The sequence below is a fragment of the Hipposideros armiger genome, unplaced genomic scaffold (genome assembly GCF_001890085.2).
Source record: "Hipposideros armiger isolate ML-2016 unplaced genomic scaffold, ASM189008v1 scaffold_658, whole genome shotgun sequence".
Taxonomy (NCBI): Eukaryota; Metazoa; Chordata; class Mammalia; order Chiroptera; family Hipposideridae; genus Hipposideros; species Hipposideros armiger.
The window spans coordinates 856,757-921,281 of NW_017732008.1; the positions used below are offsets into that span (position 1 = coordinate 856,757).

The following is a 64,525-nucleotide window of genomic DNA, read 5'->3' on the forward strand; positions in this document are numbered from 1 at the left end:
TGGTTTCTTTTTTTATTTCCTTAAGCTTATTGTCCAAAGAGCCAAAGTTTTGATGATGTTCATTAATTTTGATAATGTTCTGTATATCAACTATTTATTCAAGATATTGTAATTTTGGTGTTATATCTAAGAAAACTTTTTCCAACACAAAATCAAAAAATTTTCTCTCACATTTTCTTCTAGTGGCTTTATGGCTTTTGGTGTTACACTTAGGTCTATAAACTATTGTGAGTTTATGTTTGTATATAGAGAAAGGTATGGACAGGTTCATTTTTTTTTTAATTATTGGTTATTCAGTAATCCCAGCACAATATAAGAATTCTATTCTTTTTATACAGAATTGGCATTTCACCCTTTTTTGAATATCAGTTGACCATGTATGTATATGTCTATTTGTGTAGTTTCTATTTCATTCCACCAATCTGTTGCTACCATATACTATAAAATTTGTTTATCTTTATCACACTGTATTGACTACTATAATTTATAATAAGTCCTAAAGTCAGATAGTTCTAGTAATTCAACTTTAATTTTCTTTTTCAAGTTATTTACTCTATACTAGAGGATTTGTATTTCTATATGAAGTTCATTTTTTTTAAGATTTTTTTATTGGGGAATTGGGGGGATGGGAACAGTGCTGGGGAATTGGGGGAAGGGGAACAGACAAGTTGCTGTCATTTTGGTCTTCAGTCTAGTTGTGGAGGACGTTGCTTCACTGGCCCAAGTTGGCACCATCATTGTGCTCTTCCCAGGCGAGGCAGATCAGTCACCGGCTTGTGGACGGCCACTCACTGCGGCTGCTGGCCGCTCACGCTGGCTGCTGGCTACATATGGTAGCCAATGGCAACCCACTGCAGCGGGGGCTGCAGCCTACGCCGTCGCCGGAGACTCACGGCAGCCTAGCTCCAGGTTGAGCTGTTGTTCAGCATCTTAGCTGTGGAGGGCAGTGTCACTGGCCCTCATATGTGGGATCCGAACCGGGGCCCTCTGGCGTCCCAAGCCAGTTCTCAACCATTGCGCCACTCGGCCGGCCCTTTATATGAACTTTAGAATGAACTTGCCAATTAAAAAAAATAATCCTGCTAGGATTTTGACTGACACTACATTAAATCTAAAGTTCAATTTTGGGAGAACTGACATCTTAACATTAATGTGTGTTCCAATTCATGAACAAGGTGTATCTCTCCATTTATTTAGACTTGCTTTGAATTCATTCATTAAAGTTTTACATAATTCAGTACACAAGCCTTGTATATATTTTTACAGACTTAAGTCTTAAGTGTTTAATATTTTAATGTGATTGTAAGAGGTACTTATTTAAATATAAATTTCCAATTTTGTGTTGCTATCATATACTATAAAATTAATTTTAGTATATTCACCTGGTATCCTGCAGTATGCTAAACTCACTTAGTAGTTCTAGTTTCTTATTTTTCAATCTGGATGTGTTTTATTTATTTTTCTTGCTTTGATTCGTTGTCTAAAAATTTCCCACTTGTATTAAGTTATATTTAAAAATATGGAGAATATTACATGCTTTTGCCGTCAATATTATACAAAAGGGTGAAGTGTCATTCTCTCTCCTTTATGACTTCCACCTAATTCTCCCTCAGATTTTCCTACTACTCTTGCTTGTGAAACTTTGACTCATAAGTTAAGAAATAACAGTATTAGAATGTGGGGAAAATGTAACATTTGCATATTATTAATTTGACTTCTGCTTTTTTTTTTTTTTACTGTTCTCTTAGTGCCACTCAAGTAGAATAATTTTATTTGACACCAAAAAGCTGTAAACACAAACATAGTTACAGGGACTAGTTTGGTACTACTTGATTACAGAAATGTCATACACATTATCTAGAGCATAGATATTAGGTTGTCAGAAAGGTCATGATGTATTTTTTCTGCTTTTCGTTGCAAAAATGCATCATGACTTATCCGACAACCCAATATATGTACATGTGGGTGTGTGTTTATCATCAAAATAAGAACACAGTAATATAAAATCTCATAGGGAATATTGACCTCTGAGAATTCATCTGTGGGTCCAAGTACAACTAACACATGCTTTTCCAATTGCCTCTTTTTCAGGAATCATATCATAATTTAGGAAAAAAAAAGAAAAGAAAATGGTGCTACCTTTATTAATTTATGTGTAAGCTATTGTTTTCTTGCTCTGCAACAGTATATATCTTTCATGGGTTGCATAAATAGAGAATGGTATTTTGAAAAAATATGTAGGTTATATTAAATACAACATGTACATGTTCTTCCTAATGGTGTGATGATAAATACAAGGAAACACTTGAACTTAACTGATGATTTTTTCCCCACATTTGAGTTTCGGTGGGAAGTGTACTCATTACATAGGATATTTATTAACTGAAGAATGAGTAGAGATTCAATGATAATAATAAAATTATAGGCATGAAATAAAACAGAATTTACCTAGCACCTGTTTCTTGCATCTCTTTCTCCTTTGTTCTATTGAACCTCTAAGCTGGCCCACACTCACGCTCCTATGTTACAAACTTGCTCAATAGTTTTTCCACCTCAAAATCTCATTCCAGTCAATTCCTTTTCCAAGTTATGTCATATTCTAATTTCACATTCTTTCCTCTCATGTCTTGGATCTCACTTAATATATCAAGAATTATTCATTTCATAATTCTAGGAATTACACTGCAGTAAATTGACAATTTCATGGTGAATTCAAATCCAACATATTATCAAATCATTTGGGTAATTGCTGATAAAGCCAAAAAACAGTAAGTAACTAGTATCAGTATTTGATATTTGATGTTAAATAATAAAATCTGATGGAATCTTAGGTTAATATTTCATATGTAAGTTCTTACTCCTACATTTTACTCCTTTACTCAGTTAAAAAATGGTTGTCATATAATCATAGATATCTTGTAAGCAGAATGAGAAGAAAAGCATTACACCAAATGTGATTTGGGGATATTTTGACAAAAAAAAATTCAAAGCACAATGAAACAAATAAGGAATAAAATGTTCTTCTGTAAAATTTTTCTCTGTAATATTTCTATTTTGTTATTTTTGTTTGTTTTTTACTATATATATAATTTTGTCGATGTGGTATGAAAGAGTAAGTTCTTTTAATAATACATGGAAGCGCCTCATCAGCGTGCTTGTCTTAAGCATGAAGATCAATTTTATTTCTCTAATGATACCAGATGGTGTACTATCCTGCAGTATTAGTTCATAGTCTGAGGAGAATTGTAACACGTGGCAGCATCAGCTAAGAGACGGATTCCAAATCCTTAGCAGTCCTGAAAGATAGCAATAACATTTTGGCTGGGAAAAGTCAGTACACATGATTTTGGCAGCACTTCTCAAGCTCAGACTGGTTCCACCCTTTCTCTTCACCTCTGTTTCCAACTTTGCTTCAGAATGGTTATTGTTGCAGAGTTGAGAGAAGTGGACCAACATAAATCCTCTAATTGACCTTTACATATGACATTAGGGAGGGTTCACCCAGGCTTATCACCAGCACTGTCCCCAGGTCCAGGCCGGTTGATATTTGGAAATACTTGCTTCTGTATCTTTGAAAGAAAAAGGCAGATAGGATATTTGATCAAAACTAAGACAAATAAAAGGGAAGCTGACCATTTGGTAGTTTGGAGTTGTTCAAGAAGTCTGAAAATATTAGTATTGGACGTTGTGGAAAGTTTTGAATATATAGTTTTAGAACAATTGAGAACATTTATTGAACACAGTAAAAAATAATTTGTGCAGCTTGATTGCCCAAGGGTTGATGCTGCCTAAAAGTGTAACAATTTAATAGTGATTTTATAGATATAGGAATATATAGATATTAAAATATAGCTAGTTTAGAATTTCTTGATTAAAAATCTGTCACATAAAGATGACCTCTGAAAGTTCTCTCATCCATTTCTATCCATGGAGTCACTCTCAGCCTCATGGTGAACAGTAGGCTGGGTGAGCCTGTCCTGGGCTGGAGGGCATTTTGAATGCTCTCACTAAAATACAGTAAGTTTATTGAACAAGCAATCTGTGTATATTCACAAAGACTACCTCTTATCTGACTGTAAAAAGCAGTCTTGTATGTTCTTTACCAGATATTTATTCAGTAGCAAATATGGCCTAGGGAACATACTGGGTTATTAAAAGAAGAGAGTAACTAAAAGATAATTATTAAAATATTTTATGCTAAATTTTAAATGTGTGTTTTTATTATCCAATTTAAAACTGTAAGATAAGAAAATGTATCTCCATGGGTAATCTATGCTTGTCTTCTTTCAAATATAGAATAAAGCTGAATCCCCCCAGTCTCCACTCCTTTCCCCCACCCCTGTATTTCCATTTATTCTTACTGGTTCTTTCTTTTACTTTCAACAAATATCAAATGCGTACCATAGCTAGGAACCCAGTTAAACTCAAGGGACTTAGGTGTGAGCAAAACAAACAAGATGACTATCTGAATGACACTTAGACCCTAACTGAGGACACAGAGGAATAATCAACTTAAATAACATGTGATGACTGCTTTGAGAAAGTGCAGTCCTAAGTAGGTGCTTATCAGGAACTACTATTGCCCTTTCTAGGCTTCAGGGAAGGGCTCCCAGGGCAGGGCCATCTGACGATGAAGACTACATAGCCGTTAGCCCGATGAAGTGCGTTGTCAGAGAGCGTGTCAAGCAGAATGTCTGCGAAAGTCTGAAGGTAAGAAAGCAGGTGGTGAGTTTGAGGAACTTGTCGGAAAAGTCACGACGTATTTTTTCCATGTTTTTCATTGCAAAAATGCATCATGATGTTTCCAACAGCCCAATAGTTTAGCATGGTCAGAGTGAAGACCTCAGTGTTGGAAGCTGAGACGGTAAAGTTTGATGAATAAAGCTAAGGTGATTCTTTTTAAAAGGTAAAATTTTCTTCTAAGGTGGTGAAATACCATCGAAAATTATAGATTGATTAGTGGCAGGATCAGATTTGGATTTTACAACAATTTCTCAAGAGATGGTGTAGAGAATAAATGTGAAAGGGAGAAAAACTGGAAGAAGGACTAAAAACCAGGAAAGTGTTGCTCAAATCTGGGCAAGAAATGGACTATAATGACAGTCTCTAGGGTAGAGATGTGTGGCACTCAGGAAAGAGGTCAAAGGTGAAGTACGTAAATGTTTAGGGTTTATTTATTCAATCATTTGTTTTACAAATACTTATTGAGGATTCACTACATCCAGTGCTTTGTATTTGAGTATCAGGTGTTGGTGCTGTTAGGAAGAGCAAAACAGACAAAAACCCTGTTTTCATGGAACTTATAATCCAGTTAGAGAGACACTAATAGAAAAATAAATAAAATATATAGTAGAGCAGAGGATCATGGGTGGTGAAAAGAAAAATAATGCAGGAAAGAAAAGGCAGGAGGGCTGGAAAGGAGGTGATGTTTTCAATGTGCTAGTTAAAGAAGTACTTGTTGGGGTGATATCTGAAGATCAGGGAGCAGGCTGTGCAGATATTGGGGAGGAGTGATCCAGGAGGAATAAAGTGCAAGTGCAAAAGGGAGACAGGAGTATGCCCAGCGTGCACATCAATATATCATGGAGGTGAAAGCAATAGAATACAGAAGAAGATGAGAGAGAGAGAGAGAGAGAGAGAGAGAGAGAGAGAGGAGAAGAAGGAGAAGGACTGGAGCGGGGAGGGAAAGGGAGGGAAGGGATTTTAGGATGAAGGAAACCTAGATTACTTGAAAAAGAGACATTTAGACAGACCTCTTTCTCAAATGCATTACAAAATTACCTAACTCCTTTAATAAAACATAGTATATAACATTTCTCTCTTGTTGGTAAATATAATTGACAGAACTTTGGAATAGGGCTTGTTCAGGGGCTAAGGACTTTTGAAGATGTGTTTGTTCCAACTCTGAGGGTTTTGAGGATATTGGGATATGATCTAGAAGTAAGAAAAAGAAAATCTGCCTTTAATACTTCTTCCATTTATCCTCTTTCTTATTTTAGCTCATAAAAAAGCTACTGGAGTACACAACCTGAATGCAACTCTGTTTCCTATCAAGGAGAGGGAAGAAGTGTTATGAAAACTTTTTGGTTTTCAGAATGTATCATTGCCCAGTTTCACACATAAGACTACTCTGGATGGCCGAGGAGGTAGAAATGGTACCATTTGGTTCAATCATTTTCAGACAGCATAGAGGAGGGAGAAACGTAACAAGATTGTTATAGAACAGAACAAGGTGGGGTCTAGATGTATCTGGATGAACCTCTTTGTGTGAGATTAATGGAAAATATAATAGGTATCTTTTTTATATCACTTCCTCTGGAAAGCCCAACTTGACCGCTATGTACTGGATCAAGTATCCTTTGCATGTTTCCGAACTACCTTCATCATCGCCTTTATCACTCTGAGTTGAAATTACCTTCCAGACCAAACTGTAGACTTCTTAAAGACGTTGAACAGGTATGTTTCACTAAGCCCTGTGCCTGGCACAGTGCTAAGCATATAACAGACATTCAATAAATATATATTAAACCCATGCACAAGGACATGGGCCAATCCAACAGCCATAATTCCTTGCTAGGATCAACTAAAGCCTACCAACTATTTTTTTTCATATCGATTACTATTGTGCAGCCATATTTCTCTTCTCTATATTCTTGTGCAATCAGATTTTTGTGTGTGTTTGCAATCAGTCTTTAATGGATGCTTTTTAATAAACAGCCTACCATCACTGTATTTTGAGATTTTTACTTTAATCCTAATGCTATCATGCAACATGTAGCTTTGCCTCACCTACAAATTTCATAAGAATTTCTGTCTATTAGTCATTATTCTGTGGAACATTAGTCAAACTGATTCCATATCTCCTATTTCAATATCTTCCTACCAAGACATTGTCTTTTATCCAGCAAAGGATAATATGAGAGACTTTGTCAAAACTGACTAACATGAACTCGGCAGTCTCAGGAAGAAAGCTGAGTATCTCTAATTAGCCCCAGGCATGTAGAACTGTCCAATTGCAAGGTAGTAATTTTGAGATTTATGTCCTATCATTTTTAAGATGTTCACTCTTCTCTGCACAAATATGGGTTACATTATTGTCAGCACTTTCCTAAGTCAGAGTGAAGCATTTGATTAGAAATGCTAGAAGAATGCATGCATGCAAAGCCTTGGGTCTTCTATAGTACAGTATGAAGCAAACACAATTGTTATGACTAAAAAATAAAACAATGTGACAGCCAGATGAAAAATATGCCTGCCATAACTCAATAAAGAATCACTAACAGACTAACCACCCGCCTCTGGATCATGAATATTAACAGTTCTAAATATTTATTTTGTAGCTAATACTAACTTTAAAAACCCTGTGTCTTTTGATGTGAACTTCTTTGATCTCTTGGTATAAGAAACATTACAGATGGAATGAGAGGTAAGCTTCTTTTTTTTCCTTTTTCTAGGCTTATTTGACTAAACTGTACACAATAGAAAAAAACAAAAAATAAAAAAAACAGATGTCATATACCATTAGGGAGTGTTTGTAAGCATATCGCCTCATTCTGAAGCATCCCATTGAAAATTAAGACCTGTCAATTAATCGAGCTATTCCAACTGAAAACAGAAATGAACTCAAGCATAATAAAATAAATAATCTTGAATTGTATAATCCTCTATTTTAAAGTATAAAAAAAAAATTCTAGCATGACCTTTTAGTGAAATACATCCATATATCAGCTCCAGAGAAGCTTAAATAGCATAACAGTTGAGAAAACACTTCATGTACAATTTTTTAAAAACTTTGATTCACTTTACCTGTGTTTGATAATAATGTATTCTAGGAAAAAGGATAATATTCTGTTATATCTAGACAACAGATACATCTATTTCTAAGGGAGCTATTTGGGAAACAGAAACTTGTCTATAGATACAAAATATATTACAGGAGGGAGAAGCAAATTTGAGAAAAATAATTGAAATTTCTTTTTAATTGGAAATAAAGGCTTACCATATAATTTTTTAGAAAATTATTGAATATTCTAACTAGAATAAACCACAGTTGAATTATGTTTAACCTTATCATTTCATAAATGAATTTATGCCCAGTGTTCAAATGACTTATTCAATATTAAATAGATTATAATTTCTTTAGGGAGAGAGGTTATACAACACTTTTTGGGTATACCTTGCCTTGCACACAGTAGGTATTTGAATAGCATAATTAATGAATGAAATTGAAACTATTTGAACCATCAATTACATAGATGCCACTATTTACCTAAAGGCACTTTAGGTTGAATTGTTGGAAAGTAATTTGGAGGCAAAAAGTGTAGAAAGTAGGTTATATCCTTGAAAATCAAAATCTATAAAGTGAGAGCAAATGGAACATCTCTTAAGTGATTAAGTATAAAAGAAAAAATTAAATAAAAATTAGAATTTGGTTAGCTACTTGAATTTATTTAACTGTTAATAACTCACAGTATCTTCCAGTTTAACTGTTTTTTATGTTCTTCAGTTGGTTCATGGCACTGAATAAGAAAAAATGTGCATCAAAACAAAAATGTTGTTTGAAGAAAAATTTTTTCTTTGAAGAAATTGAAAATAGATCAACCTCTCTTTTGAAAAATTGTAAAAAGAGAAAGCAGTAAAGAATAGGCCAAGCTGAGAAATGCTGGAAAGTCTAGGGAATACTGTTGTAAAGAAGAGCCTATCATCCTTTTGGAAATATTTGTCTAAGTATGTCATTTTGGGACAGATTCCTGCCACATATGTAAGTTTTGTTGGAAACTGTGCTTTTTTCTGCACTGTCAGGATGGGATCATTTTGTACAGTTTACAACGTGGACAGGTCCCTGAGGGAAAGGAAAGCCTAATTTTTCACTTTCTGGTTGCTTCGCTAATCCTAGCTTAACACTGACTACAGTAAAACTTGGATTGCTAACAGATTCTGAGAAAAACAAAAATAGGATTTAAAATCTAACAGTAAAAGAATGAGATCCTACTCACACAGACCTACATCTTCCAATGTACATTTATATTCTTAATTCAAGACAATAGATTTAAAGGACTCATCCACTAACTTTAAAATTCCATGCAGTACTGAGGATTTTCTTTTCTATTCTTTTCATTAACACAACAGAAAAAATACATCTTTGCATATATCTTCACATTATTTTTTCAGACAGACATTTGTATCCATTCTATGGGATTGTCCTTAAAATCATTTTATGAGACATAAAAGAAAATCGTAACATTACCTTATATTCACATTTTGGTTTTTGGTGCAATGTCTGAATTATTTAATCCTATCTATTTAACAGAAATTACAACAAATTGTTTTTGGTAGTTTAAAAAAGTTAAGCCTGCCTTCCATGAACCCACCAATGGAAACATTCAAAATAATGTTTTGAATAAATATGCAATTGAGAAAAAGAACAGAACATAGTTGCCCAAAATTTTTCATTGAAGAGAAAAACACTCATTTGAATATGATGTTCTGATTTTTTAAAATATGTAAATGTTAAAAAATGAATTTTAGAACCAAACTTCCTGGGTTTGAATCTTGAGCCTGCCAGTTCACTAATCATGTTATCTTTGTTAAGACATTTTACTCATTTGTATAACAGGTATGCAAGTAATACATGCTCACAGGGTTGTGGTGAGGGTTATAAGAAATATATACATTTTATTTTTATGTATTATATTAAATGCATATATAATGTTTATATATAAAACTTAGAATAGGTGAGAGTATTATATAAGAATTGCTAATATTATTATTACTATTAATAGGAAGTACTACATAAGAATCACTATTATTATTAAAGGCTTTGTTTATTGTTTTAATTATGGACAATCATCCACAATTATTTTTCTATGACAGCAACCTTCATGCTAATAAAACCAAAACATGTAAACCCACTTGATAATTCATTCACTAAACAGATATTTACTGAATACCTTAAGTGCCAGGAACTGTATCAGGCATTAGATATTTAACATTTTTCAGATTTTATTTTGGGATGAGTGAAGCTCTCTGCCTAACAGCTTTTAAGGCTAAGTGCTTAAATGACACAGTCAAAAACAATTTCTGAGAATACTTTAATTATGGGAGACTTTCTTCCTAACCCCATCCCTTGCCTTTATCTATGCAAACTACCATTTACAGGCCAATTTTTGTTTTCTTACAAGCTTTAAAAAAAAATAAATTATCTCTTGAATAGTAATCCAAATTAAACAATTCAAACAAATATGCTTTGGAAAAATGCTAATAAATTTGCCTCTGGCAAATTATTTGAGCTTTCTTGTATTTCTTTCACTTGGCAGGGACTTTGAGATTTAGAATTTTTTTTAAAAAAGAGGATGAAGAAAAAGTCTTAAGACATTATAGATGGATACTTTTATTCTAAAGTGACGATTTTCTTATAAAACCACTATTCAAAGTTGAGAATTGAGAGCCTTTTAATTTAAATTGTATAAATTAGACTGGAAAAATAATGAAATCACCAGAAGGCTTAGAATTGTTGGTATTGAACTAGATTCTCAGCATCTCATTAGCCAATGGGTCCTTTCGGAGTGCCTGCTCTTGGAGACTGCGCACTAGGTACTAGGCAAACAGCGACCGTAACAGGCACAACCCTTTCCCGTGGAGCTTAAAATCTTGTGGGATATATAAAGTAGGAATTTTGAGTAAACAAGTAAATTATTTTAATAAATAAACAACTACCAAAAAATAAATTAAGGACTTTTGGAATGTGGCCATTCAATATGGTTCGTACTTTGACATTCTTTTCCAGTATTTTAAATCCTGTGAATTAAGATTCCTTTGACCCAAACCCTTTATGCCTATTTCCCAGTAAGTTCTAAGTTATTGATAAGAGGAAATGCGAAGTGTTATCTTTATCTATCTTAACCAAGGAAAATAAAATTTACACCAATATAGTCCTGGGAAGAACATCAAAGAAGAACGCTATTACCATAATGGATACATACAGCGCAAGGAGGGGGTTGATTGGGTATCATTACTACTATTGTTTGCTCTACTTGTCTCCTCTAGTTCACTTGACACGGTTCTTTTTTATTAGAAGCTAGGAAGGATTTTATTAACTAGTATGGCAGCAATCATTAGCAATTTGGTGAAATTCCAAAATCCACAACCTCTAGAAATTTTCCTGGATCCCCTACTTGGAGAAATACTTACGACACACTAAATCAGAAAGGTTGGACTGGAAAACCATTTATGTAATTTCTCTGCTTTTGTTTTGGGGAATCTTCCAAAAGAAGTGTCTAGAGAATCCGATATAATTATGAGCAGGGTATGCTAACATGGCTTCAATAATGATTTTACTTTTCTTGTAACTTTGCACTCAACATCATTTTTTCCAGTGATGTGTCATGCTGTCCCAATTGACTGTCTGGCCATATTCTGCTCTGGTGCTGGCTATAGCAAAAACTGTGGATATAAAATTACGTTTTTCAACTTGATGTTAATTTCAGTGAAATCTCCCAAGATGCATCTCCTCTTCTTTTCTGCCACTAAATCTATAATGATTTCAAAAGTCCATCAGTTTTTTATTCTATTTTGAATAAGAAATAGTAACTTTGGTGTTTTAAAATAATTCAAGAGTCTCATTTTAGCTATGATTTTCCTCTTATTTAGTTAGGCATCATAATTAATAATTAGTAAACATATTTCCTTCTGTTTTTTTCCCCTTCCCCATCATAAAAGTATGTTGCTCATACCACTTCAAGTTGGGAGATATAGAAGGTCATGGAACTCTCACACAATCCTACCCAGCGTAATCACTAACCTTCAGCTGTTGGCCTCCCACTGTCAGTCACACCCTAACTGAAATTTTAGGAATGACTGTTTCAGCTCACACCAGGCAGCAATCAAGAGTGGTACAACCCTGATGCTGACTCTAGGTCAGTGGGGCTGCCCATTTTGCAGCTAACCTTGCCCTTAACAAGCAAAAAATGGATTCCAATTCTTACACACAGGGGACCTCTCAAGGATACTATTCCCTGACTGCTATATATCTCTTGACATACTCAACTAAACAGACCAAAATTTCCACAGTTCTCCAGGGAATTTAAACCAAAAAAAAAATAAGCAATGCAAAACAAAGCTTTAAATATTTGTGTTACATTACATATGTGGTGTCTGTATTTGTGGAGGAAAGGGATATTTCAGTATTTTGATTTGATATTTTACATTTTTTTTCTTTTTAAAATTTCAATTGCAAAGAAATTGAATCAAGGGAAGTGAATTTAAACAAAAAAGGATGAGAATTCTTAGAAGCATTTTGTTCTCATGATTCTCATTTATATGGCGTCTTATTTTTACTCCTAAAGTAAAGCAGATTAAAATTGTGATAAATTTCTAGTTCAACTATTTAAATTCCTTTTGAGATTAACTTTTGACTTTTCTGCCATTCTCTCTTATAATCCTTGGTAAAATACCTGTGTTACTTTCCATTTTACAATTTTTTTAGTGATCTCTTATTTGTGATATTTGTGGTAAACACAGAGTTTGACTGCTTTCAATTTGTTTGCTAACCAGTTCTATTGTTTGTTTTTTTCTATTTTAGAAATAAATTCATAACATCTGGAGGTTTTAAAAATCCATTATAAATTCAAAGACTCCCTATGCTGGAAAGAGTGACCTTCCTTTTTCAGAATGATGGAAATACTGGGAATAATTAAATTATTGGAAATTACATGAGCTCTAAAGGACACAAAAATATATTAATTCACATGTATTTTTCTGGATTAAGTGTTTCATGTTTTAAATCACATGTTCTTGATATTTTTAAACTGCCTACTATATGCAAAGCCGTGTAATAATTATTATGGGTTATAAAATGATGAATAAACTCAAATCTTGTTCTGAAGTAGCTTTCAGTCTAGTAAGAGAGATAAAAAGCTGTAAATAAAAAGAAACTAAGAGCCATGAGAAAGGTAAGGGAGATTAGAGGAGGAGGAGAATGATCTCAACAGGAAGAACAAGGAAGATTTCCTATATTGGGTGATCTTATGGTTGAGTCTGGAAAATTGAGTCGGGTTTGAGCATGTGGAGATGAGCAGAGGTCATTTCAGAGAGGCAGCATAAACAAAGGCATGGAAACAAATAAATATGTTAGGTATTGGAAAAAGAGAGCCATTCAGTTTGTTAAGCAGGTAGTGTCTAAAAAGGATGGATTACATATCAACAATTAGCTAAAAGAGCCCCTGTTGCCATGGGGGTGCAAAATGAGACGATAACTAGATATGAAAGAATAGAAATAAAGTAATAATAATCTATTCAGCATCACCTAACGATTAACACTTTGAATAATTAAGATGGCATAATTTTTACGTGGAAATTTCCTACTTGGAATGGTTTGTTTTCATTAGTCAGATGTTTTGGCTTAATCACTTCATGGAATGTAGCTAACATCTGTAAAATGCTGTAGGGTAGAGGCAGATTCCTGGTCTGGGTCTTGTAAATTTTAAGAAATGCGTATATTATTAAACACCTAATTTTTCTCCCACACTTTTATTTATGTACTTTTCAATAAGTTTAAATCCTTGAAGGGTATATGATCACATGGATTCTGTGTCCAATAGCCTTAGCAGGAAGATTGCTTTGGAATTTGTCACGAACCCTGCCACTGTTTCCCTGGTCATGAGTGACCATTCCCTAAGTTACTCTGGTTTTGTTTGGTTTGCCACCAGGAGTCACTGTGTTGTTCTTTGCTTTGTACACATAAGCATACCTCTTGCCCAAATACAATTCAGTTTTATCTCATGCATAAGCATCTTCATTTTTAACAAGAGATGTGTGCTCTCTCTGGTTCCACAGACCTCACTTAAGCCAGTAAAATGGCTTTGGACCACAGCCATCCAGACATACCCTGCCATTTTAGAAATCATGTTTCCAGTACATCTCCACAGCCCCAAGGTGGCAGAAAGTATTTAATATTTCAAATACTCTGTTCCAACCCAGTCATTCTTTTTTTTACATTTATCAATACCTATTCTGTGTAAGGGACTATGCTTGCTGCTGTGCATGATTTTAAAGAGGGGGTAGGGATAAGAAAGAATGGCCTATAAGAAGGAATAAAAGAATGAATGAATAAATAAATAAATAAATAAATAAATAAATAAATAAATAAATAAATAAAGAAAGAAAGAAAGCAAAACTACTAAAATGGACATTGCCATATGAAAGCCAATATTTCAGAGGCAACACTTAGATACTTGGAACAAAAGAAGCCCTTTCGCCATAGCCTCCTTCAACCAAGAATCTATTGTTGGTATTATTCCATAGACCAATAGCATACCTCAGTATAAAGCTCATCTAAACATGATTTAACATATAAACAAATATAAAGACTTCAGACAATTCAGCAAAATATTTTTTTACATGAGTAATAATGCTGACCTGAAGGAGGGTCAGTTGCATAGCGTAGTAGTTGTCATAAGTTAAACATGGAAAGGCCACATTTACTTCTGTTTATTTTGGGGAAGACAGGCAGAAGTTTCTAAATCTCTAATTATTATTAAAATAATAATAAAAAATAATTATTATCTAAATTATTAAAATAATTCTGGGCTCCCATTGAGTAGAGGAATATTAAAAATATTGATAGGAATTAAAATCAGTCTCCATTTGAAGCATGCAAATCCATTGCTTGGCTTTGGCTTATCTCATGCTTCTATCAGAAGATTGTGATTTGGGCCTTCTTTTTATCTTCAGACAGAATTGGCTAGATTTGAAAAGTTATTGCAGCTGTGTTGGATACCGCTGAAAATTCCTAAGTATGACTCAGATGACAAATTGCATTTGATATAGATTCTAGTGGGATTTACAGAGTGGAGCTTCAACCCTGAGAATGATTGTTAACTGAAGACCCAACAGGGACCTCCTGAACCCCTACAAAATGGATCCCAGGCTCTGTGTCACCTTTCTGGCAAAATTTATAAAGTAATCACACTGTTCTGGGATGAGTCAATGTGTTAGGTAATGAGATAAATTGCAACTTTCTATGAATTTTCAAATATAATTACAATAATAATTATGATGGTAAAAAATCATCACTGAAACATGAGTGCATAAAGACTTTATTCAGGAGGACATAATTATAATCCTTCAGACACTTTCAAAATTCAAACATGTGCATTAAGGCAGGTTCCAGAAAATTTTACTTGCTCAAGTTTTGGTCAATCTTTGTATGTGTATATATATTTATATATGTATATAAATATACAAACAGATACACATATAAACACACAAACACATATGTAAATTCTCTTGCATGTTCTAAGACTGGACTCCATCATTCAGTATAAATTAATGAGTATTGACTCAAATATATTTTAATTACAGCAATACTGGAAATTATCTAAAGATTAATGATACGCCAAAAATCAGAAGAATACTATTTTTTTCTAATTGGCCATTAATTCTACAACTTTATCCCTTCTCTTCTATCCTATTACAATCTCCCATTAGAAAAAAAAAATTAAGTGCCAAATTTGTATTCACCCAATTCCTAAATTGTATAAAAATATTGTTATCACGATCAGTGACTAGTCTAAGTGGGAAATATGGTGAAAAAATTCTGGAAAGTGAGCTATTTAGTTCCAATTCCAATGAGTAATTTTGAAAGTCATGTAACCTTGAACTTTCTGTTCAATCTTAGGGTAATTTGCAGCTGAAAAATACAAGGCTTAACAGCAAAGGGTGTATTATATATATATACACACACACACATATAAACACAGAGAGAGAGGGAGAGAGGGAGAGAGAAAGAGAGAGAGAGGAATAGAGATATTTCATGTTTCCAAAATAATTGTGTTGTTATGTTGTATCACACTTCATTTTACTAAATATCAAGGAAATGTGAGTCTTGTCCAAAAGTAAAATTTGTAGGCTAAAGAGAAGTGGTTATCAATATACTTCTATAGGAACAAAATTAAGGGGACAATTAACTCTACCTTGGAAACTAAAAGGAAATTAAAGAAAAGGTCTTAAAGAATTTGTCGTTGTAATCACTCAAATATATGCCTATCATGTCCCATTACCATTGTCACTGCCTCAGACTTGAATATCTATGGTTAGATATGCGAAGTCTTTCAGCTACAATATATTTTTCAATCATATTTCTGGCTCTACTACACACATATTAGTATTTGTTCAGATTCCTTCAAAGGGATTTCAACTCTCCAAATGTGGTTTCACCCATGTAAACAAAGTAAACTGATCTACCTCTCTAGGAATAGCAAAGAAAATTTGCATTGTATTTTACAAGTGTATGTTATCCTATTTTAAGCTGCAATCCTTCTATGGATTCAATCTATTTTAAGTGAATCTTTATGACATATACATTTTAAAGGGGCTTACAGTGATTTGAAAGCATATAGAAAATATCCATAAAAATAATGTATCTCCTTGGCTTAAAACACACACACACACACACACACACACACACACACACAAGAAGCAGTAGGACTGGAGAGAGAGAGGAGGAGAGAGAGGAGACTTCTCTTCCATGTGTTTTTCATGATGGAGATAATTGATTTTCTTATTGCTATTGTAGAGAGCACTGCTGACATTCACTGGCCTACTGAGTTCATCACAGCTGTGCTTATGCATCTCTTCCCAAGCTTCGTTTTCCACTGAACTGGAAAGGATTTGAATTTTTGGTTGATAATTTGCCACACCCTTGCTTTGCCTCATCTTTCCAGTCATTCTCTTTGTGAAAGGAGAGCCAGATTAATCAGTGCTTTAGCTGGTGTAGATGTTTAGATTTGTTAAAACTCTGAATGCAATCCAGACACAACATGGAATGTCTATGTGAGCTGGTTAATATCAGTGAAGTCAGGGATGTATAGAAATAAGAAACGTGTGCATAGATTACTAGGAGGACATCAGCTCTTGGACTGTATAATAGATTTCATCCGTGTGTATATGTCACCCAGTCATGACACCAGCTCAAATCCACACCCATTAGACACTGTATTAGAAAACACATTGGCATGAGGAGGAGGACTAGGATCTGGGACACAGAATGCAAAGGATCTATGTACAGGACTTCCAAATATGCTCAAGGTGGTGAAGAATGCTAAATCAGAAAATCCAGAGTATGAGATTTCTTATCTCTGAATCCCTCATGGATACCTTAAGATACAACAATACTTTACTACACAAACTACTAGCTAACTTTTGTTAAATGAATGCATGAATCACAAATTTTTCTCCTAAGCATAACATTTTTATTTGAATAGCTAATCAGATAAGAATTTTAGGACAAACCAGAAATGCAATAGAAATTGTACATGTAGTGCCTGAAATAAAGCATAAAAAGCATTATTTAAGAAAATAATATATCTAATTTTTCACAATAGAAATTAATTCTAATGAAGAAATTCAATAAATTTTGACTTTATTGACCATGTAAAACAATAAAATAATAAATATCGATATATGAATTTTTAGGCAAGTGTCAAAGACACAGGAGAAAAATAAAATCATGTGTTTGAATTGGTTTGAACACAAGGGAATTTTTTTTAAGTATAGGATGAATATGATTGGAAGATAAAAAGATATGTAACAGTCTTTTCCCCCAATATCTCCACTATAATACAGAAAAAAAGCTTATTTTCATGACCATTCAATAGTTACTTTTTTTTCCCTTTAAGAAGTGACTCCCCAATCTAAAATCAGAAGATGCACAAGAGATTGGTCCAACTAGTTCTCTTTCCCTGTCATCAGGTGATGTCATCTACATTGGGACATCTTTGTGGTTTTTTTAACTAGGCTTGGAGAGAAGTAAGTGTTCCACTGTCCATGCTTATAGAATATATATACACCGGGGAATATACATATAATATATGAATTGAGTAAAAGTTAAGTAACATGAATTGGGAAAAAGAGAAAGATGGAAAAAGTTTAAAGAAAAAAGTTTTGAACTGGGTCTTAAAGAAGCGACTTCCACGAGTTGTTGTGAGGTGGGGAGAATTCTATGTGCACATATATGAATGGAGGTGGGCGTGGTTAAGTTAACATGGATAAATTGCAGGTGATCGTGATTAGAATTGAAAAACGAGTGTAGAATATAGAGATGGATAAGAATTATGGACTGATGATTAGGACATGAAGAAATACCTTGATTATTAGAAATATCTTGACAATGTGCACAAGCATATTTTTCTTGCAAAGCTTTATTAAAGACCTATAAATGGTATATGCCCCTATTGCAAATATCTCCCAGAAATTACTCCTTAGATCCAGAAATACATTGAAAAGCTGTGTTAATGTGACCTGAAACTTATACACATGGAAGTCTAAATTTGGAAATGTTTATGCTAATCTTTACACCAATTCAAATGAAATGAGAACTTTTTCTGGTACTTTTTTGATATTCCATGTGATCAGCTCTTTTCCTGTTTCTTAAAAAAATCAAGACATGAAAAGGCTAAATTTTTCTCTAGAAAAATCTGTTCTGGCTTTCATAAGCAGCATAAAAAGTTGAAATCTCACAAGGAATCACTCTTTGGTCGGCTAAAGAAATTTATGAGAAATAGAAACAACTATAGATAAGTATCTGACTTTTAAGATGCCATTCAAACATAGCTCAGATGCTTAATCTTTTGACATTTGTCTGAAATTAAACTTCCAGGACCCAGGGTGGGTGGATGAGTAGAAGGCACAAACAGGCTTTTCTTTCAGCTAATCTTTTACAGTTCCCTCTTTAAATTGAGTTAGAGAAGAATCTGGCAAAATCCCAATATCAAACACTTCTAGGAAGATAAGGTCTGCAAATTAGCCATGCCCAAGCAGAAGACATCAAGCACTTTCCCAAAATTATGCAGCTGTTAATGTTATCAGGAGAAATAATAAAAAAAACCATACATTTAATCCTTTTATTAAAACACAAAGCAAAGCTTTTTGATACATATTCTTAAGTTATACAAACATATATGTGACCAAATATGCAACAAAGTGATACATAAACAGATGCACACAAGCTCCAGATGTGCTCTTTTTCTTACTTTGTGGGTTGTGTCTTCTATAAGGGAAAAAGACATATTAATCATTTCTTTTACTGCTAAGGGGATGGGTGCTGCTCTCATATTTCAGAAAGGGGCTGGAAAGCGAGGGAAGCCAAACTTTTTCCTATTTAAGGCCAAAGCAAAAGAATCTCAGTGGCTGAGTTTTATGACGGGCCCGGTGCTGAAGGGCAGGGAACAACTGATGGTGCTACTTTGAATTGCTTTTCTTTTCTCCTTTTTTGCACAAAGAGTCTCATGTCTGATATTTAGACATGATGAGCTTTGTGCAAAAGGGGACCTGGTTACTTCTTGCTCTGCTTCATCCCACTGTTATTTTGGCACAACAGCTCCCAGAAGGTGAGTAGGCACTGATTTCAAGAAACTTTATGGGGCTTTTGTCTTTACTTCTTGCAAATAGGTATAAAGGGGAAATCAGTCTCCTAAAAGATAATCTCCTGTGAAAACTCCCAATTGTGAAGCTAGAACTAACTGACCATGATGGTGCTTTTTCGCTTTTGCTTAGAAAGAATATTGTCATTTTTGTGTTTAAAAGTTCTCTGGTTGTTTAAGAGAAAGATGTTCTTGTATTAACTTGTTTTCATGTTAACGGCACTGGAAACCTTTAAAATGGCTTTAAAAAGTTCCCCTCCTGGATTGTTAACATCTTGGAATGCTTCCCTAGGCAATCTGGAAGTTATTGGTCTCTTGTAATACCTTTATTCTTTCCTCTGTATGCTGAATTCTTTGTAAGAATAGAATATCGCACATTGTTTTCCCAACAAGATAATGCATTTTTAAAATAGCATGCATTATGAACATGCTAAAGGAAAATACTACACATTATTAGAATTACTGAATAGATTTCTATAAAATGGCAACAAAATAGTATCTGCAACCCTTTAAATGGATTCAAACTGTTCAAAATGTTTCATGGATCCTGTCTTTATTCTGTTTCAAGCACTTACATGGTTGACTAATACATATTTTCTAATAGTTTGTTTTTAAGGGTCTAGTGTTTTACATATGTTCTATAAATAAAGAGAATAGTTTAAAAAAATCTTCAACAGGAATGTTTCTGCAAACAAGGTAAAGATAATAGTACTATTTGACTTCAAAAAACTTAATTTGTTAGATTTTTCTATTAAGTGCAAACAATGGGTTTTATGTTCTTATTCCCCCAAAATGATAATTACCTTATTATTTGATTATGTAAAATTATTTCTTTTAATTCAGACGTTTCTCTTAGTCATGAAAATACTGGACAAATTGGAAAACAAACTTTCATAAAATAAGTATTTAAATGTTAAATTTGAAGGTGCTAGTAGAAATCAATACAATCAGTTTCTATTTGCACATAATCAAAAATGTCTACATTTAAACCAGTAGTTTTTGGAAACATGATGTCTGAAATGGTTTTCTTTGTTCTTTTGGAAAAAAATATCTTTGATGTCCTCACAGGTCACATATGTAAGTAGGGAGGAAACACCCAATGACATTTTTTCAGTTATATAGTGGCCACAAAAGAAAAGAAACACCCATATTCCTTGTTTCCTTCATTTCCTCTCCCCCTTATTCCTCTCCTCCTTTCCCCTCCTGATCTCTCCACCCCTTTTGGCTCTTTTTCATCTCCTCCCCCTTTTCAGTCTTTCACTCATCACCCTACCCCCTTCCTAAGCAAGCCCATCTCTCCTCATCTCTCCTCCCCCCTCTTCCCTTCCTCTATCCCCGCCCCCCATCATTATTTGTCCTCCCTGAGCCTCCATCTCTTCTCTCCTCTCTCCTTTTGCTTCCTCCCCCTTTTTGTCCTAAGAATCTTCAGTCCTCCATTTCAGTCTCTCATTTCTCTCCATATTGCCTCCCCATTCTGTCCCTCCCAAGAAGATGCTACAACCCCCAATCCTTGGCCAGAATACCAAATCACTATAACCCTACCCCCACCTCTTAAATTCTGCTGATTTCTGAAAAAAAAATCACAGTCCCCATTTATTGAAATCACTACAAACCTTTGGTATTTAGTTCAAAGATTGACAAAATATTTGTAATTGCCTGGTGGTTACAATCTTTTAGAAGCATTGTGACTATTTTTCTTCTAACTTGAGAAAAACAAAAATGTTTGATGCCTACATTATCTTTATATCACATGAATTCTTTTTATTTTCCCTTTTCTCTTTAGCTATAGAAAATAATAAATAGCTGTGGAAATAATAAAGAGCTATGATATATTGTGTGCTTTTAAGTTCAAAAGAAGTTGAAAGGAATTTTGTTCAGCTTACTGTTTTTGTTTGTCATGAAAAACAAAGCTTAGGTATTTTACAATAGGACATCTTATGTTCCCTGTAGGATTTACAAAAAAAATTCTGCTGGTGGAGTAGCTTAGGGGAGGTTACAGGAGGTGGCTAAATATACAGCATGTTGAGAACAATCTTATGTAGTTCTGGGGTGGGGATTTCTTATACATGCCCTGAGAACCCCAGAGAAAAACAGCACAGCTCTTCTGAACACCAACTTTGAGTATACTCACATGAATTTTCTGGAACATGAAACATATCCTCACAAAGAATTTTGATCTTTTTACAAATCTGTGAAAGTTCTATTTAATTCATGTATTTTATTCCACCAATGGAGAAATGTGGTCTGTTTTATATTTCCTGTAGTTTATAAACATGCCAGATTTTAAGCACAAAGACTCACCGCCTAGTGGCTGACAGGCAGAGTTACATAACTAATGCCAACATAAATGTGACACAGCTGGATTCCGCATTTTTAATGAGATTGAAAAGTATTCATGTATGAATTTTAAATATTAAACAATACTTCCCAAGGAAATAAGTATATTACTGATAAAATATTGCCAAATACACATACTCACACACAATGGTAACAATATTTAAAGACTATATGGCAATCAGCTTGATATTATGGCTATTTTCAAAATTCCACATGTAACTATGTAACGACTTTTTTGAATATTTTTCAAGTTTCTGATGTAGTTCTTATTTGACATAAGTATTTTTAGTATCACTTACGAGATAGATAAACGACAGATATTACTAAATAATATTGCTTCATTAGGGCAGGGAGATAAATTTTACTTAAATTAAAAGTATCTCAATATTTAAGCTTATACTTTGCTATTTTGATAATTCCACTGTGACAATGAACTGTGGGCCTTTAATTATTTTAAAATTACAAAACTGTAAGTGGACTCAGAGAATCAGTTCCTTATTACAGGTTATGAGAGTCTATTTTCCTTTATGCTTAAAAAGAGAATTTGTAACAGATTAAGTAGCATTCAAATTTTCTGGTTTGTATTGCCCCTAAAACTAAACATATCTAATTAATTGAAAAAAATAGCATAAAATCAGTAGAAATAATTGCATTTTTAAGATGAGAGACTGCATAATTGCCCACATATTTCAGTCTGACATCTAACATGGATTCACTGCTTTAGTTGAGATTACACAAGTAGGAAATGGCAGAGTTAAGATGAGAACCAAAATTTAGGTAAGCAGAGGAAATAAAATATACATTAAATTATGAGTATATGTATTTTCTTATTTTTGTAACAGTTTGTCATTGAAAGGACATACTAAAAACTTATATATTTTCCTAGGAAATATATGAGCTAATGCATTTGTAAAGGTGAAAAATAAGGTAGCATTTCTTTTTTCTGTTAAGCACTCAACTTTGAATTTGTAAATCTATTTTTAAATAAAAGGCTCACTTATGATTTAGCCAGAAATTATCTTCAGTTTTGTAGTAATATTAATTCTCAGTAAGTAAAATATTAATACAAAAATTTATGCTTTTCATTTATGATACCTTGCATTTCCTTAACACCTCCAGAGTATTCAACATCAGGGGAGCTAAAAGCCTATAGGTAAACAGATGCTGTGATTAAATTCTGGAATTAAACATCTCAGTATTGTAAGAGCCAGCAAAATCATTGGAACAATTCTGGGAAAGAAGGAAAGAGCACAATTATGTGCCTTTTCACTAGTTAAGATTCCTGGATTGATGTCTTATCTATAGGCTTATTTTTTAAAATCGAGAGCCATTGGCTGTACCTTTTCTAAAAGTAGAAGTGAGATTAAAAGATAGCTCCTCAGAAAAGGCTCAGTTCCACACCCAGAGTCCCATGCCAGACCCTGAGTTGTCATTCACAGAGAAGAGTGCCATCTACCGAAACCGCATGGTTTTCATTGTGGATGACTTTTCTGTGGTGCAGAGTTCCAAAGATTTTGTAGCCCAGTTCTTTTATTTTGTAACATCAAATGATATCACCATCTTGAAGTGATTAAAGTGGATTCCTTGAGTTAAAGTTTTAAACATGCCTTTGCTGGACATGAAAAACTTTTGTAAAGTTTCCAGGTCCACAATCACTTTCTGGAAACGTCTCAGTGGACTGTTTCTTTTAAAACAGCTGTCTCTGGAAAAAAAAGCTCAGTCCCATTGTTTTCCATACTCAAAAAGAAAGCTGTGCAGGAGAAGGGAGGGTCATATGGTATAAAAAAAAAAAAAATCCAGAGTTTTCAAAGGGGAAACTTTGCCTGTTTCATGTCAAGATGACAACGGAAAAAATGAGATAGATACTCGTACACAAATCATTTGTTAACTGCAGTTTGGGGAGCTACATTAACCACTAGAACTTCTGTCTGTGCCTAATGAAAACACAGCAGAAAGTGGATTCCTTTGAGATTAACTAACAGATCCCTTGTATTTTCCAGAGCTGAGGTCAAGAACTGCCATTTAAAATATAAGCTTAATGAACAAAATGAAAAGTTCAAAGAAGAGGGCAAAATTTAAAACGCTCCAAAGATAAAGAATTCAGAAACTATTAAAAATTAAATTTGCTTTGAAAATTCGCAGTGAGAAATTAGTTTTTCAGCAAAGTAGCATTTATTTTTCTGTAACTTTTTTTCTATAGTATGTGGCATGGAGAAGGGCAAACAGGAAGTTTTTTCTGGTTAATTAAAATCAGAGAAATATTCTTTGGAGCTGCTTAGTATGTTCATAATGTCCAAACTAATGAAGTTAGAAGTCCCTTAATATGAATTATGTAGTAACTATATTATCTGAAAATCAGTGTCTTAATGAGACATCCTAATAACACTTTTTTGGTCTGGGTACAGAAGTCTCTTATCTGTTTGTTGCTGGTGCTGTTGGAATCCTGCTTCTCTGTACATAGTAAAGGTATGCTAGGTTTTCCAGTCACGTGTTAATCCTGTTGGTAATCCTGATGTCATTAGGGTGGCCTTGGAGATGTATCTCTTTTTCATAAGGTCAGGAGAAAATAACAGAATTCAACTCCAGATGTTAACTTCTTGGTTGGGGACCAGATAGAAAAGATATTCTGTAGGCAAGTGGTATCCCTTTACAAAATCTACCTTTTTAGAGTCTGATGGTAAGTGTGCAGGGTTGAGAAACCACAATAGAACTGAGCATTTTCGTCCCACACTGCCCTTGAAACTGCAGAAAGGGAATAGAATGCTGTAGTTGAGAGTATCAAATTTAGAGACAACTTTCCTAGGTTCAAATCTTAGCTTGACCCCCTTATCTTGTAACCTTGGGAAAATTACTTATTGTCTCTGTGTCTCAGATTCCTCATCTGTAAAATGAGGATTATGATAACACTAAGATATAACACTTATATCTTAGGGCCTTTGGGCGGATTAAGTAAAATAGATACGCAGAGCACTCAGAACAGTGCATACAACATAAGAGGTGCTGTGCCAGCTCTGCCTAATATTAGTTTTACTAATACTGGAAAATAAAATTATTACAAGAAAGAATTTAAAATACTTAGTGATTTAGTAATAAGGAAGGTAAGATGTAAAATTTTGGTTATCAGATGTAAAATTTAAAGATGTGTGCCAACTAGAATAAAATAAGCAGAACATATTTTCTTGACTATTCTTATAATTTGTTACTAATAAGATTATATTATAATGTAATTGTTCAATATATGATACTTTTAATTCTGATTCTCTAATTATTTTATTTTTTCAGGACAAAATATTAATCACCTAAAGAAAATTTTTAATTGGAAACATAAAAATCATAAATCTATAAAGAATAAAATAAGAAAACATCTAGAAACAATGATTCATGGGTTTTTTTTTTAATGAGGACAAGAATAAGCAGAATCTACCGTGTCCATGCAAAACAGCATTTTAAAATTGAAATTATCCGTCTATAGAGGTCTACAAATATTTCCTTCAAAGTCCTTTTTAACTAACATATTTTAATATATTCTTATAAATATATAAGCAACAGAAACATACTTAATAAAAATGCATGTTCTCCAAACATTAGCATCACTTAAAAACCAAACATATTTCAGTTGGAAACTATATGAACTCCATATATACACTTATAAAATATTCAACTTTCTAAAGTAAAACAGGAAAATAATGTTATGATAACTTACATATCATATCTATCAGTGAGAAGAGAAGAGAAAAATATTAAACTTGTCATTCAAGCTAAATTAACACTTTGGATGTTTTAGGGCATATTATTTTTACCCCCCAAATGGAATTAAGACACACAACTTGCATTAATTTTTTAGTCACAATAAAATCAGCATAAATTAACACTTGAAGAGTGAAAACAAAAGGGAAAGTTTTAAGCACATCTAAAAATATTAGATTATGTTACTTGGTTTTATTTTTCTCCAAAGTTCCAAAACAAAGAGCAAGAAATAAAAGAAGCTAAGAGTGGTTTATGTCATATACTAGCTTCATTTTATTTTATAATTTAGATACCAGTAAAGACATGATTTAGCCTAATGCATTGCTTGTGTGACCACAAATAAATTTATTTCAGGACTGTACTTTATAAGAGTCGAAGTTTAAAGTTAATTACAAATTGGAACAGGGAGACTCAGTTTAAGCAATAACAATAAAGAAATTGTAAAATCTATTACTTATCCAGTAGTAAGAATGAGATCATTTGCTCTTTATTTAACATTTTTGCAAAAGTATTTAACTTATTTCTTTTTTATCAAAGTAGCTCTGAATTTAGATGTCTAAGAAAAGAAGGGAATAATATGAGAAGACTATTATTTATGAACCCCATTATTTATTCTGTTTCTAAAGGCTGCAAGTGGCTAACTGGAGCATTTTTTTCCTCTTGAAACAAAACATTTGTTTCCCTTGACTCCGCCATGCTTTTCCCATGTGTAACTAGTCTATAGGGCTAAAACTGAGGGCCAGGAAACACCTGTGTACATTTTAGCTTCCAGGAGAACATATTGCTAACCATATTTTGTCATGCTTAGGACAAGAAATTAGGGGGAACTATATAAAACTCCCCATTCTTTCAACAAAGCAATAGAGGAAAGCCTGACTTTCAGCCATAGGTTTCTAGAGGAACTGACTTCTCAGGAGAGCCAAATTTCTTTCAAATGAATGTGAAATAAATTATGGCAATACACAAAACTGCATTAATTCTTATTTTTCAAGCATTCCAACTTGTTTTGTTTTTTACTTAGATCAAGATCACTTTTTAAAAAAGCAGAAGTACTCTAAAATGACTCAACCTTTATATTGGGGCCTTAAAAAGCATACTGTACATGGTGTCTAATAAAATTTGGAAACAGAAGGCTAAATAACAATTTTTGCTTACATAACATTGGGTTTAACCCAATTCTAACAAATTTGTTTACAAGTTTGATAAGTAAATAATTGTGTTCATCTATTTAATAGATTGCAGAGCAAATGGAAAATACTTATTTCCACTGATGCGATGAAACCTTCAATGGGACATAAGGAGGATGAATACACAAGGGAGAATTTTTGTTAATTTTAAGGCACATTTAAAACATAGGGAGGCAAGTTATTTAAATTATGAGCTGCTTGACCTTAACTTTAACTGTTATCCTCATTTGTCTGTAATGTGCCATTACTATTCAATAGTTATTTTTTTAATAACACAGGTCCTGTGTTAAATGTACATTCCTGATCCAGGGACAGAGCTAAAAGAATAATTAGTATAAACTAGTAGTATTTTCCCTCAGCTTTATTAAAATAGCATTGGCAAATAAAATTGCATATAAAGTGTACAATGTGATGATTTGGTATGCATATACATTGTAAAATGATTACCACAATCAAGTTAATACATCCATCACCCCATAGTTATCTTGTGTGTGTGTGTGTGTGTGTGTGTGTTGAAAACACTTAAGACTTAGTTTCAGCAATTTTCAAGCATACAATACAGTATTATTACCTACAATCAATATTCTGTACACTAGTGGCATTTTCAAGGGGGCTGGGAAGCCTAAAATCCACATTGTTAATGGAGAAATATTGAGCTAGAAGTAATCTGTTGGGACATTTCATATAAAGTTAATCAAGAGAAAGTGTTAAAATGATTCCTTTTAAGAAAAGGAAACCAAAGCAAAGATCGAAAAAATATTTCATACAATTTTATTAAACTGTCTTCTATCTCATTAAAACGTTCAGACCTTTTGTGAAAAACAATGAACTTGGTTCTTAAATTAAGATATCAGTTATGTTTACAGAACAATGATTTTTATGCCTAGACCCTCTTAGATTATTACTGTTCATAATAATATGAAAAAGATTGTGCCTCTCTTAAGCATACCTTTCATACCGCTTAAATAGGCCTCGTTCATTTGTATTAGATAAGCATTTGACATTCAGCTTTTATACTCACTAAGTGTAAAGGAATGTTCCTTTAAAAGCTTAGACAGTATTTCTTCTCAATGTTCTCATATAACTCTTTCAAACATGGAGGAGGAACTAGAATAACTTTTTTAAATAAACAGATTCTTTCTTGCCTACTTAAAATTGCAGTAAAACAATCATGCTTTCTTTTATTAGCTGTAGACCACATTGGGTAATTGTAACACAAAGAATGGACTTTCAAATTTCTTGAATCGATCAGGGGTTTTGTACAAGATCATGAAAGTTGTCTCTGCACACATTACACATTAATGGAAACAAAGAATGGAGGCAATTTCAGTATGATGTGGAGTCTATAGGTTCTGAAATACTCCTTTTCTGTGAACTTTTACTAAACCAGTGGAACCTATTAGCCCAAAGTATTTAGCATGAACCTAAATCATTATTACTTGAGATATGGAGAGGATATAAGAAACAGGAACTTAAAAAGATGATCTTCATGGCTGTATTCAGTATCCAGATGTAAAAATCTCAGGACCCACACAAAGGCCACAAGGCGGCAAAAAAATGTCGTTGTTAACTATTCACCTCCTCCAAGCAGGCCTCTTTCAGCAGACATTATTTTAAAAAACCTGGGTTCTGAGAAAATAAAATTTCGCTTTTCAGAAAAATACAAATACTGAGCAGTACATCATTCGTTGTTTGCAAAAATTTTGCAGATGTTTAGAAACTTCTTATTTATTTACTCAATTGCTGGCAAGCTATCATAGTAATCCTCAAAAACTAAAGTTGTACTTAACCACAGCCCACAGCTAATGCTTTAAGAATTGAGACCAGGCTTTATTTTGGCAACCCCTAAGCTGATTCATTCATGCTGCTGAAATTTCAATACCTTATATATAATTAGGAAACAGTCTAAAATTTTGGTTGAAGCAAATTTTTGACCATTTCAAGCCACAAGTACACATGGTCATGATTCATATTTTTCCCTATTATTTTTACTGATTTCTTGCCAATATTTGTTTGAAAAAAAAAGTATTTATTTATTTATTTATTTTATTTATTTATTGTAATTTGGAAGCCTCTTTACATCCATATGGGCTATCCAATACATTATGTCTTACCATGTTGACCAACTAAAGCCAAACAGAGCTAACAATGATAGTCAATATATACAATAAGCTTTGTTAAAGTTTTCCCAGGAATCTGGAAGAGTGTTATGCTGCCTAGAGTAGCTGAGTTTTCCCATGAATTTCTCAACTGGGTTAATAAAATCCAGAAAGTCCTCAAAACTAATGACAAAATTATCTTTATAGTTCAATGCTCCCATCTACTCTTAAAGCAAAGAGTGACAATTGGGTAGAAAGGCTTGTTTTCAACTGCACGGTTAATAAATAAATATTTAAATGTTTGTGTGATTTCCGTAGGTGTTAAATTCTTACCCTAATGAAATAAAACACTCGCTGGCCTTAAGGAAAATTTACTATTGTGTGCCAATGTGATGTTAATAAACGGATTTGATATTTTAAACAATCTTTTACTGCTTAGCATATTATATAGGGAAAATATGACATTCTTGGTACTTCGTGGATTTTTTTTTGCATAAGTATGCTCATAAGAACATATTCACAAATTAGTTTAATTAAAGGATGAAATTATTTGTTTCAAACTATCTCCACTTTGCCTATTGGAAATAGTCACGACAGCATAACAAAAATCACATTTCAGCAAAACATAAGAAATATCACACCATCTTACTTATTTTGCAGTTATTGATGGAAGATGCTCCCATCTCGGTCAGTCCTATGCGGATAGAGATGTCTGGAAGCCCGAACCGTGCCAAATATGTGTCTGTGACTCAGGTTCTGTTCTCTGCGATGACATAATATGTGACGACCAAGAATTAGACTGTCCCAACCCAGAGATCCCGTTTGGAGAATGTTGCGCAGTTTGCCCACAGCCTCCAACAGCTGTGAGTTTAAAGGAAATCTGTGTATCTTCAAGATTTATATTTAGATTCATAAATAGTACCTATATCATATGAGCCTGAAAGGAAATGAAAGCAGTATCTGTCAAACAATCATGTTTGTATTACATGTAAAAAGTCAACGCTCCAGTTTAAAACCAGGGACTAGATGTGATTTAGGATAAGAAATAATTATGAAAATTGGGATGTGCTTTACGAGAAAGTTGTTCCTATGTCTTTTTTAATCTGTATCTTTTTCATTTATTAGCCTACACGCCCTCCTAATGGTCAGGGACCTCAAGGCCCCAAGGGAGATCCAGTAAGTAGACATTCTTCATGGAATAAAATTAGTTCATTGGATAGTTTTTGTTTATTTGTTTGTTTTCTAAGAGCCTATCCATATTCAAACTTTCATCATTCATACATTTCCTTTAGTAGCACATATTTGAATAATGATACAATGTAACTCAAACTGAGTATCCATAATTATACATGTAAAGATTTAAGTTTCCTAGACTTTATATGATGTCTTCATGCCCATTATTAGTTTGAAAATTAAAGTATAAGTCAAAATACAAAAGGACAAATGACACTAAAATTATTCACATGATTTGGTTAAAAGCATATATATTCCCAAGAAAATCTATTACTTATATTGATTCCTCACATCATAAAGCAGAGAAGATACAATTTGATAATGATTCTGAGTCACTAGGACTTTTCATTGTTTTATTAATTTTTTTCTATGATTTTATTATTTATTTATTTATTTGTTTGTTTATTTATTTATTTTTTAGGGCCCTCCTGGTATTCCTGGGAGAAATGGTGATCCTGGTATTCCAGGACAACCAGGTTCCCCTGGTTCTCCCGGCCTCCCTGGAATCTGTGAATCATGCCCGACTGGTAATCAGGTAATAAGTCCCAGGATAAACAGGTCTCCCCCCACTTTAAAACTATCTACTTCATTTCCTTTTCTTCTCACGTTTGTGGGTTTCTTATGTCTTTTCTCTGATTTTATATATTTTACAAATTCTTATTTAGTGCTTATAAGTGCTAGGCATTATTCTAAGTGCTTTATAAATATTTATTTTTCCTCATAATGCTAATGCTTTGCAACTATATTTTTGCAAAATTTCCCAAATTCGTAGCAGGCATGTTGATAAGTGAACCATCAATTCCCAAACAATTAACAGAGAACTTAAGAATTGCTGCAACTGTGCCTTGTTCTTCTTATAACCCCAATGGTGAAGCCTTTGAAAGTTTGAACAAAATGTAGTTGAAGAGCTGTGAACTGAATACTCCTTATAGACTTCAAGTCAACAGGATGGTTCAAGCCTCTGCTACTGCTCTTGCCAAGTCTTCAGAGCACAAGCCTTCAGAACCTGCTCCTCTTGAAAAGCATGGCAACCAACTAACTCTGCATGTAAAAAACAATAACCAAGCAAATAAACAAAACACAATTTGGAGTTAGGAGAAAACACACACACACATATACAAAGCACTATGAGTTTCAAACAATGATTTTCAAATGGCAAATCAACAGGAAGCAAAAGACATATCTAACTTATTCTTATCCTGGTGCCAAACAGAACCCATTGCTAGGCCTACAATTCAAAAACTATAATAATCTTCAAAGAAATCCAATAAACACGTGAACCTTTCTACTATTCTTGTTCTTAGTTTCTATGAGGATATTTATTTTTTGATGAATCTGTTTGGCATACTAATCAGAAGCCAGGAGATAATAAATTTTACTTGTATTATTAACTGTTGGGAAACTAATTTGACTTCTTCATCTTTGTTTGCCCAAAATGAGAATGTCAGATTATATGCTGTTAAGGCTCTTTCAGCCTCAAACAGTATATTTCTAGTGCTGTTAACATCGCTTAGAAATAATATTTTGGGTAAGAGCATATAGGAACAAATTGTTTGAGATTAACATTGCATACAGTTAGTTGAATGATTTGTGCATTGCATGAGCTAGTACTTCTGTATGAGGTTTAAATCTACAGAGAGACAAGATAAGCAAGATAATTAAATAATACATACTGCATTCTCTGGCATGCAGAAAGTTTCTGTCAGTAGATATTGTAGTAGATATAGTACAAATTGTAGATATTATTGTATCTACTATTGTAGATACAATAGTAGATATTGCATGCACTTCTTCTAAATGCTTTTGAAAAGAACTATGATCTATATATCAAAATGATCATATCTACCTGGTCTTTTTGCTGCAGAACTATTCTCCCCAGTTTGAGTCATACGATGTGAAGGCTGGAGGAGCAGGAGGAGGACTCCCAGGCTACCCCGGGCCACCTGTATGTACAAGTGTTTCTCGGCATTTTTTAACATTATTTAGCCTTCCAGTTTGTTAAATCTTGCGTGGGCATTATTATTATTGAATATTATTAAAGAATTGTCCAGAATAGCTTATTCTCAATTAAGGCTGGGAAAGAAAAAGGTAGGATTATCAAGGTCCTCCTATCCTAACTCATTTATCCCTCACTGCCTCTCATTTCACACGTGTTTTGCCACCCATTTCTATCTTTTACAGCCACCTATACCAGGAGCCCACCTGCCTTCATGCTTAGGTCTCACACTTATATATTCCCTAATTTTAACCAAATGTTATTTTTCACTTCCACTTTTTCTCTTTCTTACCTGTTGTTCATAATCTTCTTTTAATGTCTTTTCATTAATTAAATGCTACTTTCTAGATGACATTTTGAGTGATGAATGTCCAATATCACAATCTATCGCACCTCAAATTCTGGAATCAAATACAGTTATTTCCAGAATTCATCAAATCTACTGTAAATGATAGTTTTTCACATTGTACCCAAAGGGTTTCCTCTCAATGTAAATGACCTAGAGTTTTTATAGAAAAAAATAGCAAAGAACATTGAAACCTGGGCACAGCACATGCACATGCTACATGGTGTCCCATGTGAATGACCCTTGTAGACAGTCTCTCAGGAGGAGCAACACTAGGGAAGTTTATCATTTCACTGCCAGTAAAAGGTACGTAAATATAAATGAAACAATGCTGGATTCTCGGAGATTATGAAGGTTGCTGCCCAGATCACTGGACCCCATATTTGTGACTTCTAAAACTGAAAAGGACAAAATTTTAACTAATAGATCCAAATAAGGAGGTAAAGAAAGACCCTTAAAATTGGTATAAAGTAAATTGTAAAAGGAGAATTTTACATATCTCTAAAGTTTTAGAGGCTGTGATTTTTTGTATCTTTCAAAGCTAGAAGGAGAACTAAGTAAGTAAGCATCTGGCTTTACTTAGCTATATTCACATTATGATTCTATTTTTCAATCAGGTACACAGTTTTTACTACAAAAAAAGAAAAACAAAAACTAAACTAAAAAGTCACTACTGATTAACATTACAGGAAAGAAGTTACAAGAAAAAATTTAATTAAAACTGTAGCTTTATAAATTTATTAAGTCTTTAGAACTAGCAGATTACAAAACTGAAAGTTTTCTAGTTTAATCTATAGCTGAAAAATGATAAATCAGTTGGTTATAATTGTAATTTATCACTGCCTACCGTCCCATATATTGATGATTCTTGTATGCACATCTAAATCTTCATGTCAATATAACTCAGTGATGTAGTTAAGAACTTCTGGGCTGATTTGCACTGTTAATTTTAGAAACTGAAATGTATAGTAGTCAGATCAATATTTTTCTACAATGAATTGGGCTGCCAGGCAAAACTGCTTCATTATCAGTACCAGTATCCTAATATTGAAGGGATTCTCACATAGTATTTTGCATGAATCTTTCCAGATTTGAATTCCTTTTTGGGAGGGGGGTTCAGTCCAACATTTTATAATATTTACCAATAACTTTTATTGATTATGGGGGAATTTCATTTAGAATGACATTTTTGTAATATCGTCACTGTAGATCTAATAAAATTAATCATACTCATGAACAGTTATTACATAATGAGGTAGGTTGCTCACATTTTTAAAGATGTCAATATCAGTCCTAAACAGAGGCATCTCTTTGATGCCTGAATAAAGTGTATTTTGGATGCATTTATTTTGTATTTATCCTTTAAATTTACATTCCAGGGTCCCCCAGGCCCTCCCGGTCCCGCTGGTTCATCTGGTCATCCTGGCTCCCCTGTAAGTATGGCCATTAGTGGTGCTTCCTTCTTCATGCATATTATTTAAATCAAGTTAATGCAGATACTGCTGTAATTTAGCTATTCCAGGATGCATAATCCTAATTAAGTAGAGAAGTCACAACCAAGAAATTATTATTGCTTCAAAGATGTTGGAATTTCATATTTAAGTCCTCTGTACCAACAACTATTAGTAATTAAAACTTCAGTAAAATTAAACCACATGTTAAATTTGCATGTAATATTCAAGTTTGAAACAATTCAGTTTCAATGGAATGAAGTGGATGTAATGGAATAAATTAATTTTATTCTAATCTGAAATATTTTGGCTAAATCTTTATAAACTGGAATAAAATTTGCTGACTACATTTAAAAATCCTGATTTCATATTATCTTCAAAGTGTAAATGAATCATATGAAGATTAAGTTACTTTAAAAATATTTGCATGTTATTCTACCCACTAGGGTTCTCCAGGATACCAAGGTCCCCCTGGTGAACCTGGGCAAGCTGGTCCTGCAGTAAGTAACAATTATATCTATATTAGAAAATGCTTTATAGAGACCACCTCCGTTTTCTAAAATATATTCATAGGCCCCTACTAAATAAAGATTAAATTTATGCTCACATTTTAAAGTAATAAATGATATTTTTATGATAGATCAACTTGTTTCAATGATCATTTGGACACTTTTAATGGTTTAAGTATCTAAGAGACATTGGCTATTTAATCAAGGGATTCCCTGGCTAATTAGCCATCACAAGTCTACTCCTTATTGTGGATACAAATTTTCTATCTCTTAAATATAAATTTAATATTCCTGTAGCCACTCAGTTCACCTTCATAGCTACTGTTCTGTTATATAATTTTTAAAACTTAATTTAGTAGAAATAAACATAATCTAACAGAATTCCCCAGAAAACATGCTATGTACATAAGCAAGTGTGTAAATAAGCAAGGTGAAGTTCTTTTAATATTTCAAAATATTTAGAAATACCTATATACTTAAAACTTTAATATCTCAAAAATGTTAAAGTGCATTTTAGTTTATAAATACACACATGTGATATAAAACATAGGTGCATGGCATTTTTAATTTTCATTAAAAATAAGTTTAACAATGAAAACTGGATATAATATAGATATAACATTAACTCAATGTTTCATTTTCAGGATGAGAAATATTGAAATTCCTTCCAGGAATGCATATAATATACAATAATAAATTGACTATAAAAGAAAAATCTACAAATTTATTTGTTTTTTGTTTCCTTGTTTTCAGGGCCCTCCAGGACCTCCTGGTGCTATGGGTCCATCTGGTCCTGCTGGAAAAGATGTAAGCTTCTAAAGATTGAATGGGGATACAGCAAAATTCAACTTGGAATATTCTAAAGAGCATATACCATATGCAGAATTTCAGAGAGAAAAACCTTACTCAAAATTGTTAATATCTTAATGACATTTTAGCTCATTTAATATTTGAATATCTATATAGTATTTGCATAACTGTTTATTAAATTCCAAACTAGCAGAACCCCCAAATGGTTCTGGAAGACACTGGAAGACACATCCAGTGACTATGTCACATGACTAAAGAAGAAATAAGTTTATTTTCTCTGCCTCTTGATACCTGTACTTTATGAATTTCAAAACTTATAAATGCCTTTAACATTATTCTTCCTTTCCCATTTAATTTCCAATCATAAATCATCTCATTGGATTGAGAGATGGTTATAATATTTCATTAATGAGGAATGCCTGCATTATTCATAAGTTTACATTGATGTGAGAGAAACCCCCCTCATTCCTTCTATTAAGAAAGCTGATCTCACAATTGTGTATTGCTCAACCATTTTCATGAGTCTCTGGTGAGAAAAATGGAAATTAGTCAGCTCACTAATTGGCTGCATGTATTTTCTCCACCTATGTATAAACACCTATGTATTGTTTATTTCTCCACCTAGGGGGAATCAGGTAGACCTGGACGAACTGGGGAGCGAGGATTGCCTGGACCTCCAGTAAGTCTTCAGGACCCACAGAATTAATTAGAGTAATCACAATGACCTTAGCTTGAAAATTATTATATAGTTAAATTGAACTAAACTTAAAAAGAGAAGGCATTTTACTACTGGATTGTGATTCTATTTGAAGGTTCATTAAAATCTTTTTTATTCATTATTTTTAGGGTATGAAAGGTCCCGCTGGCATGCCAGGATTCCCTGGTATGAAAGGACACAGAGTAAGTGGAGTTTCTAAATTGACTATAAGCTGTCCCATTAGACCAATATTATTAGACAATTGAGTATGTGCCCAAAATGGTTGATTCTAACAACTAGTTTATTGGATTGTTTTGTCTATCAACAATATTTGTCAGTCAAACTAGTTATTTTATGAAAAGTAATAAGGTGATTTTAAATGTATAAAAAGGCTTGAGAAAGAATAATTTGATTTTGTTATCACCACAGTCAGAAGAAACATGAAAAGATGTTATTGAAAACTATGTGTTATTCATAGACTTAGTTAATATGACTTATAGATCAAATTGAGCAACTGTATTCTATGTAAAATATTAGGTGGGTTCAACCAACTGATCCCCAAATCTATCAACATAATAGAGATAAAATCTGTGAAACTGATATGTTTGCTATTCTGAGTTAAAGTCACTTCCTAATTGGGCTAAATTATACTTTCTAATTAGTTCAGAAATTTTACTATAAAATCAATGTCAAATGTCTCCAATCAATTTACAGTTTTAAATTATTAAGTCAATGTTGAAAATACTGCTATGTGGAACAGCTATTTATAAAAATTCAATGTAAAGTTTTCAGCCATTCTATATTATTAACAGATTTTACTATTTTTATTATTTTTATGTATTTCATAGGGCTTTGATGGACGAAATGGAGAAAAGGGTGAAACAGGTGCTCCTGGATTAAAGGTGAATCACAACAAAATCATATTTTCATAAGTAAATTTATTTCATTGTTATAGTTATATTTAAGATTTACATTTTGATGTTTAACTTTCCTTGAAATTTACCTGAATTTACATTTTAGGAGCTGACTAATAGTGAATAATTGAAATGTTCTATTAAAGCTTCCATGAAAGCTGATAACTTGAACTGTCTAGATTAGAAATGATTAAGCATCCCTGAGTAACTCATTGATTACTTTTGTTTAGTCTTCACATTTTTTTTAATATACAGAAAATTTTAAAATACAGAAAATGAGATTTCTGGTAAGAAAAATGCTAACAAAAATCTGATACTGTTAAAATTTTCCTTGGATTCCATAATATTTTTCATAATATACCATGTTTAAAAAATAAAAATTTTCTTTTTGTTATACAAAATGGTAACACATTTAATGTTTCTAGGGTGAAAACGGCCTTCCAGGTGAAAATGGAGCTCCTGGACCCATGGTAATTATGTTTCATATTATATAATTTTCAGTTTTACTATTAATCTCTATCTAATTCCAAACTTGCCTTGCTCTCTCAACAACTGTTCTTATACATGTCCAGTTTAAAGCAGAACCATACTTTTCATTTAATTCTGTAGGGTCCAAGAGGCTCTCCTGGAGAGAGAGGACGGCCAGGGCTTCCTGGAGCCGCAGTGAGTATTGTTACCGACATAACACAATCACAGCCCCAAGTGACAGATAAGTGTCTCAGCCAGGTTTCCAGGCTGTGACAATCTACAGGAAACTTTCTTTTCTGTAAAATTGCAATTGAAGTCACCACCATAAAATGTTATCCACAATTATAAGGAAACACATAAGTGATTTATGTCATTATCCTTACTGAGCGTATTTTTTGTGTTAACTTTGCATGTGTTATCAGAGCCATTATTCACACCAGTTTGTAAAATACAGGATCCAATCCTTTTACATTAGATCATTGCCATATATATATATATATACATAAATGAACTTTAACAATTTGACTTTAAAATATATACATAATTAGTAAGTAGATTTTAATATACCTAAGGAAAAGTCAACTCAAGTCAGAATTTTAGTCAAAATATCACTTGTCACCAGAGTTTCAGAATTAAGATATTTAAGACAAACTTCTATTTGTAGGGGTCTCGAGGTAATGATGGTGCTCGAGGAAGTGATGGACAACCGGTAAGTAACATTTTATCCAACCTTGATTTGCTTCAGGGTAGTGAGAGATTATGGATTGTTGAGTGTTGGAAAAATATAGATTATAGCCCCCAAACTCAACATTGTTCATAAACATTTCATTCAAACTGATACTGAACCCATAAATAAAATCTAGAAACAGTTAATCTAGAAACACTAAACCCATAAACAAAATGCTGATACTCTTTATTATACTTGGCCAATTGCTAACATCTGTATGGTGCTTACAATGTTAGCTGATATCCAGTATTGGATATGACAATTAAGAAACCTACAAAATACATAATAATGCTATTTCTACTTTATAAATGATGGCTCAGGCCAAGTAACCTGCACAAAGTCCACAGAATCTGTGGCAGAAGTCGAGGGCAGGAGCAGATCCAAATTTTCTAACTTTAGATTTTACACTCTTTTTTTTTTACCACATTCTCTCTCCATGTAATATTCATTAATGAATGATGAATACTATTTTATCTGCGTAATTGTCTTCTGTATTGTGTATGTGCTCACATATTACTACTAGTAGTGTTTTGTTGGTTTGATTAAGAGCTCTTGAAATGGTATTTAATTTGTTTTCAGGGCCCGCCTGGTCCCCCTGGAACTGCAGGGTTCCCTGGTTCCCCTGGTGCTAAGGTAAACATGTATTTATTTCAACAGAAGAATATAAACTATATTTTGGGGTCAACAGAAATCATTGGATTGCTTCTTGAAAATGACTTTTTTTTTTTACCAGTCAAGTGGATATCTTATATCTGTAGAAATCTTTAAAAGCCCTATTTTTTAAATTAAATTTATTGTGGTAACATTGGTTAATAACATTATATAAGTTTCAGGTGCCCAACATTGTAATATGACATCTGCATACTCTATTGTGTGCTCACCACCCAAAGCCTCGTCTCCTTCCATCACCTTGTATTTGACCCCATTTACTCTCTTTGTTGATTCCAGAAGTGTGTTATATCTGGCATTCAACTATCCTGATATCTCGCCTGATGCCATTTCTCTTTTCCCAGTCACTTTCTGGGAAACAGATAACACAGTCACACACATAGTTACCATTTTTCTCTGCCATTATGATTAATGATTCTTTGCTTTAGATAGAGTATATAGCCATCCTACGCCAGCCTTTGATAGATGGGTTTAAATAGGACTGAAGAGTGAACTAGATAAGAGATGAGATGTGGCAAGGGAAACTGACTACTTGGTTTATCCCTTAGGGTGAAGTTGGACCTGCAGGATCTCCTGGTTCAAGTGGTTCCCCTGGACAAAGAGGAGAACCTGGACCTCAGGGACATGCTGGTGCTCAAGGTCCTCCTGTAAGTAGTTGATTATGGCCATTGAGAGGAAGAGTGTTGCTACACTTACTTCATGAAAGCATATGTTTTAATGCTGCTATTAAATTAAAATTATTTTTAAAAAAAATCTTGGCTTAGTGCTCTGCAATGAGTCTACTGTGACAAATACTGATTTAATTAGCACTGAAAGTTGTAGTTTTTGAGATTTGCATTCTTCTAGAATTTAGGAGTTTTATATTTGTATGACACAGAGTGAATTAGAAAATGAATAGTTTTCTGATACTTCAAAGAATGTGCTCCAAACTAAACACCAATCGGAAAAATTCAAAGAAGAGACAAGACCAAAACCTCTACCATGTATTAATTAGTTAGTAATTTAGAACAAATGCATATTATCTCTAATTTATTCAAATAATGGTAATTTTTGGCCTACATTTTATGTGTTGTGCTATAGTTGGAGGAATCATTCGATCTCCATAAAGCACAACATCCACCAATAAATTTATTTTGCAAATATATAAACACCTTATAATGTATACACACTATTTGTATTATTATTAATATGCTCTTTTCCCCCATCTAGGGTCCTCCTGGGATTAGTGGTAGTCCTGGCGGTAAAGGTGATATGGTAAGATTTTCCCACCCTGCACCCTAATCTCATCCACATATACATAATGGCTTCCTTTGAATTTTGCATGACAATACATTGGTGATGTTTAATTTAGCTATTCAGAAAAGTAAGTTAGGCTGATGCTAGTGTTCTTGGGTTGTTTTTAGGGTCCCGCTGGCATTCCTGGAGCTCCTGGGCTGTCAGGAGCCCGTGGTCCTCCAGGACCAGCTGGTACCAATGGTGCTCCTGGACAGCGCGGTGCTGCAGTAAGTTGCTTATTTTTCCTTTGTTGCCTGAAAAGTGAGGCTTCATTTTCACCACAAAAATATAAATAGCAAGCTTTTAACTCTTGTCCAGTTGAAATTATGTTGATTTCACTTGCGTTTTATAATTGAATGTTACTGGTGATAATTTCAGTAGTCTATGCTCCTTGCTCCTTGTTTTTAAGCCAAGCTTTTGGTTCATTTAGGGTGAACCCGGTAAGAATGGTGCCAAAGGAGAGCCAGGACCACGTGGTGAACGCGTAAGTATTACCCTATTGGGTGATTTAGTTATCTTTTAGAAAAATAGAACATCATTAGAAAGTAAACAGGTAAAACTTTTGTAACCTAATTCAGTCATTATTTCTTTATTGGCATCCTTCTTTAGGGTGAAGCTGGTTCTCCAGGTAATCCAGGTGCTAAGGGTGAAGATGGCAAAGATGGTTCGCCTGGAGAACCTGGTTCAAATGGAGCTCCAGGAGCTGCAGGAGAAAGGGTATGTTTTCCATGGGCATCTAAAAGAAAAATGTCACTGTCACCCACATAGAACTTCACCTTTAGGGTGAAGCAAACATGTTTGCCCAATCCCAAATATTGTTTTGAAGTATTTTACAACATGAGAATATGTCTATTGCCATTCAAGAATTAAGAAAAGTTTAAATGCTTTAGACTGAAATATTTGCCTGTCACAATTTCCAGGGTCAACCTGGAGGCCGAGGACCTCCTGGAGCTAGCGGCCTTCCGGGAGAAAAGGTAGAAAATTTCAATTTCTATTTTCTAGTACTGCAAATAAGTGTATTCTCCTTTACATTTGCTTATTAACTGAAACCGAAATATCTGAAACATATTGTTGTTAAAAAAAACAACTCCCAATATAAAACAATGATTCTAGCCCCTGCTCAGCCATTTTTTTAGCTTTGTAACTAAAGCAAGTCACTTAACCTCAGTCAGTCTTTTAACATATCTATCAATTGAGAATTATTTATCTCAGCCTCATTGCAATAATAAGATAAACTAAAATGCCTGAAAGTTCTTTGAAAACTTTAAAGTGCTATACAAATTTGATTTCATACCATCAAAGATATTTGACTGAAATGCACAGAAGTATATTGTTAAGCCCACTAATATTGCTTTTTTTTTAAGCTGAGCCAACCTGCCACCTGTTGGCAGCTCAGCGGCTGCTCAGCTCGGGCCGGGCATCAAACCGCTGTTGCTCAGAGCTCAAACTTTTAAGTGAGCTCTTAACCAACTGAGCCACTCGACTGGCCCTAAATATTGCTTTTTAAAACATGTGATGTTCATCAAATTTGCCTCAAAATATTTCCAGTATGACAATCCAAATAATAGGTAACAGTGATTTTATAACGAGGATGTCAGCAACACACCAACTCTCTTTAAGAGAACCGATGAAGTTCTGCAATTATAGCCTACATATTGTCCGTGTCTAGGTCAAAAAGGGCCCTTTAACAGATTTGTTGATTTCTTTTACCATGTAGGGTCCCGCTGGGGAGCGCGGTGGTCCAGGCCCCGCAGGGCCCAGAGGACCTGCTGGAGAAGCTGGCAGAGATGGCCTTCCTGGAGGTCCCGGAATGAGGGTAAAGGAAAACAGTCATTTACTAAGAAAATAAGCAAATAAAGAAAGGTTCATAGACACCTTAAATCAGACTACACCTTATATAAGCTCACAACAAAATAAAACAAAATTCTTCTAAGAAAATTTAAGCTAGTATATGTTGAATAAGCACAGAAAATAGAACACTCAACTAAGACTCTTTAGAGGCAGAAAAAAATGTGTGCAAATCTGAGATTACATATGTAAGTGGAAATCTCAAAATTTTACAGATAGATGTAGGTTTTATTTATTTAATTATTATTTTTAAATCATCTGACTGCCTTCTTCGATTTAGGGTGTGCCCGGAAGCCCCGGAGGAGCAGGCAGCGATGGAAAACCAGGGCCTCCCGTATGTACATTCTTACCATCTCATTTTACAAGTCCAGTGAATAATGGCATGCATGGTTGGGCCTCGCCTTGATGTACATTTTATAGCCTCGATATGTGTGTTGTTTATTTTGATCAGATTTTTATCAAACCTCTATTGTAATTTTTCTCATTAGGGAAGTCAAGGAGAAAGTGGTCGCCCAGGTCCTCCAGGCCCATCTGGTCCCCGGGGTCAGCCTGGTGTCATGGGTTTCCCTGGTCCTAAAGGAAATGATGTGAGTTCCTTTCTTCATTTCTTCAATAAATATTTGATAGAAGGCCTTTGACTTTCTATATGGAATTGCAGAGATGGCCAAAACTTGATCTGCAAAGCACAGAAAAACATATTAAAATCAAAATACCATGTGAGAAGGGAACTAATATATACTACACATATTTGGTAGAGTTCTGGGGAAGCAGTGGCAACGTTCATGGGAACCTAATTACAGAAAGTAGTTTTGGGTTGTGCATATATATATATATATATATATATATATATATATATGTATGTCTGTGTGAAGGAGGCGGATCAAAACTCTGAAGGAACAATATGATAAATGATTTCCTTTTGAGAATTAGTAAACACTGGTCATCTCTTTAGGGTGCTCCTGGCAAAAATGGAGAACGAGGTGGCCCTGGAGGTCCTGGCCCTCAGGTATGCAGCTTTCACCAACTTATTTCCAGCCTTATTATACAGACATTTATCTGCAACCCTATAACTTTCTCTCTGCATCTCTGTTGTTGTTGTTGTTATTGTTGTTGTTGTTTATTGTTGCTTGGTTGTTGTTTTCTTAGGGTCCTGCTGGAAAAGGTGGTGATCCTGGACCTGCGGGCCCCCCAGGACCTGCTGTAAGTTTACTCACATAAACTGGAGATGGAAGTGGGTGGGAGTGGGGTGAGGCAGAGGGAAGACTTCGAGAATTACATAATCTCTGACACTATATCAAAATAGCTTACGAAGCAGTTATGAAGCTTGCTTATTTAGTTAGCTAAATGCGGAGAGTGAGTACAGTTTACATCGTACACATCTCTCTTGCATAACTTCCACAGGCCAGACTTGGCCCTCTTTCACACTATTAATTTTTAAATTAAGCCATCAGCCTGCTGAAATGAAAACTGTGTGAACTAAATGTGAAAATCTTATAATGGTGAATCTCATTGCATTTTTCTACCTAGGGGCCAGGCGGTGAAAAAGGAGATGCTGGACCCCCTGGTCCACAAGGATTAGCAGTAAGAATTTATTATTTAAATAGTCATTGAACACCTGCTTTTACCAGACAATTAAGTACTTCCGTTTGATAGCTGTTTTTGTTAACAGTTCAATTTTTTTGTGATACTAATATGTAACAATTCATCTTAAGCTTAAAATTTGTGGGCCTGTCTTCTGCCTTGAAATAAAATGGCAGACAATGTGATTTGACAGGCATAACTTCTATATCTATTCCAGAATGAGTATTTTAATAATATTTTTAAAAGTTCACATAATTCTATGTTTATACTTATTTTCATTAGAATTTAAATTTATATACCTAAACCCATCTCACTATGGCCGTCAACTCATTTTCATAAACAGCAATGGAAAGAATAGAGGGATTCTCTATTATCACATGATTATCACATCTCTGTCTAGATTTTGAAAGCAGCAAATTTATTTACCTCTAAAAAGACCACTAAAGCCATTTTTTAAATACTTTGCAGAAACATACATATGAGAACCTTTTTTTTGCAATGTTTGAAGTGATTACACAATGTAAACATGTTTGCAATATTTGAAGTGATTACACAATACAAATATGATTCTTTATAGGGCATACCTGGAAACCCTGGTGGTCCAGGAGAAAATGGAAAACCTGGTGAAGCAGTAAGTTGCATGTCATGTTTTCAAAACTCAGAAACCAAAAGAATAAATTGTAATCATTTATTAATTATTAACTTTTGCATTCCTGCATGCCATCTTGTCTGAGTTTTAACATTTAGGTTTGAAATATTTGTTAACATAACAAAGAAAATTTACTCAATCATAACTGTTAGATACAAAACTCAAATTTTACCATAAAATAAAATGTATTAAAGAAAGAGTACATAGCTCGAGATTTGACAAATGTATGATATGAAAATAAGTCAAATATGTGTTTTGCTTGTATTTATATAACATGCATTCCGACATAGGTCTAATCATAGAATGTCAATCTTCTAGGGCCCAAAGGGCGAGCCTGGTTCACCTGGAACTCCAGGAGGCAAGGTGAATATTGCAATTTATTTCTAATTTCTTCAGCATGTCATAGAGCAATTGATTAGTGACACAGTTTAAGTATATTACACCAAAATAGTCTTTTTAAGAAACACAACATTGTAAATGTTTGGTGACTATACTTAGGGTAATTCAAGACATTTCAAATACATTAAATTTGCTTCATCTAGAAAATAAAGTTTGCTGACACTAATAAACACTACAGAATCAACTACAGCCCTCACATTTCAATAGAAAAATCTTTCCAGTGCCTTGACACTATATGGGAAAACTATTTTAGTAGAAGAACTTAAAAAATGTGCTCTAAAATAATAAGAATAGTTTCAAAGTTAGTTTACCAGGTCAGGTGTCAAAGTTTCCTTGTGTAGACTAACTCTTCTTTAAGTTTTCAGTTCCAATTCAGTTGATCAACTGTCTTTCATAACTATAAAAATTTCTGAATTGTTCAAAAACACAAATTAAGAATCTAGTGATCTGCATCAAAATAATACAATTTAGGGTGTTTTATGTTTATCTGTAGCATTGAGTTTTCTAACAAGGACATGACATTTTCCTATACCAGGGCGATGCTGGTGCCCCCGGTGAACGGGGACCTCCTGGTGCAGCAGGGACGCCAGGACCTAAAGGTGGACCTGGCTCCCCTGGTCCCGCTGGAGCAAAGGTAATGCCACATAATTCAATTCGCCTAGACTTTACAAAATGCTTTTCATTTCCTTCTTCGGACATACTCTTTCTTCTTTAATTTCAGGGCCCTGCCGGTCCCGCTGGACCAGCAGGTCCTCCTGGTGGTCCTGGTTTGCAAGGGATGCCTGGAGACAGGGGAGCTCCTGGACTTGCCGGCCCAAAGGGTGACAAGGTGCTGACTTATCTGTTGTTAATTATGTAACAAATCAGGCTTTTTAGGTAAAAGGAAAATGCTACTGCTGGAAAGCAATCTATTTGCAAAAATCAATGTTATCATTTCACAGTAAATAAGATGTTGATGTACTCTTCCTTGAGCAACTATAAATCAGAATGCCTCGTGTACATCACAGCAAGTCTTGAAGGTTGCTCCTCTTCTTGGGAGATTTTCATTGGGGATACTTCTAACCTGATGACATTGGCTTTTATTTGACAGGGTGAACCAGGACCTGCAGGTGTTGATGGTACTGCAGGAAAAGATGGTCCAAGGGTGAGTACTCGCTTTGGAGAGAAATAGGTCTTATCTGTATGTGATATCCAATAGTCCCTCACCTCCACATCTGTTTGTTCCCATAACCCCTCATAAAAAGTTAGACCATACTTTGCCACCTCCTAGTCATTAAGAACCCAAATGACCTGATAGTTAAAATTTCTGATTTATATCTCTCACTACCTGATAGTTAAACAGTGACCTGACAATGGAAAAATCCCCACAGTGTGATAAAGGTTACAAGCTTAAGTTATGAGTCGCTAAAGTTGTAATGACTCATTAAAATCCAAGATAACCAATACTGCTCATGAAGGAATTCTGATATTAAGAACATTGTAATTCTGTGATAAAGTCATACCATGGAATACCACTTAGCAATAAAAAGGAATGAACTATTGATACCCAAAACAATTTATACAAACCTCAAGTACATGATGCTGAGCAGTGAAAAGTCAAATAAAAAAGATACTACATGATTCCATTCATGTAACATTGTGAAATAACATAACACAGAGGTACAGAACAGCTTTATGGTTGCCAGGAGTTAGGAATGGGGAGAGAGAGATTACTGAAGCTATAATGAGGTGACACGAGGGAGTCTTATGGTTATTGTACATTTGAGTATCTTGATTGTGGTAGTGGTCATGCGAGGCCACATGTGATAAAATTATGTAGAGCTAAGTACATACACAAATGAGTGCATGTATTACTGGTGAAACTTGAAAAAACTCTATGGATTATACAAGTGTCAATTTCTTGGTTTTGATATTATACTCCAGTTGTGTAAGATGTATCATGAGCGTGGCTGGGAGACAGGTGCACAGGATTTCCCTGTGTACTTCTTTGCCACTTTCTGTGCATCTATAACTATTTCAAAATAAATGTTAAAAACAAACCAAACATTATAATCAATTCCATTCACATTAGCAAACATCTTCTAGCTGTAGTCATATCTACATAATAAACATGTTAACTGAACGTGAAAACTATGCCATTATATAGATTACATATTTACTTTAGTTGCCCTAAAGAAATTCATAAATACTTAACATTTGGCTAGATGGATAAGCCATTATCCAATTAAAAAAAACCAAAACCTAATGTTTTATTTATGTAATATAAATAAAACTTAATATTTCAAAACCTCAATTTGTTGACTTTAATATGTGTAATGATACTTTGAGTAGTGAAATGAAATATTTTGAATGATTAAGCACTTGAATAAGGCAATGTATTTTAAATTTTCAGTTATTACTATAAGATACTACATCACATCGTACTTATCTCCTGCAATAGAAAAATGAATCAATAAATTTCCATTGAATCTTATAATCTTTTAGAGTCATCCTATAGAATCTTATCTTTACTAAGCTCTGAAGTATTTACACACTGGATAAAGAAAATATCATTCAAGTCATAAAATAAACCATATTATCTATTATAGTTTATTAGAGAATAATATGTGTATATGCTCTCTGTTTGATTAATAGGAAAAATGATATTTTTTCTCTTAAAAACTAAAAATATATTTCTATTTTCTTTAGGGTCCTACTGGTCCTATTGGTCCTCCTGGCCCAGCTGGTCAGCCTGGAGATAAGGTAACACTTAATACTGTTTAGAAACAAAAAGAAAATGTCTTTGGCTTTTTGGATGATGCAACACTTTTCTTTTCTCTTTTTAAAGGGTGAAAATGGTGGACCTGGAATTCAGGGTGCACCTGGACCTCGTGGTGGCCCTGTAAGTTTTAAAGGCATTTTCAACTTGCTTTTTAACCCTACATAGGCAGCAGCTACGTATATTTAGCAATGTTACCCAGGTGCCCTGAGTCTCAGTGTTGGTATATTGTCTTTAGGAGTCATATGACATGCAAGAAAAGGTTACAGTTATTGATTCTAAAATTCACAGGAGACAATTTCAAGTCGTGTCTTCTTTCCTAAATAATTTTGGAAAAAATATAAAATTTCACAAGTAATACACACTGGTTAAAATGAATTTTTCCAAACCCTATAGAATTTTTGCCTGAGGCTCCTTCTGGTACTAAAATTCTCCATCTTCAGGGTTTGTGACTCAGGAGAGAGATATAGCAAATGTTTTTAACTAATGATTGATTTATTGATTGATTTCTCAACCCTTTTACCATATGTCAAAATCCTTACATTTTTAGAAGTTATACAATTAAAAGTGTTAAACACAGAATTCTCGAATTAGTTTTCTTGCGAAGAGCATCACAGTCAGGCAGAAGAAATCAATGGTTCTGGTGTTGTTCACTACTAGCTCTGTTTAGAAATTGAAATGTCTTCAGAGGGTAAACTATGTTAGTTACCTTTGCATGCTTCCTTCTTAAAGGAAAGATAAGATGATACAGAGGATGATGTGTGGTCACTGTGGGAAGATGTCTTCCCTGAGACTAATGAGGATATTTTGTACTTCAGGGTGAGAGAGGTGAACATGGGCCTCCAGGACCTGCTGGCTTCCCTGGTGCCCCAGTAAGTATGAACATGAACGCATACATGTCACACAGCCCAGAGTCACTCTCTTGCTGAAAAATGGCAGAAGTAAACTTTAAGTCTGGATCTAGTCCTGCCTCAACCACTCATTCCCTATAGGGTTGGTTTAACCCTCTCCTCCACTCTTCCCACCCTTTTTGTGCTTTATCTCCCTTCTTACTCTTTAAAAGATGGAGATAAAAACACTTGCCTTGCCTGTATGCCAGGTTAACGAGGCTAACATAATACCGTACATTTAAAAGCACTCTAAAATTGTTAAACTTCTTCCATTATAAGGTGATACCATTTAAAATCAGCTCTAAGCCCCATATTGCTCAAACAGTATTACTGGTGCTCACTGTCAAATGTACAATTCTCAAAGAGACTTTCTCCCTTATGACAAATACTACTGTGCATCTTAATGCTTTCTTGATAAAATTCTTTTACCAGAGAAATATTTTGATTGACTTTTTTTGGCATGTCTTTTAAGAGCCTCCTTTTCTAATTTTATTTCAACATTTCTCCACCTGAAGAACTTTATTTTCTAAAGAAAAGTAATGATATGCCAAGTGTATTATGAAAGACGCCAGCTCACAAGCTGTTGTTTCTGAATATAGGGACAGAATGGTGAGCCTGGTGCTAAAGGAGAAAGAGGCGCTCCTGGTGAGAAAGGTGAAGGAGGCCCTCCTGGGGTGGCAGGACCCGCTGGAGGATCTGGGCCCCCTGTAAGTATTGTGCCTTTTTCTCTGAACCTTCTGATGGGAAGCACTTAAGTTAGTGATAATTTAATATGTCATACTGAGAGAACTTGTCATGGTGACAAGTACAGTCTTCCTAGGAATAGGGTTTGAGTTTGAAGCTTGGCTCCAACAGTCTAGATATCATGTCAATCAAGTTATTTTAACTTCTTTATTTAATTTTATTTTTATATTAGTTTCAGGTGTACAAAACAACATAATCAGTAGACATTTACACCACTCACAAAGTGATAACTTCCCCCAATCTACTACTCCTCTGATATCATATATAGCTATTACAATTCCATTGACTATATTCCCTATGCTGTACTTTACATCCTGTGATATATATATATTATATATATATATATATAATATATATATAATTATAGTTGACGTTCAATATTCATAATTGACATACATTATATAAGTTTAAGGTGTACAGCTGGATGATTTGATATATGTGCATAATGCAAAATGATTATCACAATAAGTAGAATTAATGTTTCTCAAAGGCTTAATGCTTCTCCAAAAATTTGATTTTGATGCTATCCTTATAAACCATTTCACCTCCATTCCATGTAGGGTCCAGCTGGTCCCCAAGGTAGCAAAGGTGATCGTGGCAGTCCTGGTGGTCCTGTAAGTATTGATCCTCCTGACTATTATTAAAAAGCATTAATTAATATCAATCTGTATAAAAACTGCTCTGAAAACACTAGATCCCTAAAAGAGTATAAAACTTATAATCACTTACTCATATATGACTTATACGTAAATTCCAAGAGGAAAAAACCAACCATAAGTGACCCGGAGTAGAAGGCATTTCCCAGCACATTTTTTATACATTCTATTTGTTTTTAGTGGTTAATTATTTGTTCTACTTAACTTTTGAAATTCAAAAATACATTACCATTTCATAGGGTGCTGCTGGCTTCCCCGGTGGCCGTGGTCCTCCTGGTCCTCCTGGTAGTAATGTAAGTACGTTTTAAAGGATTTTTTTTTCACCACATATTCCATAAAGAGCATTCATACTTGCATAGGATGAGAAACTTAGCCACTGCTACATTTCTTTATATTAAATCCTATATAAAGTTATTTGAATACAGGTAAAAGAGGGAAGATATTTTTTTTAATTTAAATTTTTTTTTAAAGATTTTTTTATTGGGGAATTGGGGGAAGGGGAACAGACAAGTTGCTATCCTTTTGTTCTTCAGTCTAGTTGTGGAGGATGTTGCTTCACTGTCCCATGTTGGTATCATCATTGCGCTTTTCCCGGGTGAGGCAGATAGGTCGCCAGCCTCTGGACGGCCGCTCATGGCAGCTCTTGGCAGCTCACACTGGCTGCCAGCTGCTCACGCTGGCTGCCGGCCACACACAGTAGCTTATGGCAGCCCACTGCAGCAGGGGCTGCAGCCTACGCCATCACCAGCAACTCACAGCAGCCCAGCTCCAGGTCAAGCTGTTGTTCACCATCTTAGCTGTAGAGGGCAGTGTCACTGGCCCTGATGTGGGATCTGAACTGGGGCCCTGCTGCTCAGAGCCGGTGAGGAAAGAAACTTTTAACTTTTCCATTACAAAATATTCAAGCTTCAAATGTTTCTTTGTAGGGTAACCCAGGCCCCCCAGGCACCAGCGGTGCTCCGGGCAAGGATGGACCCCCAGGTCCGCCTGGTAACAATGGTTCTCCTGGCAGCCCTGGGGTGTCTGGACCAAAAGGTGATGCTGGCCAGCCAGGTGAGAGGGGATCACCTGGTTCCCAGGGCCCTGCGGTGAGTAGATTTGTTACTCTATTGATTGACAATACTATTTTATTTTTTATCACAAATTCAATAGAGGAAAACATAGTCACATAAAGAAGAACTGAGGCTTCATTATCTGTCACAACAGGGACCTCCAGGCCCACTTGGAATTGCAGGGATTACTGGAGCACGAGGTCTGGCCGGACCACCAGGTCCCCCAGGTGGTAGAGGAAGTCCTGGCCCTCAAGGCATTAAGGTGAGTGTATCTGTGTTTGTATCACGGGACTCCTGTTTCCTTTGATTGCCCGGGAGGATCACTTAACCATGTAAGCACAGAAGGAACAAGTTTCCTATAATAGAAGCAAATTCTGATAGTTCCACATTTTCAGGAAGCATGCATGTTATTTAAAGGCTCCAGAGCACACAAACAATGCATGTCATGGACCAGCCTTGAACATAAATGCAAATAAATTGATAACAGAATAATATCTTATTATCCCAAATGCTTCTGTTAGGAAACTTGTGACCATTTTTTGGTTTCACTGTGAGTCTTGAAAGGGGAAATAATGTCAGCTTAAAGACCTATGAAATTTGAAAGCCTTTAGTTGATAACAATTATTTATCAACTCAATTTGTTTCAAACTCCTGATTGTCTTTCACTAGTAATACCATAACACTCTCTAGTCTGTTAGCATCTTAACTATCCATTTAGCAAAAGGGGCAATAAAATTCTGTTTTATTAAGGCTCATAGTGTGACATTTCAAGCACCTCTTTAAACTAAATGTCTTATAATATTGTAGTGAAAATACAATATAACATTTAAATGTATTCAACTTATATGAACAAATGTTCAATGTAACTTAGTTGTAATAGTTACCATAAACCTATAGTTTCATGATGGCTCATCGTTAATTTTTTCTTACAATAGCCACGTCTATTTATACATCTCATATTATAATGTATTCTGAAGAAGATAATTGGTGTAATTATTCAGCCTGTTGGTATCCAGAGTCACTGGGCAAGTTGGAAAACACAAGAAGCTTACTTCCCCAAAGCTTTTCCCGTATGGCTGGGACAGTTTTAGGAACAAACTCAATAGAAATTGAATTAAACAAGAATTTTCCCTGAGAAATAAACACAACTGATAACATTATATTAATTAATTTCTTAAATTAAGTAAATGTCTTTTATTTTTTAAACAGGGTGAAAGTGGGAAACCAGGACCTAGTGGTCATAATGGAGAACGTGGTCCTCCTGGACCCCAAGGTCTTCCTGGTCTGTCTGGTACAGCTGGTGAACCCGGAAGAGATGTAAGTACTAGTTCTTAGGAAGTAGCCAATCAGCCAGGGAGTATTTGATCATTTATTTAAGCAAATGGGGCCTTAACGTCTAAGAGTGAAAATATTGACAAATGCCATAGTTCTCCTTACTTCTGTAATAACAGATATTCTTTCTATAACAACTTAGAAGTAAATGTTCATATTCATGTTGATTATTCACCCAATGAATGATCATTAATAAAAAAGAATACAATCTGTAGTGAAATAAAGAAACAATTTTGGGGTGGGGAGAGCCCCAATTTACCACATTCCTTCTGGGTAAATATGTGCTGCATATTATCTGTGATTAGTCTTTTCTTAAATTGTAGATTTCCATTATCAGCTTAAATTACTGTTTGTCAAGCTTTCATTTATTATCTCTCCCATAAGGATCCCTTTAGACATTTTTTTCTGAATCATTTTTCCCTTCTCACCCCGTAAAATTTTATTATTACAGATATACTGCATTTAAGCATTATCACCCTTTAAAGGACTACAGCCATTGCAATACCTAAGATTTTGCCCTCCCAAAAACCAGTTCTTATCCTCTTTTAGGTGATATTGCTCCCATTGAGAAATCTTGGCATAGATGGTATTTGACTGGTTCTAAAGAGGTTGATTTGTTTTCTCTCTCTCTCTCTTTTTTCTTTCATCAGGGAAACCCTGGATCAGATGGTCTGCCAGGCCGAGATGGAACTCCTGGTACCAAGGTATAACAAACACAGGTACAATGGGCTTGTGTAATTAAAACAGGAACTGCCAGTCATATTTACTTTGAATCTGTGAATTTACCCACAGGGTGATCGTGGTGAAAATGGCTCTCCTGGTGCCCCTGGTGCTCCTGGTCATCCAGGCCCACCTGGTCCTGTTGGTCCAGCCGGAAAGGGTGGTGACAGAGGAGAAACTGTGAGTTCTAATCAACACTATCTTTATTTATGTGTCAGTTTTCCTCAATAAAGAGTTTAGAGGTAGAAGATAGAATGTCTTATATTTGAACCAAAAGATCTACTATCATTTGTTTTAGTTCTTATGCTAGTCGTTCCATAAGCAGCTGTGGTAATAAAGATACATAAGAAGTTTCTGGCTGTTGTCAATGAAGAACCCAATACTAAAATTCAAAACAAAATTAATCAGACCAAGTATATATTCACTGGGTAAATGTAAGGCTAAATTAACTGGACTTTCTCAGCTTTTCTGTTTAGAACCCCTGGTAAAGATGTAAATAGGTAAAGGACTTTGAAGGAGAAAATGATACAAACTTTCAATAATAGGAGGCTTACCATTGTTCCCTTACAATGAAATTATTAACTTCTAAATCAAACAAAACTGTATCAATAAATGAACGATTCTCTGTGTCTTTGTTCATTTCTTTATTTTTGTTTTAGGGCCCTGCTGGCCCTTCTGGTGCCCCTGGTCCTGCTGGTGCCCGAGGTCCTGCGGTAAGTTGTTTGTTTTTTAACTCATCCTATAATGTAGGAACTATTCTATTTTCTAGCATGTTCAGGAAAAGAGGATAACAGAATACATAGCTATGGAACAGAATTTAAACTTTCCTTTGGTTATATAGAAATCAATCAGGATTCCAAAATTTCTTGGGGCCAAGGACCTACACATCAATTATTGGGGCTCCATGCAATTATCAGTCCAAAAACAATACAACTACAAGAAGAATCTTTATTATTTCATTGTGCAGTGTCTGTTAATAGAATTTCTACCTAATAGAATGCTGAAAAAATGGACTTAATTGGTGTAAATTTTTTTTTCCAATGTGTATGTGTATGGATGACCTTAATTTGAAATGTGTTTGTAAAGGGTCCTCAAGGCCCACGTGGTGACAAAGGTGAAACAGGCGAACGTGGTTCTAATGGCATCAAAGGGCATCGTGGATTCCCTGGTAATCCAGGTCCCCCAGGTTCTCCAGTAAGTGCTTCTGTTTCATAAGAAAATCCCCTTCAATGCATTTTAGCTGATGAGACAGGCAAATCTTAGAGATCATTAGATGGTCATCTCTAAAAGTATACACTAAAAGAGATGGGAAATGGATTTAAGGGATAATTTAATTTAAGGGCATCAGACAATGGGGAGATTAAAGAAAAAAGAATTTACTTTTTATCACGGTCCCCATGTTTCTTGATCTGATCTGGAATGTATAGTTTCCTAACCATTTTAAAGTCTTCACTCATGTTCACCCTTCCTTTCAGGGTGCTGCTGGTCACCAAGGTGCAGTCGGTAGTCCAGGACCTGCAGGACCCAGAGTAAGGACAACAAAGATATTGGAAGGTCTATATTTTTTTAACTTTGCATTGAAAGAAGGTACTCTAACAGTGTAATATCATGATAATATTTTAGGGACCTGTTGGACCTAGCGGGTCCCCCGGCAAAGATGGAACAAGTGGACATCCAGGTCCCATTGGACCACCAGGGCCTCGAGGTAACAGAGGTGAAAGAGGATCTGAGGTAAGACATCATTCATAAATATGTATATTTAATTTGTTATAATCTTCATATTTTCATAAATACTTTACAATATTCTAAAGCTCAGATAATATAATCACCCAGCATGATTTAGAAAACAAACAATAACCCTAAAACATTCTCTACCATATTAAGACTTTCTTCATTACACTGTAACAATGCGGGAAAAAAACTTTTTAATGGTTTGATCAGATGACAGTTATATCAAAATAAAGACATAAGCCCATTTAGCCAAATGGACTCTACCAGTGTTGATCTCACACTAACCTCCCACAACTATGATAATCATAATGATTTGCAAGTATGTTGTACATTCTATTTCTCAAACAGCTTCCATGATTTCTCTTTTGCTACTGATACCTTTATTCCTAATACTTTCTTATGCTACACCTTTAGGGTCCATGGAATAAAAACTATTACCCCCACAAGTTACAAATGTGGCAATTGAAACACAAATAAGTTAAGTGATCAGCCCAAAGACACAAAATTAATGACAAATCTGGGATCAGAACACAGGTTTCCTGATCATATCCCCTCTGTCATGTTAACATTAGAATTGTTTACAATGGTTATATAGAAGGAAACATGATACAGTAAAATTTGTGCTCTAACACCACTGATTCTTACACAGTGGAACAATAAATTTCATGATAATGAAATGAATGATTCATGATAATGAATCAAATGAATATTTGATCACAAAGCAACACAAATAAACCTTTATTAAAATAATTATGATGCCACAAGGATTGATTGTCTTTAACATATTTTCCTGGGCTAGCAACATATTCTTTCTGTAAAGACCAAACAAGTACAGCTCAGTAATGTATATTCTTACACTCTGCAGGGCTCCCCAGGACACCCAGGACAGCCTGGTCCTCCTGGCCCGCCTGGTGCCCCAGGTCCATGCTGTGATGGTGGGTTCGTCAGTGCTGCTACAGGGGAGAAAGCTGGTGGTTTTGCCCCATATTATGGAGATCAACCAATGGATTTCAAAATCAACACTGAAGAGATTATGACTTCACTCAAATCAGTCAATGGACAAATAGAAAGCCTCATTAGTCCTGATGGTTCTCGTAAAAACCCTGCTCGGAACTGCCGAGACCTGAAATTCTGCCATCCTGAACTGAAGAGTGGTATGTTGGGGGATCTTTCACACTCATAACAACAAGATTACAGAGAAAGCTGCTTATATTAGAATTTAGGGAAGAGGGAAATTTTATTATGAATAAAAAATATTTCATAGCAGAATTAGTACTTAAAGAATGTTAGTTAAATTGAAACTATGTGACATTCTAAGAAAGAAAATATGAATTTTGCAGGTGTACTTAAAATGTAACATGAATAACTTCAAAATATTTCAAATGTAGGGCAACTTAAAGGCAGTTTTGTAGAAATTTTAATATAAATCATAGTTTGGTATGTTTAGCATCACAAAGTTGAGTGATAAAGCAATGTATATCACTGTGATCTCAGGATCAAATATATGTAATTTGATGCAGAAATAATTTCCAATTTAATTATTGCAATATTTATTGAAATTTAATTTTTGTAACAAATCAAATTATTAAAATTTTTAAATTAAAAATAATTAAATGGAAAATATCAGAACAGTGTATAGAATTAAATTGAATAATGTGATAGTGTAAGTTTTACATATATTGGGTTAACTCTTTCTGAAAGGTAAACTTATTTCAAGCTCCTAAATATCTTAACATGAAACATTGCCTTTGAGTCATTTCTGGAAATACTTAAAATAGAGGAAAATCATCAATCATGGGGACTTTAGATTTAGACTTATTAGTATAAATCTAGTTTAGACAAAGAGCTCACATTATTAAGCAAAACCACAGTAAATAGGTAGTCATCTTTAAAAAGAGAGAGGTTTCAGTGAATACAATACACTAATCAAAAGATCTTGGCTTAATATATCTTCCTTGTTCAATATTAAGATGCTATTTTTTGCTTCACTGTTTTCTGTTATCGCTAAATCTTTTACCTCAGTAATTTCAATCTAAAAGTTTCTGTGCTATGCTATACAATAAAATATAAATACATAAGGGCCGGCCAAGTGGCGCGATGGCTAAGAACTGGCTTGGGACGCCAGAGGGCCCTGGTTCGGATCCCACATATGAGAGCCAGTGACACTGCCCTCCACAGTTAAGATGCTGAACAACAGCTCAACCTGGAGCTGGGCTGCCATGAGTCGCCGGCGACAGCATAGGCTGCAGCCCCTTTGGCAGTGGGTTGCCATGGGCTACCGTGTGTAGCCAGCAGCCAGTGTGAGTGGCCAGCAGGTGCTGTGAGTGGCGACCACAAGCCGGCAACTGATCTGCCTCGCCAGGGAAGAGCGCAATGATGGTGCCAACTTGTGCCAGTGAAGTATCGTCCTCCACAACTAGACTGAAGAACAAAAGGATAGCAACTTGTCTGTTCCCCTTCCCCCAACTCCCCAGCACTGTTCCCATCCCCCAATTCCCCAATAAAAATCTAAAAAAAAAAAATATATATATATATATATGTATAAAATACAAATAAATGAGCAGTCAATATTATGAATGTTTTATTAGGCAAACAAACAAAATTATTGTGGTCCAAATCCCTTACTGGATTTTATAACCAATTTTCATTGTCCTTTTTTGTAATTATTCAGGAGAATATTGGGTTGATCCTAACCAAGGTTGCAAGATGGATGCTATTAAAGTATTCTGTAATATGGAAACTGGGGAAACCTGCATAAATGCTAGTCCTTTGACTGTTCCACGAAAGAACTGGTGGACAGATTCTGGTGCTGAAAAGAAACATGTTTGGTTTGGAGAAACCATGGACGGTGGTTTCCAGGTAAGAAGGAATATACCTTTTTTTTTTTTTTAACTAAGCCTTCCCTACCTACCTGACTTCCTTGGCTCCTCCCATATGTTCATCACAAAGTTAGTTAATAAAGAAGAATCCAAATGACTTTATTCATTCAGATGTCAACTTTCATAATTTTTAAAACTTGTTTCTCAAGAGCTAAGCTAGATTGAATTATTTTTTGTATGCAACCACCTTTCTTTCAATTCTTAAGACCTTTTTCACTCTAGCATTATATGTTATACATGCAATAAAAACATATTTATATAATGACAAATGTAGTAGACTTACAGTAGTGATTGCATTGTAAGGTATATAAATGTAGAATATATTGTAAACCTGAAACTAGTATAATATTGTATGTCAACTATACTTTAATAAAAATATTCATATATAAAATATTTATACATAAAATATATGAACTACCTACACCACAATGCATTATACTGCATGAATCCCTTACATACAGTTGCAACTAAAATGTTTGATCAGTTTTATTTGTTCCCTATTACAGTTTAGCTATGGCAATCCTGAACTTCCTGAAGATGTCCTCGATGTCCAGCTGGCATTCCTCAGACTTCTGTCCAGCCGGGCCTCCCAGAACATCACATATCACTGCAAGAATAGCATTGCGTACATGGATCACGCCGGTGGGAATGTAAAGAAAGCCCTGAGGCTGATGGGGTCAAATGAAGGCGAATTCAAGGCTGAAGGAAATAGCAAATTCACATACACAGTTCTGGAGGATGGTTGCACTGTAAGTAACATTCTTATAAGTATGGATCATAATGAGCTCCACATTCTAGTTTAATTACACTGTTTTAAAAATAAGAAATAAAACATAAGGAGGGTGGACAAAAGAAGGCATTTGGTGTGAGTTAAATGAGATCTACTGTTTCATTGCAGGGCATGTTAAATACCACACACACACAAAAAAAGAATATATTTTCTCAATCTCCAGGTAAAAAGCAGTTGAAAGGAAAGCAATTGAAATTTAAATTCATAATATGAACTTTATCAGACAATCTGGATGGTTACTATATAGTCTGCATAATAGTCATCCTATAGACACAAGCTAAAATCTCTGCTTTCTTTTTATATTTTTGAAGGTTAACTTTAAATCAGTTCTTTGTTATTATTTATGAACAGAGGGAGAATTCACTTCTAATATTAGCAAATTACAAAGTGAATTATTTTCTTCCACTTCTTAGTAGTAAGCTATATACCTGATAGCAATGACTAGAACCAAGACTTCTGAGAATGGACTGGCCTATGGCAATCTCCCTTGCTGGGCTTACCTTGAAGCCCTATAAGGCTTTTTGTTCACAATATGGGTGATCAACTGAGAAGTTTACAGTGTTGAAGTGGAGCAGGTCTCATATGTATGGAAGATAACATGGCAAACTGGCAACTCTCTTCAAGCAAATTTTTTTTTTTAAACTTGTTCAGTCACAGCAAGTGTCTAAGTACAGCCATATACCACATAATGACATTTGGGGCAATGAGAGACGGCATATATGACAATGGTCCTATAAGATTATAATGGAGTAAAAAAAATTCCTATCACCTAGTGACGTTGTAGGTTGCTGTTCATAAGGACATGTTTGTGGTGATGCTGGTGTAAACAAACCTGCCAGTCAAATAAAAGTTTAGCACATACAATTATATACACTCAGTATATAATACTTCATAATGACAATAAACAACTATGTTTCTGGCTTATGTATTTACTATATCAGACTTTTTATCATTGTTTTGGAGTGTACTCTTTCTTCTTGTAAAAGAAAAGTTTGCTGTACAGCAGTATGCCATATTACATCAGCAGTAGCCTTATGCATCTCATGTTTACTGCATCTCTTGATTGCATCATTTTCTCTTGTGCCTTCTTTAATCTTATGTCATTTTGTATAGTATGATGCTGTACAGGTTTGTAATCTAGGCTATCCCATAAAGCACAGATGTGTAGTAGGCTATACCACCTAGGTTTGTGAAAGTGCACGCTATGATGTTTGCTTGACAAAATTTCTCAGAAGATATCTCTTTTGTCAAGCAGTACATGAATATAACTCTAATGTCATGATCACTTATATATTTTTACTCTTTTTTACAGAAACACACTGGGGAATGGGGCAAAACAGTCTTCGAATATCGAACACGCAAGGCTATGAGACTACCTATTATAGATATCGCACCTTATGATGTTGGTGGTCCTGATCAAGAATTTGGTGTGGACATTGGCCCTGTTTGCTTTTTATAAATCAAACTCTATCTGAAACTCCGGCAAAAAAATTTCACACTCCATATGTGTTCCTCTTGTTTTAATCTTGTCAACCAGTACAAGTGACCAACTAAATTCCAGTTATTTATTTCCAAAATTTTTGGAAAAAGGATAATTTGACAAAAGAAATGATACTTTTTTTTCTGTTACACCAAATACAGTTCAAATACTTTTTGTTCTATTTTTTTACCAATTTCAATTTCAAAATGTCTCAATGGTGCTATAATAAATAAACTTCAACACTCTTACAATAACACTGTGTTACATTCTTTGAATCCTAGCCCATTTGCAGAGCAATGACTATGCTTACCATTAAAAGATAATCTTTCTTTCCAAAATAGTCAAACATGAAATTTGAAAAGACCTCCCTGTTTCAACTACCTCAACTGGTCACAAACACAGATGAATTCTCTAAGTCCCAGAAGATGGAAAAATTGTATAAATGAGCAAAACTCATGAATTTCATTAATTAATTTCCCACAGTATTTGTAAAAAAAAGTATAGTGTAGTGCAAGAATATAAAGAAGTAATCCACAATTATTTTAATCTTGGATATCAACTGCTTTTAAAGGTGCTTTTCTCTTGTCATTGCTAAAATTATCAAGATACCAATACTTGGGAAGGTTTTAAAGACTCATGTTATGGTGCTAATGTACTTTCACTTTTAAAACTCTAGGTCAGAACTGTTGCCTTTCATTCAAAACACAAATATACAGCATCTGTACATGTCTCTTGTCAAAAAAATTTATTGGCATGTCACTTCAGAGGACTCCGTTCCTCCATCATGTAAAAGTCAACAACAACAAAGAACAAATTATGGGGCTGATTTGTCACAATAACACAGAGAATGTGTTGAAATTTAACTTTGTAAGCTTGTATGTGGTTGTTGATCTTTTTTCCTTACAGACACCCATAATAAAATATCATAATGAAACACCTTGTTTTTGTCACTTTTCATAATTATAACAAATGCATGTTTATACTCAGGAACTCTCGGGATTTTCTTGAAAACAAATATTGAATTCTAACTCTCTAGCTTAATAATGCAATGACCTTCAGAAATATGAGATAATCTTACCTATATTCAGAACAGAGATAATGCCCAGTGGAGAATCTTGCAGGTTTTGAGTGGAACTCCTGAGGCATATCGAAAAGTGAAGGCATTCTATTTGAGTCAATCCCAGGAAATAGTAACATAGTAAATCAGGTTGCCTCCAAAGTAGAAGTAATCAGGGAGGAAGATGTTAGTAATTTATCAGGATGTAAGCAGGGTTGGCAAACAAACATTAATATTAAGAAGAACCACAAATTAAATGTCTAACTATTACATTGTTTTGTACACCTGAAACTAAACAAACAAAAAAGACAACAAAACAACAACAAAAAAATAAACAAAAATATGTTGTATAAAGAGCAACAGTGATTTTATTCTATCCATTCCACAGCTTTGAGTCAGTATCAGGGGCAGAATTCAAGTATCCAAAAGCTCCTGACTTTATTTTTGCATATAGTAAGTGTTCAATAAGTGGAGGCTATTTTTTGTATTAAAGTTGTCAAATAAATAAAAATAAATAAATAACCGCAAATTTAGGCTTTTTCTACCACCTCAACACACTGCCTCATTGCCATTTTGGGTCAGCCCCCTTTCCACCACCAAGTTATTATTTTTTAATTGCTGTAAAGAAAAATAGTAGGGTCTTGCACATTTGACTTTGTAGTTTGAAATTTGCTCACTGTATGTCGTTTATAAAAATAACAATACCTTCAAAAATAAAGATGTCATCAGTCAAATGTCAAAACTTTTAGTCCACTTATACTCTATGTTAGAGGCAACCAATGTTAGTTTCTCCTGCACCTTTAGAAATATTTTATATACTACGAGTATATATTATATAAATATATTATACATTATATAAATATTTGAGAGAGACTTATAAAGAGATGGAGACAGAGAGACAGAAATAAAGCCAATTTGCATTATGCGTTAAAAAATTACTTGGAATTCTAAATTTAGACATTTTTAAAGCCAGATATATTTAGATACATTTGGTCAAGTCTTTTTCACATTGTATCACACTGACAATGGCTCTCCTGCTTCTCTCTTTCACTTACAATTACAATTACTTGGGCTCAATAGGATAATTTAGGATAATCTCCCTATCTCTAGGTTAGGTAATTAGCAATTTAGTTCAATTGCCACTTTAATGCTTCCTTATCTTGCCATGTAATAATATATTCATAGGTTCCTGGGGTTAGGACGTGGACATATTTGGGGGCTATCATTCTGCCTACCTCAATAGTGACACAATGCAATAAGGAGAAGAGAAAATCCATGTTGGTGGTGGTTAAGCTGCCAAAAATGACACCCAATGTCCAGTTTTATATGGTTTCACCAGGCTGCCTCTAGGGTATGATGTTGAGAATGGTTCTGAACATCAGCATTCCCTTCATTTCTGTTCATTTTATAAGCCTGGGTTTTGGGGGGTTTTTTCTTAAAGGTTTTATTGGGGAATTGGGGGAGGGGAACATGGGGAATTTGGAAAGGGGAACAGGTCAGTTGCTGTCCTTTTGTTCTTCAGTCTAGTTGTGGAGGACGTCGCTTAACTGGCCCATGTTGGTATTATCATTGTGCTCTTCTTGGGTGAGGCAGTCACTCACCGGCCATTGGACGGCTGCTTATGATGACTCACAGCAGCTCACACGAAAGCTCATGTTCACTGCCGGCCAGCCCCACTGCAACCAACATGAGTCCGTTGCCGGCGACTCATGGCAGCCCAGCTCCAGGTCAAGCTGTTGTTCACCATCTTAGCTGTAGAGGACGCAGCATCACTGGCCCTCATGTGGGACCCAAACCGGGCCCTGCTGCTCAGAGCTGTCGTCCCAAGCCAACTCCTAACCAATGCACCACTCGGCCGGCCCTAAACCTGGGTTCTTTAGCTTACTCTGAATTTTCCTGAACTTTAGATAAAATCTACAAATTATGTTTCTATTTAAATCAGCCAAAGTCGCTTTAGGTTGTTTTCCACTAAGAATCCTGACTAGGCCAGCAATTGGTAACAGCCGTGATGGCAGTGAGCAGAAATTCAGTAAAATTGAAAGATCCTGGGATCAAATATTTGTACTGGTTAGGGGTAAAGGTAGGAAAATCCAATTAATACCCAGGGATGAGAGTTAGTCAGTCCACGGATACAGGATTCATCATTTGTGTTACCTGGAATGGTTTGCACTTTGAAGGCAAGGCTTAAAAAGATGAGTGGCGTCTGCTACATAACTGGATATTTAAATTTCATGAGAAATTGTTGGATTGCATGTGGGTGTGGTTGTTTTTCCTGGTAATGCACAGGAAGGGAATGTCAAGTTCAAATCCCTAACTTCTTGGTTCAGGGTGCAGAAGAAACACGATGGCCTTTCTCTGGCTGAGCTAAAATAAAAATCTATTTAAAATTTTTCAAACTTATCTCTACATACAGGCTTAAGATAACTGGAAAGCAAATATAAATTTAATTCTGCAGATCATCAAACTAAAATAAATCTATGTGAGTTTTTAAATTCTCTGCTTGACTGCTGTGTAATTGAGAAATAACAGGACCCCCAAAATTTGAATGGGTTTATGGAAAATTTTTCCTGTTTCATATTAAATTTCTCTAACCATCTAAAATAGAGCCCATTATTTCCTCCTCCGTGGTAATATTTCCGGCTTTCTTGAAATGAAAGATGCCTTTACAAGAAAAGACTGTTGTCTTCAGACCTCACTCCCACCACTGTTCGTTGTCTCCAGATTTATAACTACAGTCAAATTCCAGAATGCTTCATGGAGTAACAATTTACAGGTCAACCTGAGGAGGCGGTTTACACATAAAAAGAATGGAAAGATTTAATTAATTTATATTCTCTAAAATCTGGGCAATATGCATGGGATTGAGCTCTGAGGTATTAGACAAATGAGAATTGTGCAATTCAGACTAAATTTGTTAACATGTGCATGTAACAGAGAACTTTAGGAAGACTATAACTATCATGATTGCTTGATGGAACCAGGCCTCAGAGGCAGCCCAAACTAAATAAATGTGAGACATCACAAACTCACTGGCAGATTGACAATGTACCGTATTTTCCCATGTATAAGACTCACCCTTTTTCGAAAAATTTGGGGTCTAAAAACTGGATGCATCTTATACAGTGGTTGTAGATTTTTTTACATGCATTTCCTGCTTTTTCCGTGTTTGTTGTCTTTGCGCTCATTGTTTCGTACTTGTTACCGGTATATTACAGTAGGTTACGTTTTGCCATGTTCTGCCCAGTAATGGCTCAGAAAAGATTTTTGTACAGTGCTGAATTCAAGTTAAAAGTGATCCAATTTGCAAAAATGAATGGAAATCGTGCTGCTGAACATAAGTTTGGTCCTCCCCCAACTGAGAAAACAATCCAAGACTGGCTACGGGAAGAAACCCTACTGAAAACGCCATGGCAGAAGGCCATGGGAGGCAATATATGAAGACAGCGATTTGTCATCAGACACAGATGAGGACAAGCTAATGGTTGGGAGTTTTGACAGTGATGGGGAGTTGTATTAATTTTATAATGAATAAAACTTGAGTTCAATAACTTTATGTAATATATTTTTTTCAAATTTCGGGCCCCAAAATTAAAGTGCGTCTTATACATGGGAGCGTCTTATACATGGGGAAATATGGTAATTCAAAATCTTAAAAGTTAGAAATGTTGTCATGGTTTATCATATGTGAACACCACTCACTTTCTAGCTATATTCTCAGGGTGGACCACTGAAGTCTTGAGAAATGCATGGTAAGTATGTGCCAGGACCTTAGAAAACTCCCTTTAAAAGTGTCTTTAGTCTGGAGATGGAAGTAAACCCAGCTGAAATAAGCTTCTTTGTTTAAACGGAGATGACAGGATTCCAGCAAGAGGAGGCCAAAGGTCACCTCTCGACTACCAGAAACAAAGCGAGAATAAGTGTAAAAGACATCAGGCTAACATGGTAAAAACAAACAAAAAAAAAACCTCACAAACAACAGTAACCAAAAACACCTAACTTGGAGATACCTTTGGTGGTGGCTAATTGATAATGGCCCATCCTAATAAAATGAGCCCTGTTAGATGGGCTGCCTATGA

At 34.7% G+C, this 64,525-nt stretch overlaps 1 protein-coding gene and 1 pseudogene across 1 annotated transcript; one reads left to right on the top strand and one right to left on the bottom strand.

Annotated features, from left to right (window-relative positions):
* Nucleotides 1-13,551: 13,551 nt before the first annotated feature.
* LOC109372695 (60S ribosomal protein L35a pseudogene) lies at nt 13,552-13,882 on the bottom strand (annotated as a pseudogene).
* Nucleotides 13,883-19,167: 5,285 nt separating this feature from the next.
* COL3A1 (collagen type III alpha 1 chain) lies at nt 19,168-60,328 on the top strand. Its single transcript, XM_019626122.1, has 51 exons — nt 19,168-19,385; nt 29,449-29,651; nt 29,914-29,964; nt 30,443-30,556; nt 31,886-31,966; nt 33,743-33,796; nt 34,261-34,314; nt 35,077-35,130; nt 35,759-35,812; nt 35,980-36,033; nt 36,679-36,732; nt 37,170-37,214; nt 37,354-37,407; nt 37,877-37,921; nt 38,519-38,572; nt 39,157-39,255; nt 39,818-39,862; nt 40,012-40,110; nt 40,314-40,367; nt 40,493-40,600; nt 40,804-40,857; nt 41,601-41,699; nt 42,012-42,065; nt 42,220-42,318; nt 42,684-42,737; nt 42,878-42,931; nt 43,259-43,312; nt 43,890-43,943; nt 44,280-44,324; nt 44,896-44,994; nt 45,082-45,189; nt 45,451-45,504; nt 47,049-47,102; nt 47,188-47,241; nt 47,937-47,990; nt 48,608-48,715; nt 49,313-49,366; nt 49,648-49,701; nt 50,335-50,496; nt 50,615-50,722; nt 51,670-51,777; nt 52,443-52,496; nt 52,585-52,692; nt 53,172-53,225; nt 53,599-53,706; nt 53,988-54,041; nt 54,136-54,243; nt 55,109-55,397; nt 56,915-57,102; nt 57,629-57,871; nt 59,225-60,328. The coding sequence occupies exons 1-51, from the start codon at nt 19,301-19,303 to the stop codon at nt 59,369-59,371; spliced, it is 4,398 nt and encodes a 1,465-aa protein (XP_019481667.1). The 5' UTR covers nt 19,168-19,300; the 3' UTR covers nt 59,372-60,328.
* Nucleotides 60,329-64,525: the final 4,197 nt, after the last annotated feature.

Excerpts from the sequence above, each read along its gene's own strand:
- COL3A1 (XM_019626122.1), top strand. The coding sequence starts at position 19,301 with ATGATGAGCTTTGTGCAAAAGGGGACCTGGTTACTTCTTGCTCTGCTT. Across the intron at positions 38,573-39,156 it reads CTGGTTCCCCTGGTGCTAAG|GGTGAAGTTGGACCTGCAGG; the intron begins GTAAACATGTAT and ends TTTATCCCTTAG. Across the intron at positions 47,103-47,187 it reads CTGGTCAGCCTGGAGATAAG|GGTGAAAATGGTGGACCTGG; the intron begins GTAACACTTAAT and ends CTCTTTTTAAAG.